Genomic DNA, 70,540 nt, shown 5'->3' with positions numbered 1-70,540 from the left:
TAGCGCCCAGCCTCTGCTGGTGGCCCTGACCCAGTGCCTTGACTTCTCTGGGCTCTGTTTGCCGTCTGTGGAATAGGGGTGAGTACCAGCTGTCCCGAGGGATGTGGAGAATAACTGAATTTCCACAGGCGCGGCGCGGGGGGCCGCCTGGTGCAGAGCAATCCTTGGAACAGGCCCTGCTTTACTCCGTCCCGCACTCCCAGGCCGCCACTCCCTCCAGGTGGCGGCTGACAGGTGCTGGAGGCAGGGGCCTCTCCCAGGGATGTCACCGGAGGGCCAGGGAGAGGAGGGGCAGGGCGGGCGGGGGTTTCTCCCCGGCTGAGACACATCCTGCCAGGCCAGTCAGGTGATCCCAGTCTAGACAGCGCACCGCGCCCTCCCGTGCGGTTCCCAGGGGCCAGCTCCCAGGGAACCCGTTTTGCAGGCACCGAAAATGAAAGGTGCCCAGCCCAGCCGCTCCTCTCTCCCTCCTCAGAAGCGGGAGGCCAGCGTGAGTCTGCCCACGAGGAGCCGCAGGCCCACCTGCCCTGCTCGGCAGAGTCCTGATGGGCAGGACCTGAGGCCGTTTGGTGGCCCCAGACCAGGTTGAAAGGGCTGGAGCCCCGGGAGGTGTCAGACGTGCCCCTAAATTACACAGCCCAAAAGGCCAAATCCACCACCCCGGGGAGGGCCACAGTGGACGGCGCTCAGATGACCTCTGCCGGCCACCTTCAGGGCAGCAGCTGGGACTTACTTAGGATGTGCAGGGGCTGTTCCAGTTTGCAATGTTGGGCCTCCCAAAAGTGGGTGTATATGCTGCGCCTTTTCACAAGAGAGGTGAACAAGGCCCAAAGAAGTTGAGCGACTTGTCCAAGGTCACGCAGCCCACAGGTGGCACGGCCAGGATTCGAACCCTGACCCGTTTGTTGCTTGTTGGCTGGTTCTTTCTTTTTTTGGTGGTACGGGGAATTGAACCCAGAGACAGTACACCTCTGAGCTACACCTCCAGCCCTGTTTTTTTATTCTTTATTTTGAAACAGGGTGTCACTGAGTTGCAAGGGGCCTCACCAAGTAGCTGAGGCTGTCTGTGAACCGATCCTCTGGTCTCGGTCTCGGCCTCCCGAGCACTGGGATGACAAGTGTGCCCGCCACGCCCGGCTTCCTTTTCACTTTGAAATGGGGTCTCATTAAACTTGCCAAGACTGGCCTCTTTACTCTGCTGTCCCGTCCTGGCCTCTCCAGCACTGGGACACAGGTGCGCGCCACCACGCCCAGCTTTCTCCTAGGACATTCTGAGAGGCCTGTCGGAATACCTGGGGAACACTTTAAAACCTGATTAGAAGGTGCCACCTCCCCGCACCCGCTTCATCCAAACTGAAGGGAACTTAAGTCTGTTTCAGGGTGCTGGAGATGGGGGCGTTCTACCTGAGCTACACCCCCTGCCCTCTTTCACTTTTTCCTTTTGAAACAAGGTCTCCGGGGCTGCGGGGGGCCAGGGCTGGCCTCGAGCCTGCTCCAGCTCAGCTCCCCGTGCTGGAGCCGGCTCAGCCCAGTGTGCCAAGTGCGCGGTGCGCGGTACACCGCGCTGCTGGGACGCGGGGGGCTGGCGCCTGGAGCCCCCACACTCCCGGTGGCCTCCCGCGCCGCAGGCGGGCCGGGCGCGGCAGGTGCCCTCCCCCAGGCCCCCGGCTCGCGGGGGGGCGCTGACTCAGTTTCCTGCGGGCGGGGCGGCCACGTCACGCGGCGCTGAGCGGCGGGCGCGCTCCCGAGGCTCGCTCACGCGCGGGCGCGCCCCGGGCCGGCGGCCTCCTGACCCGCAGCCCGCGGGGGAGTCGGAGCCGGGCGGAGCCGAAGACCGCGGCCCCCGCGACCCCGCGACCCCGGGGGCCCAGGCGCGCCCTCCCCCGCCCGGCCCCGCCCTCACCTGCTCGGCGTCGCGGGCTCCGCGCTCGGGCGCCGGGGCTGGGGCGGCTCGAAGTCCGCGGGCGCCGCGGGGCGCGGGATTTATCCACCGCGCCGGCCCCGCCCCCGCCGGCCACGCCCACCGGCCCCGCCCACCGCCCCGCGCCGGCCACGCCCCCGGGCCTGGCTCCGCTCCTCCTCCCCCGCCCATCACGGGGGTTAGGGGCTCGCCACGCGGGGAGCGACCTGGCCCCCATGTGCGGAAGGATGTGCGCGGTGTGGGTGACAAGATGAGCACGCGCACACACACACACACACCTGTAATCCCGGGACACACGCACACTCACACGCACACACACACCTGTAATCCCGGGACACACACACGCGCGCGCACACACGCACGCACACACACACACACACACACCTGTAATCCCAGGACACGCACACACGCACACACGCACACACGCACACACACCTGTAATCCCGGGACACACGCACACACACACACACACACACACACGCACACCTGTAATCCCAGGACACGCACACACACACACACACACCTGTAATCCTGGGACACACACATACACGCGCACACACACACGCACACACACGCACACACACGCACACCTGTAATCCCGGGATTTGGAAGGGACTAGAGGCCCCAGGTTTGAGGCCAGCTACAGTAACTTGGTCAAACTCGGCTTCCAAATAAAAAATAAAATGGGAGTGGGGGTGTGGTTCAGAGGTAGAAGCCCCTGGGTTCAACCCCCAGTACCACAAACATAATAAATAAAAATAAAAAGGGCTGGGGTGTAGTTTGGAGGTGGAATGCCTTTGGGTTTCATCCCCAGTACCCCAAATAAGTAATAATAAAACAGGGCTAGGGGTGTAGCTCAAAGGTACAATGCCCCCAAATTCAATCCCTACTACGCACACACACAAATAAATAAGTAAAAAGTTTACAAACCCATAAATAATAAAGCCTTTGTCCCTCTCTTTGGGATTCCCAGGAAAGTTTCTCCATACCACCCATTCCCCTGACCCCTCCCTGGACACCTCTCCCAGCAGCACCTGGGGCAGCCAGACACCCCAACAAGGCACCCATGGGGCTAGAATGAGATTCCAGCCTCCGGGTCTCACAGAGGAGGAAACTGAGGCCCCGAAAGCTTAAAGTACGCGGAGCTGTCCAGGAACTGGGGACCCTTCTCAGAAAGGACCATGCGGCCCCGAGGAGATGTGGAGAGAGGGCTCGGGGGGAGCCGGAGCCGGCCGCGGCTCCCAGGTATTCACACAGCCCGCATCCACTGCAATTGAAAGGGGGCTCAGGGAGGTCCGGGCCCCAACGGGGATGGCACGGAGAATAGACGGCCGTGCCTGGCCTGTGGCTTCCTGCCCAGAGCTCTCCTGTTTCCCTCTCTTGTTACCCCTCTCTATTTCTGTGGGTTCAGAATGAGGAAGATGCCAGCACCCCTTGATCCCGGGCAGTTGATCGAGACAATATTAATCAGGGATAATTCTAGAAGTTTCCTGACAGACACAGATGTAAGGCGTCCCCAGCTCAGCTGCCCACCACATCTAACCACCGGCTCCTCGCCCTGGCCGCCTTCCTTTCTTCCTGGGACCTCTGCAGTTGGGCTTTTTAATATTGCAGAGAAGGAGCATGTGAACAGACATTCCACTGGAGAAACAGAATCTGGGCTTGGAGCAGCTGTAGCCACCACGCTCGGGCCGTGCAGAGGCTGGGAGCTTCTGCCCGGACATGCCCAGGCCTCTTCCTCTGAAGCAGCTGACAGCAGGCAGGGAGGTCAGGGCTCCTCTCCTCCGGCACGGGACAGAGCCTGGCACGGAGGGGGCAGGGAACCAGACCCTCTCGCCCGACGGACCTGGACGGCCGGCCGGGCTGCAGCTGGGCCTCAGGACTCTCAGCCCAGCTCCCCCTCCCCACAGCAGAGGACAGCAGGGGACTGCACAGCCTCCTGCTGCCCTGAGTCCCAAGGCTCCCGAGCACTTCAGATAGACTGGGCACCTCAAATTCCAGTACTGGAGGCTGGAAGAGGAGGATCAAAGGTTCAAGGCCAGCCTCAACAACTCAGCAAGGCCCTCCGCAACTTAGTGAGACCCTGTTTCAAAATAAAAAATAAATTAAAAACAGGGCTGGAGGTAGAATATCACTGGGTTTAGTCCCCAGTACAATAATAATAATAATAATAATAATAATAATAATAATAATAAAAATTGGGCGTGGTGGCACATGCTTGTAATCCCAATACTTGGGAGGCTAAGACAGGAAGACAGCAGGCCCATGGCCAGCCTCAGCAACTTAGTGAGACCCAGTTTCAAAATAAACAATAAAACAATGTTGGGGATTTAGCTCAGAAATAGAATGTCCCTGGGTTCAATCCCTAGTAACACACACACACACACACACACACACACACACACACACACTAATAATAATAATAATAATAATCTGGCATGGTGGCTCACACTTGTAGTTGAGAGGCTGAGACAGGAGGATCTTGGTTCTCAGCTACTTAGTGAGGCCCTCTACAACTTAGTGAGACTGTGTTTCAAAATAAAGAATAAAAATATCAGGATGAGGGTTTATCTCAGAGGTAGAATGCCCCTGGGTTCAATCTCCAGCAAAACACACACATACAAACACTAATAATAATAATAATAATAATAATAATAATACAAAGAAATGGGGTTGTAGCTTGAAACTGGCAATGCTTCTGGGCCCAGACCCAGTTACTCCCCCGCTGCCCAGGAGACTTCACACTGCCTGTTACTTTGGGGGGGGGGATTTTTTAAATGAAGACTTCCCACTACAATAATAGGATCTTTTTTTTTTTTTTTTTTTTTTGGTGGTACTGGGGTTCCTGGAAGCCCTTCTAACTCCGGGCTACACTCCCAGACCTATTTTTACATTTTTATTTGGAAACAGGGTCTCCTAAGCCATTGCGTGCGGCTGGCTTCGAACCTGCGCGATCCTCCTGTCTCCGCCTCCCAAGCGCGGGGATGACAAGCGTGCCCACCACGCCCGGCGATCTTTTTTTTTTTTTAATAGTGGGCATTGAACCAAGGGCAAGCTACCATTCTTAGCCTTTTTTTTTTTTTTTCTTTTCTTTTTTTTTTAGCAGTACTGGGGATGGAACCCAGGGGCATTCAACCTCTGAGCTACACCCCCAGCCCTATTTTTTATTCTTTATTTTGAAACAGGGTCTCACTGAGTTACAAAGAGCCTCACTTAGTAGTGATAGGTCGGGTCCTCCCTCCTCTCCCCCCACGTGACCCCTCGGTGGGCCAGGAGGCAGAACCCTAGAGACTCCAGGTGTCACAAGACTCCAAACATCGCGAGACAGACTCCAGAGACAGACTCCAGGGGTTGCGAGACCACAGATGTCGCGAGAGAATCTGCATGCCTATAAGACATCTGTGCTTCCGCTCCGCCACGTGACTCGGCCTCGGATTGGGACTACGCGACTCTCCAAAAGCTAGCTTGGGTCCTCCCCCACGGCCTGCTGACTCCCGGAGGCTGCCGGGTGGAATAAAGCAGCAGCTTTTGATAACCTGGCTGGTGTTTTACCTCCTCCGCGGCTCCCTAGCTCCATTTTCAGCGTTTCAAGTAATATCTGAAGCCTGTGAGAACTGCAATCCTGTCTCAGCCATCCCAACGCTGGGAGTACAAGCGTGTGCCACCATGCCCGACTCTGCTTTTTATTTTATTTATTTATTTATTTGTATATATTTTTGAGTCAGGTTCTTACTAAAGTGGCCCAAGCTGGCCTCCAACTTCAGACCCTCCTGTCTCATCTTCCCAGGTCCCGGGGATGACATATACGCGCCGCTGTGCCTGGCAGTAATCAGCAAACATTTATGAAGCGGTTACTAAGTATTCTGTATTTTTTTAAAAAACCATTTGCAATTGGCTGTGGTGCCATGCACCTGTAACCCCAGTCCTTGGGAGGTTGAGAAAGGAGGATGGCATGTTCGAGGCCAACCTGGGTAGTTAAGTGAGACTCAGCAACTTAGGGAGACCCTGTTTCCAACCAAAACAAAACAAAAACAGAAAAAGAAAAAGGGCTGGGAGGTAGCTTGAGAATGTCCCTGGGTTAATCTCCTGAACCAAATAAAAAAAGAAAAAGAAAGGAAAAAGATAAAGGAAAGAAAGAGGAGAAGAGACTGCGGCAAGGTGGGGGCCGGCCGGCCTCCTGCCCCGCCCCCGGGCCCCAGCGCAGGCTCTGGGAGGCCGCGGCCGGCAGCCTGGCCGGGCTCGACATGTTAGGACTTGTCCCTGAGAGCTGGCCTGGGCGCGCTCCAGAACACAGGCGCTCAGGGACGGGCGAGGGCGGCTCTGGGGCAGACCCACTCCGAGGAGGAGGGTGTGAGGGTGGCGGTGGGCAGCTGCCCAAGAAGGGACAGGAAGTGTGGGAGCAATGTCTCCTCTTCTTAGAAAAGGCCGGGAAGTCCCACGCGGGGCCAGTCGGTGTTTGCAGGAATTCACCTCCTCGCAGGCTTCAAGAAGTGAGACCCTAGAGGGAAGGCAGACCCTAGAGGGAAGGCAGACCGAGGAAGAAGTTTGGGTTTTACGAGGAGTAAACTAGTACTGCCACAGGACAGGGGAGCGGGGATGAGGAAGGCTCCAGGAGGCCTCTGTGTCCCCTTCTGTGAGACAGGGGAGGTGAGGGTCAGACCTCCAGCAAATCAGAGCCCAGCAGCCCAAAGGACAGACGGCGCAAATCCAGCATAGAGCTGGGCGGGGTGGGCACGCTTGTCATCCCAGCACTTGGGAGGCTGAGACAGGGGGATCCAGGTTCACGGACAGCTCCAGCTACTTAGTGAGGCCCTCTGCAAGCGAGTGAGATCCCGTTTCAAAATAGAGAATGAAAGATAGGGCTGAAGGTATAGCTCAGAGGTAGAATGCCCCTGGGTTCCATCCCCAGTACTGCCAAAAACAAAAAAAGAAAAAGAAAAAAATTCAGCATCGAAATTGGGCAAAACATTGGCTCCCCAAGACCCAATTCTTTTTTTTGGTGGTTCTGGGGTTCCTGGAAACCCTTCTACCTCGGGCTACACTCCCAGACCTATTTTTTATATTTTTATGTGGAAACAGGGTCTCTTAAGCCAGCGAGGGTAGCTGTGAACCTGCGCCATCCTCCTGTCTCCGCCTCCCAAGCGCGGGGATGACAAGCGTGCGCCACCACGCCCGGCGCCAAGACCCAATTCTGACCAACCAGAAAAGAGCAGATGGAGACCCTCAAAAGGTATAGGAGCTCACCTCCCAGGACTTCGAGGGGTACTCTTCTGGGGTGCGTGGTGGGGAGCTGTTTTTGTCTTCTATCTTTCCTGGGCTTACAAATGAACTTTCATATTTCTATACCTTTCATCAGACCTTGGACTTGGCCGGTTGAAATCCTCAGGACAAGAGACCCGATAAGAGAAGACACCCCATATCATTTTTTGGTGACTCAGATGAAAAAAAGAAAGAAAGGGAACCAGCAGAGGAAGAATGGTCACATCAGCATCATCACTGTCGCTGCTGTCAGGAGCCACTCTGGCCGGCTGTGCTCGGGCTCAGGTTTCCTTGGCTGGAGCTGATCCCAGGCTCCTGTTTAACCTGCAGAAAAAGGGGCCGGAGCTGGGTGTGGTGGCGCACAGCCCGAACCCCAGTATTTGGGAGGCTGAGACAAGAGGACCGCAGACTCGAGGGCAGCCTCAACCTAAGGAGACCCTGTTTCCTGAGGGTGTATCTTGGAAGCAGGATGCCCCGGGGTTCAATCCCCAGCACAACACACACACACACACACACACACACACACACACACACACGTGAAAGGTTTGAAGATTTCAATCTTTCAAGGAAAGATTTCAGAAAGGAAATCATTGAGCCATGAGGGTTCTAATATCACCCGTGGGTAAATGCACTGATGGGTTGATGGTCTGATTGGATGGTGAGGTAGGCAGGCAGGTGGGGCATGGCCGGAGGCGAGGTCACTGTGGTGAGGCCTTGGGACTGTATCAATGCCCCTTGCCCTCGTTCCCTCCCCTGTGCTATCTCCATGTGCCCTAGGCTCCGCAGAGGGGAGCGAGGGCACAGCAGTGGCCTAGCATGGACTGCAGTCTCTGAAATCTCCAGAACTGTGAGCAAACAAAAGCTCCCTCCTCTGCATTGCGGTCGTCGGGCATTATGGGTCACGGCAGTGTGAGTGGAATGCGTGCTGATGGAAACACCATCAAGTTATTCCTTAGCCCCTTGTACCTACCTCAAAGCACGGAGAGTCGGGGGCCTCGCTTGCCCAGCAGGCCCTGGGACCTCGCCTCTCGCCACCCACGCCCCCCTCGCTCCCCTGCCCGGGGCGGTTTCTTAGATCCATCAGCCATTGGTGTTGGGTTCTGGCTGTGGCCCCATCTCTTGCGCCCCTTCTCACCAGCTGCTTCTCCTGACCTGTGCTTCCTTGGTGCACCCCACCCTCCAAGTCCCTGGTGATTCCTCACAACCCCGTGCCCACAGGGTGGACTGGTGGCCACATCTCCTCCTGGTTTATCTTAGCGGCTCAGGATGGAACCCAGGAAAAAGCCTGTGGCTAGTTTGGCATGATGGTGCACGCTTGTAATCCCAGTACTTGGGAGGCTGAGACAGGTGTTAGATGAATTAGGTTCTTATTTCAGACCCCCCCATAAGCTAAGTCTCCTGAAAGGCCCTGGTCTGACCAGTTAAGCTGCCATCCCCCTCTGACCGCACCTGGTCACTTACCTGGGACACCTGCCCCCTCCTGGTGCCCTTGGCCAATCAGTGAAAGGGACATTCCCCGCTGACCCCGAGCCAATTACCTGGCCGCACGACCCCCTCCCGTGGGACTCTAGCCAATTAGTTCAAAGAGCATTTCTCCTATCCTATTGGCCCCCAATCTGTAACCCCAAGCCCCTATATAACCCTGATCCCAGCACATGCTCTCTCTTTTCCCGGATTCTTCTTTCTCTCTCCCCCTCTGTCTGTCTGTCTGTCTCTCTCTCTCTCTCCTCTCTCTTCCTTTCATACCGGCCCTTCCAATAAATCTCTTGGCTACAAGGTGGTCTCTGGTGTGGTCAAACTTTGTCCTTTCAACAGGAGGATCACAGTTGCGAGGCCAGGCTCAGCTACTTAGTGAGGCCCTCTGCAACTTGGTGAGACCCTGTTTCAAAAACAAAGAATAAAAAAAAACAGGGCTGGGGGTGTAGCTCGGAGGTAGAATGCGCCTGGGTTCAATTCCCAGGATCCCCAAACAAAGTAAAATTAAATTTAGTGAAAGCGTTCCGTTTGGCTGCGGCCGGCCGCCCGGTGGCGGAGCGCTGCGCCGGACCCTCTGCGCCCGGGAACATGGCGCTGCGAGTGGCATGGAGCTGCGGGCCGCGGCCTGGCCACCGCGCACCGGACCCGCTCTGCCCTCGGTGCGTAAGTTCACAGACGAGCATGAACGGGCGACGACAGAAAATGGAGCCGGGACAGTGGGAGTCAGCGGTTCTGCACAGGAAGCTTTGGCGATGTTTACTGTAGACTCCTGAGGTTGGGACAATTGAAAAAGGATGGCTTGGCGCCTTGGAAAGCGCGAACGCTGCCCGGGAACCCTGTCCTCCTCTCGGAGAGGAGACGGGTCGGCGAGGCCTCGCAGAGAATGGCCGCCAGCGACTCATGAAGATGCCGCTGAGGACGGCGAGTGGCCGCGGGCTGGCGGCCTCCGAGGGGAGCGGCCTGAGAAGCCCAGGAGGCCCGGGAGGCCGGAGCCGGGAGCGGCCGCCTTTAGCAGTGCTGGTGGACAGGAAACTGGCCTCGACACTGCGACTACAAGAAAATACTCCTCTCCTGTGACCCCAGGTAAATACACCCTTTTATAATCTCTTAGAATTTGTCACAGTAGACTCTAGGCTCTGATATTCAGAATTTGTAAACAATCGGTGGCAAAAACTGGTTACAAAAATAATGTAATTCAAGGATAAGGTTATTACCATAAAGCTTGTATAATATTGTCACTTACTCCCCTCTCTGGATTTCTGTCAAAGTATTGGTCTTTCCACCGCAAGTGCCCGGCAGTGGAGGACAAGTGTGTCAGCTGTACAGTGTCGGATGAAGAACACTATCTTAATTCTTATATTGCATTTGCTGGTGCTATTTTTTCTTTAAGGTGAAGCAGCAGCTTTGCAACAAAATAAACAAAACATTCAGCTTCATTAAAAAACAAATGAGCGTTCAGTTCGCAGGTGGTGATCCAGGGATCCCGGGCCTCAGGACTGTCTCTAGCAGGAGGCGACGCCAGGAGGCGACACCTGGCTCGGGGCTTACAGCGGCCCCCACACATTCCGTGGGTGGGAACTAGACTCCAGCCCCACTGAGGTGCGCAGGCTGACGGTCCCGGGTAGGGGCACAGCTGTGTGATGGCGGGCGCTGCGCTGACCATCCCCCAGCAGGCGGGAACCGCGGCAGGACGCCTCCCTCCCCGCCCTCGTGGGTATCCTCACCGAGATGCCCTGAACCCGGCATGGGCATCCTCACCCAGAAAACAGGTCACGGCGTATCTGTGATCACACGACCCCCCGAGGGACTGGGGGCGAAGACTGAGCAGACAGGGTCTCCTGGGTCCCCAGAAGAGGAAGCGGGAGCCAGACTGCGAGGCTCACAGCAGGGCCGCTTCCTCCTCCGTAAGAGGCCTTCTTATTTTTTTCACTAGTCAACATCAAAGTCTGAGAAGTCACTGGGCTGAAACAGAGGAAAATCCCTCACTCAGCAAATGTGTCCCAAACCCCCGGAGGCCGAGGAGAGAGGTTTCTTAGAAAAGAGCCAGAAATGCAGACAGAGACCCGGGGTCTCCTGAGCAGGGGCTGGGGCTCAGTCTAGACGCCTGGGGGCCAGGGAGCCTCCTGCCTGAATCCCCAGGGGCCTGAGATGACCCCAGTGACCCTCCAGCCTCCCCAGGTCCCAACAGAGGAGGAGAGGATAGGAACCCCGCTGTTATTTAGTCATCGTTTGTGCTGTTAGGGATTGAACCCAGGGGCATTCCACCTCCAGCCCCTGTGTGTTTGTTTGTTTTGATTTTTTTTTTTTTTTTTTTTTTTTTGCAGTACTGGGGATAGAACCCAGGGGCTTTCTACCTCCGGGCTACATCCCCAGACCTATTATTTGGAAACAGGGTCTCACTAGGTTGCTGAGAGCCTCACTAAGCTTCTGAGGCTGGCTTCAAACCTGTGCCATCCTCCTGTCTCAGCCTCCCCAAGTGCTGGGATTACAAGCATGCGCCACCATGCCCGCTCTATTCATTTATTTTTTATTTTGAAACGGGGTCTAAGTTGCAGAGGGCCTCACTAAGTGGCTGAGGCTGTCCATGAACTGTGATCCTCCTGTCTCAGCCTCCTGAGTGTTGGCATTATAAGCGTGTGCCACCGTGCCAGGCTTCCTGTTTTATTTTCGATTTGGAAACAGGGTCTTACTAAGTTGTAGACAGTCTCACTAAATTGCTGCGGCTGGTATTGAACCTGCGGTCCTCCTGTCTCAGCCACCCAAGTACTGGGGTTACAGGAGTGCAACCCCACACCTGGTAATGGAACCCTCTCCCCTTTAGAAAAACGCTCAGGTCCTACTCAAACATAAACTCTCTCTACAAGAAGAGACGAAAATTGTTCCCAGTGGCAGCCTTGGGACAGTTGAGCAGGTCGCTGGCACTGCCCAACTCCAGGGCCCACCAGGCTCTTCCTGCGTGTGTAAGTAGTGCCCCGGGAGCTGTGCTGTGCTCGGAGGGCTTGACTTGAGGTGAAGGGTCAGCCTGTTCCTCATCCTATATTCCTAAAGACTTAATGCTATTTTTTGGGGGGGCGGGTCTGGGGATGGAACCCAGGGGCAGTAGACCTCCGAGCTACACCCCCTGCCGTTTTTTATTCTTTACTTTGAAACAGGGTCTCACTAAGTTATGGAGGGCCTCACTAGGTAGCCGAGGCTGTCCATGAACCACAAACCTCCTGTCTTAGCCTCTCGAATACTGGGATTACAAGTGTGCGCCACCACGCCCGGCTAGGACTTAATACTGATTTAGATAATAATTAACACAATTAAAAATGTATTCTAAGCCGGGCGTGGTGGTGCGCGCTTGTCATCCCAACATTTGAGAGGCTGAGACAGAAGAATTGTGGTTCGCAGACAGCCTTACCTACTTAGTGAGACCCTCTGCAACTCAGTGAGACCCTGTTACAAAATAAAGAATAAAAAGTAGGGCAGGGAGCTGGGCGTGGGGGCGCACGCTTGTCATCCCTGCGCTTGGGAGGCAGAGACAGGAGGATCGCGCAGGTTCGAAGCCAGCCGCGCTGGCGTAAGAGACCCTGTTTCCAAATAAAAATGTAAAAATAGGTCTGGGAGTGTAGCCCGGAGGTAGAAGGGCTTCCAGGAACCCCAGCACCACCAAAAAAAATAGGGCAGGGGTGCAGCTCAGAGGTAGAATGCCCCCTGGGTTCCATCCCAAGTACCACAAAAATATAAAATAAAAATAAATAAAAAAGACTGAGGGCGTAGCTCAGAGGTAGAGTGTCCTGGGGTCCAATCCCTGGCGCGCGCACACGCGAGCACACACACACACACACACACACACACACACACACACACACACACACTGTATGTCCCAGCCCTATTGCACCTACTGAATTAAAATTGGATGAAGTGCGCTGGCAGGTGCGGGCAGGGGCTTTGCAAATCCTCCTGGGAAATTGGAAGCGCCTGCCCACCCTGCCAGCCGGAGGCGGAGGCGCAGCGCACAGAGGCCGGCCCTTCCCTGCCCTGGAAGCTCTGGGAGACCCTCCACCTGGGAACAGGGGCTCTGTGGGAGGAGGGGCAGGCGGCAGCTCTGCCGGCCCGGTGGCGGCCACGGCCAGGGAGCTTTGTCCAGACTTGCCTCTAGCACCACCCCGGGCCCTTGCCCGGTGCCAGAGGAGCGAGCCGCCCACAGCGTGGGAAATCCAGCTCATCGTGTCAGCCGGAGACCTAGGGCCAGCGTGCGGGCATTTCCAGCCGGCCCGGCTGCCATCCCCTGGCTCTGCAAGGCTGTTCTTGGGTTTTTCAAGGCACGTCCAGGGAGGGGCTGGGCCGGAGCATCGCAGGCCTGGACCCCTGCGCCCGCACAGCCGCAAACAGGAGCCAGGCCGCTTGCTATTTTTTTCAAAGCCCTTTAAAATTCTGTTTGTTATGTCGTCCAAAGCGCCCGGTTTTGTCTTTTCCACAGTTTCCTGTGTTTGTTTTTGGAGCGGATAATGCATTGACATGGTTCACAGTCAAAAGATGCAGAAAGCACTGCAGGGAAACAGCTCCCCAGGCCAGACACCGATTTCCTCCCCCCAGGCTGTGGCGCCCTCGGTCTCCTTCCAGAGGTCAAAGCCTTGGGGGTCCGCGGGTGGCAGGGCCCAGAACTTTCCTGACCGCAGACAGGTGGAGAGGTGCGCAGGAGCGTATTCCGTAACACCCTGGGGAGGCTCTGCCCTGCCCTGTCCAGGGGATCCCCTCGGTCCCAGGACGATTGGTTCCCCCGGGTGGGGTGTCACGTCTTCACAGGAGCAGGCATACATAAAGACTGCCGATGGCGCCATGTCCCACCGACAAAAGAAATGGTTTTCAGAGCCATTTGGGATCGGGAACTGTGGGTAGGGGGTGGACCTGCAAGCAATCCACTTATATAAGTGTGTGTGTGTGTGTGTGTGTGTGTGTGTGTGTGTGTGTGTGTTTTACTGGGGATTGACTCCGGGGGTCATTCTACCTTGGAGTCCCATCCCCAGCCCAATTTTATTTTATTTTATTGGGATACCGGGGGTGGAACCAAGAGGCTTTTTACCTCCAGGCTATACTCCCAGACCTATTTTATATTTTATTTGGAAACAGGGTCTCACTAAGTAGCTGAGGTTGGCATTGAACCTGCACGATCCTCCTGTCTCAGCCTCCCAAGTTCTGGGATTATAAGCGTGCACCATCATGCCCGGTTTATGTCTTTTATTTTGAAACAGGGCCTCACTGAGGCTGGCCTTGACCTGCGGTCCTCATGTCTCAGCCTCCCAGGTACTGAGATAACAGCCCCCACGCCCGGCTGACACGTCTTGTCCAAAGTGGACAGGTGGGGTAGCCTTAGCAAAGTTCGAATGCAAAGAGATCACAGGTTCGGGGAAGGTGGCGCCATCAGTCCCCTCCTCCTGACCCGTGACTCGACTCTTCGTCCATTTCACCTCTGGTGAAGAACCCGGAACGGTCCGTTTCCCACCAGCCCTGAACATGGAGCGGAGGTGCCGATCATGCTGAGATCTCAGGGCTTCTTGTGGTCAAAACTCCTCCTGGCTTCTCCGCCATCCCATGACTGAGCCATCTCCTGCTGGTTTCCCTCAAGAACAAAACAAACCCAGGGCTGCTCAGCATTCTCGCCTGCGCTTGAGACGGACGGGTGAGCACCGGTGAAACGCCATGCACCGTCAACAAAAGGGAGCAACGTCACCGGGGCAAAACGCCGCTCAGGAGAGGTCTCTGGTGACGGGGCCAGTCAAGACGAGGGCTAGCTGGGCATGGTGATGCACACCTGTGATCCTAGCACCTGGGAAGCTCAGACAGGAGGACCACAGCAATAGCTGAGGCCGTCTGCAAACCGCGGTCCTCCAGTCTCAGCCTCCTGAATGCTGGGATTACAAGCGTGCGCCACCACGCCCAGCACGAGACCCTGTTTCAAAATACAAACTAAAACAGGGCTGGGGATTCAGCACAAAGGTAGAACAGCCCTGGGTTCAATTTCCAGCACCACACACATACAAGATCTAACGGACCAAGCTGGGCGTGGTGGCATACACCTGCAATCCCAGAATTTGGGAAGAAGACAGAAGGATCACAGGTTTGAGGCCAGCGTCAGCAACTTAGTGAGCCCCTCAGCAACGCAGCAAGACCCTGCTTCCAAATTATAAAAATAGCCGGGCGTGGTGGCGCACGCTTGTCATCCCCGCGCTTGGGAGGCGGAGACAGGAGGATCGCGCGGGTTCGAAGCCAGCCGCGCACGCTGGCTTAGGAGACCCCGTTTCCAAAATGAAAATGTAAAAATAGGTCTGGGAGTGTAGCCCGGAGGTAGAAGGGCTTCCAGGAACCCCAGTACCACACAAAAAAAAATTATAAAAATAAAAATAAAATAGGGATGGGGGTTTAACTCGGAGGTAAAATGCCGCTGGGTTCAATCCCTAGTAACACACACACACACCACACACAGAGAAAACTTCGAAGGGCGAGAGAGAGAGAGAGAGAGAGAGAGAGAGAGAGAGAGAGAGGAGAGAGAGAGAGAGAGGGAGAGATGGATGGAGATGGATGGGGCCCCTGCTTCCCGCTCGCTGCCCGCCCCGGCTCCAGGGCGCTCTGTGGCTCCTCACCTCCACGCCCTGACTCCTCCGGCAGGAAGGACCGCAGCAGTCAGGACCGCGGCGCCCACACTCTGAGCACCTCTGCGGGCTGGGCAAGTGCTTCCTCCGAGTGACCCAGCTCGTTTTCTGCTCGCTCAGCTCCTGAACAAAGCTCCGTGACTTTCATCTTCTTTTGACAGATTAGGAAACTGAGGTACATAGAGGTGAACTCGTTTTCCCAGCCAGGCAGACAAGCCGGCTCCCGAGGCCGCCTCCCTACCGCGGGCGGCCGCCCCGCCGACGCCCGGCTCGCTGTCCTCGCCAGTGGGCAGCCCGGCACAGAAAGGGCCAGCGCGAGGCCGGGTCACACAGCGCGGGAGACACGGGGAGCCGCGCAGGCCGCAATGCCCACGGTGTGCAATGCCCACGGTCTGCGCGGAGCTGCAGCTCTGGCCGCAAGCAGCTGCGATGGTAGTCGGAGAGCGGAGCCCCGCTGTCCTCCGTGTTGTACGCGGGCCCCACACCAGGGAATTTTATAAGGAGCTGATGAGTCTCCTTCTAAAAGTCTTTCTAGCCAGGCATGGCGGTGCACGCCTGGAATCCCACTTCAGAGGCTGAGACGGGAGGATCACCGGTTAGCAGACAGCCTCAGCAGTGTAGTGAGGCTCGTGAGGACCTAGTGAGATTCTGTTTCAAAACAAAAAAATTAGCCGGGCGTGGTGGCGCACGCTTGTCATCCCCGCGCTTGGGAGGCTGAGACAGGAGGATCGCGCAGGTTCGAAGCCGGCCTCGGCTACTTAGTGAGGCTCTCAGCAGCTTAGTGAGACCCTGTTTCCAAATAAAGTATAAAATAGGTCTGGGAGGAGAGCCCAGAGGTAGGAAAGCTGAGGCCGTCCTGGAAACTGCGGTCCTCCTGCCTCAAGTACTGGGGTTACGGTAAGAGGCTCCGGCCCGGCTCATTCTTACGTTTCTTCTGCTAGCTCCACAGAGGAGCACTGTGTGAGAGGCTTGTGCGGCCCACAGACCAGGCCCCTCCGCCCCCAAACCTGCCGCCCTGCACAGGGTGGCCTGAGGGACTCCCTCCTAGACCGTGGGCCACCTGCGCCCTGCCAGGCGTGCCCATCCCTCTCCACGCCCCATCTCCAAGCCACTCTGTGCCCTTCCACGCCCCCCTCACCCACGAGCAGAGCTGTCCATCCTGTGCCCCCTCACAGAAAGAGCTGGACGCAGCCCCGCCCCGCCCGGGGATGCTGGGATTCGCTCAGGAGCAGAGCACCTGCCCAGCACGCGTGCCGGCCTGGGTTGGATTCCTAGCACCAGACGGACGTGCAATGGGTAAACCAATGGAGTATTAGCTGGGCGCTTGCAATCCCAGTACTTGGGAGGCTGAGGCAGGAGGCTGGCAGGTGGGAGGCCAGTCAGCAATGTAGCAACCCCTTGTTTTAAAAAAAAACAAATAAACAAACAAAAAATAGAATAAAATTGGGCCGGGGTGTAGTCAGAGGTAGAATGCCGCTGAGTTCAACCCCTAGTGCCACAAACAAAACAAAATAAAACGCAGCGGGCAGCAGGCTGGCGGGGCAGAGGAGGTGTGGGCCAGGAGGCGGGGAGGGGCTGTCCTGGTACAGGTGCGGCTTGCTGGGGGGGCGGGCGTTGGGCTTGGGGCAGGCTGCACAGCGGACGCCTTCCCTGAAAGGGGACTCCGGGACAATTTCAGGGCCTCGGCAGGGCCTTCGGAGCTATTTTGGTGCTGGGAGCTCTTTTGATGTGCCTTGAACTCGGCGGGAGGCCCCGCCTGCTGCAGCCCGAGGGTGGGGCCGCCGGGCGCCTCACCCCATTAGGACGGAATGAGACGCTTTTGAAGCTGCTGGTGGCTCTAGACTGGCGGCTTTGACTCCAGCCACGGCGTCTCAGCCTGGCGGGGACGGGACGGTGGGGTGGGTACCATCCACGCGGCCTGCCCTGGGGCGGGGGGGGTCCGGGTCTCGGGAGCAGGAAGACCGGTCTTCTCCCTACCTCTGCCTGGCCCGGGCTTCTCTGGGTCCCTCCTAACAGCGCCCCCACACCTACCTGACCCGTCAGGGATCATAGGTCAGGAGAGTTCAGTGAAAGCGCTTTGCCAGGATGGAAGCCTGGGGTCCTCAGGGCCTCTGTGCCTCTCTGCCGTGCTGGGGATTAAACTCAGGGCGGGCTACCTCCAAGGACGCCCCCAGCCCCTTGCGTTTTTTGTTTTGAAGCAGTCTCCTGAGGATGTTGTCTCCTACACTGCTGGAGCTGGCCTGGAACCTGCGGTTCTCTGGTCTCAGTCTCCCACCAGGTACGGGATGACAGGGTGGGATTCCAGGGGTGTGCCACCACGCCGGGCTCCAGCTCATTTATTTTGAAACAGGTCTCAGTCAAGTTGCTGAGGCTGGCCTTGAACCCCCGACCCTCCTGTCTCAGCCTCCAGGGTACTGGGACTATGGGGCCGCAACACACCTGGCTCCCACCTATTTTTAAGGCTCTTCATTCCGCTCCAGACAAAGGTGTGGGGGCCCTGGAGCCCGGGAGGCACCCCGCCGTGGGGGTCTCTTTGCCCGGAGCAGCTCAGTTTTCACGGCTGGTGTTTAATGGGGTCCAGGTGGACTCCTAGACCACTGCCCCGGCTCAGCAGGCCCGAAGGAGCTCCTGGGGCCTGGGACTGAAGCGCGGCCAGCCCCGCAGTCCTGGGGTCCCAGCTGGGGGGCCATGGCGAGGCTGTGGTCTGGCCAGGACGCGGGGTGTGGCCCTGGGGCACTCCGGGTGAGTGTGCGGTTCACGCGCTGGGCGAGCCTTGGCGGGGCGTGGCCTCGTGTGGTGTCATCCAGGGGCGTGGTCTGTCAGTGCCTTGACCAATGGGTGGGCCTGTCCGCGTGCCCTGACCAGTGGAAGGATCAACATCTCTTTATTTATCTCTTTATTATTATTTATTATTTATTTTTGTTGTACTGGGGTTGGAACCCAGGGGCCGTCTGCCTTTGAGCTACACCCCCAGCCCGATTTTTTATTCTTTATTTTGAAACTGAGTTGCAGAGGCCTCACTAAGTAGCTGAGGCTGTCCGAGAACCACAATCCTCCTGTCTCAGCCTCCCGAGTGCTGGGATTACAAGGTGCGCCACCACGCCCGGCTGAAAATGTTTTACTTTGAGAGAGGGTCCCACCAGATCACAAAGACTAACCTTGAATTTGGGGGGACACTGAGAGGCATTCTACCTCCTAGCCACACTCCCGGCCCTATTTTATTTTTATTTGGAAACAGGATCTCACTGGGTTGATGAGAGTCTCACTACTTGCTGCGGCTGTACTCAGACCTGCGATGTTCCCGTCCAAGCAGCAGGTGTGCGCCCTGCCCAGCTCGTGCCAGCCTGGGGGGCTCGCGTGTGCTGACTGCGGGACCCTGGAGCCCCAGGGCGCGGGTCCTGTGGCAGTGCACTCCAGCGAGTGTCCCCACGCCGTCCTCCCTGCTGCCTCTGGTCTGGCCCTCCCTGCAAAGGCAGCCTTGTGGAGCCTCTTCATCCGCAGCTGTATTTTATGTATGGCGTCTGCATAGGGCCAAGGCTCCCTCCACCCTCCTCACATCAGGTTCCTTAGCCTCATCCAGCGACTCCACCGTCCAAAGCCCGTCTGCAGCAGCTCCGAGCCCACGGGCAAGGTCCTGGGAGCGCCCGCTGCATGCGCTCTCGCAGGCCCCGGGTCTGAGCGAGCCTAAGACGCTGTGTTGACTTCTAAGGCTGGACCATAAAAGAGGGTGCACGGGGAGGCTGAGACAGGAGGGGCGCAGGGGCGAGGCCAGCCTCAGCTACTTAGCCAGGCCCTCAGCAACATAATGAGACCCTGTTTCAAAATAAAAAATAAAAGCCGGACGTGGTGGCACATACTTGTCATCCCAGCATTCGGGAGGCTGAGACAGGAGGATCATGGTTCACAGACAGCCTCAGCCACTTAGTGAGGCCCTCTGCAACTCAGTGAGACCCTGTTTCAAAATAAAGAATAAGAACTAGGGTTGGGGTGTAGCTCGGAGGTAGACTGTCCCTGGGTTCCATCCCCGGTACTGAAAAAAATAAAAGGTCGGGGGGTATAGCTCAGAGGCAGAACGCCCCTGGGCTCCATGCCCAGTGCCACCAAAACAAAAAAGGGCAGAGGGTGCCCTTCCTGCCCCGTGCTCCAGGGAGGCTTGCTCCTGGGACCCAGGGGCCAAGCCCGGAGGACGCCACATGGAGGGAGGGCGGCGTGGGTCTGTGGCAGCCGGTCCCAGCTGAGGCCCTCCGCAGGCTGCGCCAGCCTCCAGCTTCCAGACGTGTGCGTGAGTGTGTGTGCCGGCGAGGGTGCGGATGGTGCCAGCCCAGCCCTGGAGCCAGCCCAGCTCACCTTAGGGGTTTAGTCGCACAAGAACTGATGGCAGATTTTTGTTTTTAGTACTGGGGACTGAACCCAGGGGCATTTTATCTCCGAGCTATGCTCCCAGCTATTTTTAATTTTTATTTTGAACCAGGGCCTCATAGGTTGCAGAGGGCCTGGCTAAGTTGCCGAGGCTGGCCTCACACTGGCTATCCTCCTGTCTCAGCCTCCCAAGTACTGGGGTGACAGGCATGGGCCACCACCCCTGGCTGTGTGGATGATTATGGTTTGTTTTGTTTTGTTTTGGTGCTGGACACGGAACCCAGGGGCATTCTACCTCTGAGCTGCATCCCCAGCTGTTCTTATTTTTGTGTTTTGAAGCAGAGCCTCACTAGGTTGCTGAGAACCTCACTACATTGTTGAGACTGTTCTCGACTCTGTGATCCTCCTGTCTCAGCTCCCAGGTACTGGGTTGCAGATGTGTGCCATCATGCCCGGTTGGCGATTGTGGTGTTAAGGCTCCGGGTTTGGATGGCATCGCTCCCTGCGGGGGAGAGGGGGCGTGTGCAGCGCCTTTCTCCTTTCTGCTGCAGGGCTTCCCGGTGTGAGTTCCTGGTGCCCCCTGGGATCTCTAAACCCAAAGTGTCCTCGGCCATTTATAAAGAAATTCAAACCTAGCCAGGCGTGGTGGCACACACCTGTAATCCCGGCATTCGGGAGGCTGAGACTGGAGGATCGCAGTCCACAGACAGCCTCAGCTACTTAGGCCCTCTGCAACTCAGTGAGACCCTGTTTCAAAATAAAGAATAAAAAATAGAGAGCTGGGCGTGGTGGCACACGCTTGTCATCCCAGCACTCAGGAGGCTCACACCAAAGGGTTGAAGCATTGCAATTCGCGGACAGCCTCAGCCACTTAGGCCTCTGCAACTCAGTGAGACCTGGTTTCAAAATAAAGAATAAAAAATAGGGCAGGGGCTGTAGCTCAGAGGTCGAGTGCCCCTGGGTTCCATTTCCAGACCCACAAAAAAATAAAAAATAAAAAATAAATAGGGCTGGGGGTTGCCATCTCTGAGCCTTGATTCCTCAGAGGTAGAATGCCCCTGGGTTCCATCCCCAGTACCACAAAATAAATAAATAAGTAAATAAATAAAATATTCAAACCTCATGCATTATTTCAAGGTTCCTTCTGCTCTGCACAGAGCTTCTCTGGTCTCAAGGAAGAGCAGCCGCCCATTCAACTCAACTCGGGAAAGGGGCTTTCGCTCGAGGGCCAGGCCCGTGGGAGTCCAGGAAGAGGAATTGGCCAGGCCCCGTGCACAGCTGGCCACAGACTCCGCGGTGCCCGCCCTCTCCCGCCCCTCGCCGGATCTGTCTGTTGATCAGTCAGACTGGGAGTGCCGTCCTTCCTCACCCTCCAGCCCCTCTCTACATCTCAGCCTTGGTGCAGCCATTCAGTGCCCGGTCCCCAAATCCCAAAAAGACATTAGCCAGGCGTGGTGGCACACGCCCAGAATCCCAGCACTTGGGAGGCTGAGACAGGAGGATTGCAGGTTAGAGGCCAGCCTCAGCAACTTAACACGACCTTCAGCAACCTAGTAAGACTCTGTCTCAAAACTAAATAGGACTGGGTGTTAGCTTGGAGGTAGAACGTGCCTGGGTTCAATCTCCAGTACCACAATGAATAAATGAGTAAATAAATAAAAGCTTAAGTTGCCATCTCTGAGCCTTGATTTCCCCATCTGCCAAGTGGGGTAACATGCAGAGCAAGGGCAAGAAATGGATGAAATATCGCCGGTCCCAGGTCTGCAGCGTCTGGCACATCCCAGCGGCTCCCTTTCCTCCTCCGCCCGGAGCCAGAACGCCCCTTCCAGGCTGAGCTGCGGAGTCCAGGAGGGCGACGGCGGTCGGAAGGCCTCCTTCCCGCTGACTCCCGCCCTCAGAGGCCTCCCTGCCTAGGGCTTTGCGCCTTGCGGAGGTGAAACCGGGGGGCGCGGCCCTGCGGTGGCGTCCGCCTCGCCTTCCTGCAATTCCTGGAAATCTGCAAAAGAGAATTAGGCTACCAGTGGCCTAGAGCCAGAGCCAGAGCCAGGCGGCCTTAGACCGCAGCAGACGGGCCTAGAACCAAGAGCCGCGGCAGCAACGGGGCAGGACCCGCCAGCGCCTCGAGACCGCTTGACAACGGGGTGAAGCTGGGGCAACAGGTCAGTGAGACACTAACCACTCAGAAACACTGCAACCACTCAGCAACACGGTCACAACAACTCAGAAACACGGTAACAATTCAGAAACACTGTAATAACTCAGAAACACTGTAACAACAACTCAGAAACATGGTAACAACTCAGAAACACTGTAACAACAACCCAGAAACACGGTAATAACTCAGAAACATTGTAACAACAACTCAGCAAAACACTGTAACAACTCAGAAACACTGTAACAATAACTCAGAAACACGGTAACAACTCAGAAACACTGTAACAACAACCCAGAAACACTGTAATAACTCAGAAACATTGTAACAACAAGTCAGCGAAACACTGTAACAACTCAGAAACACGGTAACAACTCAGAAACATGGTAACAACTCAGAAACACTGTAACAACAACTCAGAAACACGGTAACAACTCAGAAACACTGTAACAACAACCCAGAAACACGGTAATAACTCAGAAACATTGTAACAACAACTCAGCAAAACACTGTAACAACTCAGAAACACTAACTCAGAAACACTAACAACTCAGAAACACTGTAACAACAACTCAGAAACACAGTAACAACTCAGCGAAACACTGTAACAACAACCCAGAAACACTGTAATAACTCAGAAACATTGTAACAACAACTCAGCGAAACACTGTAACAACTCAGAAACACTGTAACAACTCAGAAACACTGTAACAACAACTCAGCGAAACACTGTAACAACAACTCAGCGAAACACTGCAACAACTCAGAAACACTGTAACAACAACTCAGTGAGACACTAACAGCTCAGAAACACTGTTACTCAGAAACGCTGTAACAACTCAGTGAACTGTTGCAGTGGCGGGGCTCAGTCTCCCAAGACTCTCCTCAGGCAGTTCTCCTCGGCTCCTGGCAGTGGCAGCTACTGATTGTCCAGGTGCATGGAACGCCAGGACAGTGGCCCCCCAAAGAGAGCACTGGGCCAGGAGTCCCAGGCTGGGGCTCCTGCTGACAAGCTAAGCTCTACCATCGTGGGCAAGCCACTTTCCCCTCCCAGCCTTGGTCTTCACAGCTGTAAAATCAGAGGTGAAGCTGTGTGTGGTGGCGCACACCTGAAATCCTAGTAGTACTTGGGAGCCTGAGACAGGAGGATTGCAGATTTGAGGACAGCCTCAGCAATGTAGACTCTCAGTAACCTAGCAAGACCCTGTTTCAAAATAAAAAATAAAATAGAGCTGGGGATGTAGCTCAGACACAGAATGCCCCTGGGTTCAACCCCAGCACCACAAAAAGAAGAAACGAAAGAAGGTGGTATGATTTTTTTTTTTTTTTTTTTTTTTGGTGGTACTGGGGTTCCTGGAAGCCCTTCTACCTCCGGGCTACACACCCAGACCTATTTTTACATTTTCATTTTGGAAACAGGGTCTCCTAAGCCAGCACGCGCGGCTGGCTCCGAACCTGCGCGATCCTCCTGTCTCCACCTCCCAAGCGCGGGGATTACAAGCGTGCCCACCACGCCCGGCTAAGTAAAGAATTTTTTAAAAATAGGTCTGGGGGTGTAGCCGGAGGTGGGTGCCCCTGGGTTCTATCCCCAGCACCGCACACACCAAGACGAAAGTCCTGACGGGAGGGCCACTCCAGCGGGGGCCACGGGGGACTGGGCCAGGTCGGGCCCCTCAAGGCCAAGAGGCCGCTCTGCTCTGGGAAAGGTGGGGGGCAGGAGGGCATCAGGTCTCCCCAGGGGGCCACAGGCCGCCAGATTAAAGCAGCCCACGCAGACAATTTTGAAATCCCAGGTCAGCGCGCTCTGGCCTGCATCTGGCCCTGCCACTCCTGGACACGGCCTGAGCACCCGTCTTTCTTTTCTCTTCTCCTCTTTCTTTCATTCTCCTCTTTTTCCTCTTTTATTTTTCTTATGCAGATTGAACCCAGGAGCATTCTACCTCCAAGCTACACCCTCAGCCCTTATATTATATGTGTGTGTGTGTGTGTGTGTGTGTGTGTGTGTGTGTGTGTAGTACTGGGGACGGAACCCTTCGAGCTACACCCTCAGCCCTATTCTTTAGTCTTTATTTTTGAAACAGGGTCTCACTGAGTTGCAAAGGGCCTCGCTAAGTAGCCAAGGCTGTTCATGAACCACATTCTTCCTGTCTCAGCCTTCCAAATGCTGGGATTACAAATGTTAGCCATCATGCCTGGCTTATATCTTTTCTTTTGAAACAGGTGCCTGCAGCCAGGCGTGGTGGCGCACGCTTGTCATCCCAGCATTCAGGAGGTTGAGACAGGAGGATCGAGGTTCGCGGACAGCCTCAGCTACTTAGGGAGGCCCTGTGCAACTCAGTGAGACCCTGTTTCAAAAGAAAGACTAAAATAGGGCTGGGAGTGTAGCTCGGAGGTCGAAGGCTCCAGGGCTCCATCCCCAGCACCACAGAAGAGTGAAAACAAGGAGAAAGAAGGCAAGCTGTCCCTGCGCACCTCTGTTCCTTTATCTGTTCTAAAAACACCAGCCTGGCTGCCTCCCGGAGGCTTCTTTTATGCAAGAGACGCTTGGTGCCGGTGTCTTCCTGTACAGGGGCCGTCTCCGCCTCACCTGCTGCTGGAAGCCATGTCTGCCCAGGGGCCCCAGACCCAGCCTCCGCTGCAGCGGCTGCTGCCCAGGACATCTGCGGGGGCCCTCCCAGGCAGAGACCGGCCTCCCCTCCAAGTCCCGGGCGTCTCACCTCCTGGGCCTCCTCTCTCTGCTGACAGCAGGGTGGCACGCCTGTCCCCGAGCCTGGAGCCCGCCGACCCGGTCCACGCGCCCTCGTGGCCCCTGCACGGGGTGACAGCCGGCACAGCCGACCTGGAGACTGAGGCTGGTGGGTTAAGATGCCGCCAGAGCGACCCAGGTGCGCCCCCCGGGGTCTCTCTGGAGATGAGGCCTTGTGGCCAGCAGAAGCCAGGTTCTGCCGCCCCCTCCCCACAGTGGGCCAGGCCGGCCTCAGCCAGGTGGGCCTCAGCCAGGCGGGCTGCCTACTGAAAGTGAGAGGGGGAGGAATTGAAACAGAAAGATAATAAAACCGCACAGGAAGAGAAGAATCAGCTGGTAGAAGACTGGAAAAATTCCCAGGTGGGAATTCCCAGCCCTTGAGGGCCCCGCCAGGCTGAGGGAGCCCTTTGGACAAGCAAAGTCTATTTATTTTCTTTTTGGTACTGAGGATTAAACTCAGAGGCATTCTATCTTCAAGCTACACCCCCAGCCCTATTTTATTTTTTGAAACAGGGTCTGAGACAGGACGATCACGGTTTGCAGCCAGCCTCAGCTACTTTGTGAGGCCCTTTGCCACCCAATGAGACCCTGTTTCAAAATAAGGAAGAGACAGGCGTGGTGCTGTGTACTTCTAACCCCGGCATTTGGGAGGCTGAGACAGGAGAATCTGGGTTTACGAACAGCCTCAGCTACTTAGACCCTTTGTAACTCAGTGAGACCCTGCTTCCAAATAAAGAAGGTCGAATGCCTCTGGGTTCCATCTCCAGGCCCACAAAAAAAAAAAAAAATAAATAAATAAATAAAAAAGAAGGAAGAAGAAGAAAAAGAAGAAAGTAGCCGAGGCTGGCCTCACCTGTGATTCTCCTGTCTCAGCCTCACAAGTACTGGGACGGCTGGTGTGGGCCTCCACAACCAACAGGAAATCCCATCTCCTCTCTGTCCCCAACTCAGAGAAGCAGCTGGCCTTGGCCCTGCCGGGAAGCTGGAGTCGAGCTTGGAGGGTCACTGCAGAGCTGGGGCAGGAGGGGACCCAGGAACATGGACCCTGGTAGGTGTGTCGCGGTGCTGAGGTCCAGGCCCTGCGGGGTTGGGGGGAGAAGGCAGCTTGGCAGCGTGTGCGGCCACGGTGTGCGCAGGTGTGGGGGACCGGGACAGGGATGGCTGGTGCCACCCAGGTCTGGAGGAGACCTGAGGGCCAGGACCGGATGGGCCTGGGAGCCGGGTGGCGGGCCTGGCTGAAGGGATCGGAGAGAAGGCCCGAGGCTGAATGCATGCGCGGCGCCCTCCAGACCAGCCTGGGAGCCTGGCAGGCCCTTGCCGGTGGTGGGAGCGGGGTCTACAGGCCGAGGCCGAGGATCCGCGGCCCAGGATCCGCGGCCCCATCTTGCCTAGCAAGCTCCTGGATGGAGTGGGGGCACCTCTGAGCTACACTAAGTTGCTAAAAGTCTCTCTGGATTGCTGAGGCTGGCCATGAACCTACAGTCCTCCTGTCTCAGCCTCCCAAGCCCTAGAATAAAAGCGTATGCCACCACAACCAGCTCACCCAGCCCTTTTTATTTTTTTCAATTTTGAAACAGGGGTTTGCTAGGTTGCTGAGGCTGGCCTTGAACCTGCGGTCCTCCTAGCTCCCAGTACTCGATAGCAGACCTACAGCCCGCAGCCTCCCGCGTGCACTTCATCTCGGGCGCCCTCCCTCCCTGTCGGGGCCCACTCGGCTGGACCGAGGTGGCACCCAGGCTTGTTGCCAGCGTGGACTCAAGATGGCGCCTGGGCATGTTGCCAAGTCACGAGGCTCGCGAGGCTGGGGTGCCCTGAGCCTGCGCATTGAGCCCTATCAGGCGCCCTACGGATGATCAGTGACGCAGCGCCTCGTGCTCCCACCAGCCCGCCTATGAGAGGGTTAGAAATGCGCACGCCCTAGCTGTGGGAAGCTTGGGATTGGTGGAGTGATGAGGGAGGGGTTATGAGACTGATATATATTTGCCTGCTGTGCGCATTGAAGGGGAAGCATCAAAGAGGAAGCATCAGCAGCAGACTCGGCGTTTGTATCTTCTTTCCCGGGGCTCTGCAGGACAGAGCCTTAGGGACGTGATACCTCCCCTCTCGGGGCGCCGGCCCTCGGGATCCCCCACACCCAGGCCCGCCAGCCCCTCCCCTCGGAAGCCGGGCTCCCAAAGGAGTCCCCTCAGAGACTTGGCGCTCTGAGCGGCACCCGCCCGGCTCCTGTCCTTAGCCCGCGGCTCGCCATTCAGAGAGGGAGGGGGCGCGCCCTCCGCCGCGGGGTCTCCGCCGCCCCCCTCCCTGGTGCGCTCGAAGACGGAGGCCTTTTTGCCCCAGAAGCCCGAGCCGAGCTGCGGCGGCCACTGCCTCCGGGCCACAGGAAAGGCCACACTTTCAACAGTCCCCAGGGATGCGAGGCTGCGCCCAGTCCTCAAGGAATAAAAGGCAGAGGCGCCGGGGTGTGGCGAGCCCGCTAGACCCCACCACTGGGCTGACGTGCTCTCCCTGCGTCGGCGGCGGGCCCTCTGCAGACCCGGGGGGCCGGGGCCAGGCGGACAGACCAGCGGGGCCAGGCCCCAGACAGCGCTGCCCCGGCCTGCCCGGTCTGGCTCCAGCCCTATTTTTTTTTTCCCCCCCTGCGGGCCTGGGGATGGAACCCAGAGGCATTCGACCTCCGAGCTACACCCCCTGCCCAATATTTTTTTACTCTTTATTTTGAAACAGGGTCTCACTGAGTTGCGGAGGGCCTCACTAAGTAGCTGAGGCTGTCCGTGAACCGCGATCCTCCTGTCTCAGCCTCCCAAAGCTGGGATGACGTGTGCCCGCCACGCCCTGCATCCAGCCCTAGTTTTTAATTTTTAATTTTGAATCGGGGTGGGTCTCGCTAAGTTGCAGAGGACCTCGCTAAGCTGCTGAGACTGGCTGTGAATTTATGACGCTCCGGTCTCAGCCTCCCAGGTATTAGGATTACAGGCATGGCGGCATGCCTAGCTTTTTTATTTTGGGAATGAGGGGCTGGGGATTGAACCCAGGGGTGTTCTACCTCCAAGCTAATGCCCCAGCCCTATTTTTTACTTTGAAATTATTATTTATTATTTATTTTTTTTATTTTTTATTTTTTTAAAATTATTTTTTATTTTTTACTTTGAAATAGGACCTAAGTTATGGAGGGTCTAAGTTACAGAGGCTGTCCTCACACCTAGGATCCTCCTGTCTCAGCCTCCCAAGTACTGGGATTACAAGTGTGAGCTACCACTCCTGGCTCACAGCTGTGTGTGTGTGTGTGTGTGTGTGTGTGTGTGTGTGTGTGGTATTGGGGGTAGAACCCAGGGGAATTCTATCTCTGACTTACACTTCCATTTTATTATCTTGAAACTGAATCTCACTACACTCCCATTTTTTAAATTTTATTATAACACACACACACACACACACACACACACACACACACATAGTGGATCTAGAGATGGAACCCAGGGGCATTCGATCTCTGAGCTACACCCCCTGCCTTAATTTTTATTTATTTTGAAACAGGGTCTCACTGAGTTGCAAAGGGCCTAAGTAGCTGAGGCTGTCCGTGAACTGCGATCCTCCGGTCTCAGCCTCCTGAATGCTGGGATTATAAGCGTGCTCCACCACGCCTGCTGATTTTTTATTTTTTTTGGTGTGGTACTGGAGATAGAACCCAGGGGCACAGGGGCATTCTACCTCTGAGTGACACCCCCAGCCCTATTTTTTTTTTTTATTATTTTTGGTGGTACTAGGGATATAACCCTTCTACCTCCGGGCTATACTCCCAGACCTATTTTTACATTTTTATTTGGAAACAGGGTCTCCTAAGCCAGCGCGCGGCTGGCTTCGAACCTGCGCGATCCTCCTGTCTCCGCCTCCCAAGCGCGGGGATGACAAGCGTGCCCACCACGCCCGGCTTTTATTCTTTATTTTGAAACAGCGTCTCACTAAGTTGCTGAAGCTGGCCGGGAACCTGAGAGCCTCCTGTCTCGGTCTCCCGAGTACTGGGATTACGAGTGTGAGCCACCACTCCTGGTTCACAGCTGTGTGTGTGGTGTGTGTGGGGATATTGGGGGTGGAACCAGGGCCATTCTACCTCTGAGCTACACCCCCAGCCCCATTTTACTTTTTATTTTGAAACAAGGTGTAAGTTGCGGAGGGCCCCACTAAGTCGCCGAGGCTGGCCGCGGACCTGAGAGCCTCCGCCTCAGCCTCCCAGATCTTGGGATTGCAAGCGTGCCCACCGTGCCCAGCGCCCAGCTCTCTTCACCCACACCCACTGCCTGAAAGACACGCCCCGTTAAGTCTGCACTGACGGGCGGGGAAGCCGAGGCTCCAGGCGTCTCCCGCCTGCTCCATATTCCGTGCCCGGGCTGGCTGGGCGCGGCTCTGCCGGGCTCTGGGCGGCGCCGAGCCAGGGGGGCCTCTCCTAGCCCAGCGGAGCCCCCGATGTTGGGCCCCACCCCCTGGCTGAACCTGGGCCAGCTGCCCGGGCACCCGTGAACTCTGCGCTGCTGGCCGATAAGGAGGACATCGCCCGGGTTTATGGTTTCCTCCTGGCGTCTCTGGCGACACCTGAGCTGGCTGCTTCCCCACTTCCCCCGCCGCCCGCGCGGGGAAGCTCAGGCTTGGCACACTCCACACTCAGTCACGGGGCACGCCCACCCGGCGTCACCGTCATAACCACACGCAGGGCACTGCAGACACACACGCGCACACGCCTCCATGGTGGCGGGTGGGCGTAGCTGCCTTCCGGAACCCTCCACCTGTCTGGAGCCAGGCGCAGTGGTGCACACCTGTAATCCCAGTACTAAGACGGGAGGGCCACAGGTTGGAGCTGGGCTCCGGAGCTTAAGGAGATTCTCAACGATCTAGTGAGACGCTGATTCTAAAATTAAAAGGCTGGGTGTGCAGGCCAGAGGTAGGACGCCCCTGGATTCGCTTCCCGGCACTCAAACCAAAGCACAGCTGCCTCTCCTGGCTGCCCCTGCCGGCCCTGGAGTCCTGGCCACACCGCACGGCGTGTTGGGTAAGTGAGCAGCCCCGGGACCCTGGCGCCCTCTGCTCCCGAGCCGCCGCCTTCTGGATCCAAGAACCCGCTTTCCTCGTGCTGACACCTTGTGGTCCAGGCCCAGAACTGCAGGCGGTGCCCAGGCAGGCTCCGGAGCCGGCGCCTGCACACCTCTGCCCTGCCAGGCCCCAGGAGACAGGCTACAGGCACACGCAGTCGGCCCCGGAGGCGGTGGGCACTGAGGCAGCAACAGCAGGCCCCAGGTGACCGGACGCCCAGGGGGCTGGCCTGCAAGCCCCTCTTCCTGATACCCTTTTTCTTCTAAGCACTGGGGCTTGAACCCAGGGTGCTCTGCCTGGGAGCTACACCTCAGCCCTACCTTAATTTTTATTTGGAAACGGGGCCTCCCTAAGTTGCCGAGGCTGGCCTTGAACCTGCCATCCTCCCATCTCAGCCTCCCAGTAGTGGGATGACAGGCGTGGCCCTGGCTTCCGACTGGCAGGCGGGCTCAGCAAGTACCACAGGCTGCCCAGGCTCTGGGGCACACCCGGCGCCCTGGAAGGCCCCAGAGCCTGGGCAGCCTGTGGTCTTTGCTGAGCAGGAGGATCAGGTCACAAGTTCGATGCCCACTTGTGCATCACAGTGAGAACTTAGGACCTCAAAGGGCTGGGGTGTGGCTCGGGGTACGCAGCCTGGGTCCGAACTCAGGACCAAGAGGAAAAGGATCTAGAAAGGCCAACGCAGGTCAAGAGCGCCTTGGAGTCCCGGGTGGTGGCACCCTGACCGCGCCTTCCAGCCAACCGTCCGCCAACGTGTCTGCAGTCAACACTTGCCGCAGAGCCCCACCCGCACCCCGCCCTGACACTGAAACTGCAGCCGGGCGGCGCGCAGGTGCCTGCCCAGCCGACGCTGCGGTGAGTCAGACCCGGGGCCTCCTGGAGCACACGGAGGGAGGGCTTGTTTGCCATCGTCTGAGGCCTTGGTGCCAGGCAGCCGGGCAAGCGGCCAAGGCCCTCTCTCTCAGGGTGAGAGGTTGAGCGGCCGGGCTGCAGCACGCAGAGGGAGCACTGGAGACGGAGTCTGGAGGCCACGCCCTGGGTGAGCCCCCACCCCACCCCGCGGGCTCCAGGAGCCTGGGCGGCTCCCCTGGCGGGCCTGGGCCCCAGCCCTTCATCCCTAGCAGCAAAAGTGCGGCCAGCTCAGGGACGTCTCACAGCCGCCTGGCTGTAAAAAACACACATTCAAGCCGGGCGTGGTGGGCACGCTTGTCATCCCAGCATTCGGGAGGCTGAGACCTATCGCGGTTCGCGGACAGCCTCAGCTACTTAGTGAGGCCCTCCGCAACTCAGTGAGACCCGGTTTCAAAATAAAGAATAAGAAATAGGGCAGGGGGTGTAGCTCGGAGGTCGAATGCCCCTGGGTCCCATCCCCAGACCTGCAAAAAATAAAAAATAAAACACACACACACACACACACTCCAAGCCGGGCATCGTGGTGCACACTTGTCATCCCAGTACTTGGGAGGCTAAGACGGGAGGATCGCGGTTCCCAGACAGCCTCCGCTACTGAGACCTCTGCAGTTTAGGAATAAAAAACAGGGCAGGGGGTGCAGCTTAAAGGTAGAAACCCCTGGTTCCATCCCCAGTACCGCAAAAATAAATAGTTAAAAATAGGGCAGGGAGCTCTTTCCGTGCCTAGCGCAGCCATGGCTCGTGGTCCCAAGAAGCACCTGAAGCGGGTAGCAGCTCCAAAGCATTGGATGCTGGATAAGCTGACTGGTGTGTTTGCTCCTCGTCCCTCCACCGGTCCCCACAAGCTGAGGGAATGTCTTCCTCTCATCATCTTCCTAAGAAACAGGCTTAAATATGCCCTGACGGGGGATGAAGTCAAGAAGATTTGCATGCAGCGCTTCATTAAGATTGATGGCAAAGTCCGAACTGATATAACCTATCCTGCTGGTTTTATGGATGTCATCAGCATTGACAAGACTGGAGAGAATTTCCGTCTGATCTATGACACCAAAGGTCGCTTTGCTGTTCATCGCATTACAGCTGAGGAGGCCAAGTACAAGTTGTGCAAAGTGAGAAAGATCTTCGTGGGCACAAAAGGAATTCCTCACCTAGTCACGCACGACGCTCGGACCATCCGTTACCCTGATCCCCTCATCAAGGTGAATGATACGATTCAGATTGATTTAGAAACTGGCAAAATCACTGATTTCATCAAGTTTGACACTGGTAACCTGTGCATGGTGACCGGAGGTGCTAACTTGGGAAGAATCGGCGTGATCACCAACAGAGAGAGACATCCTGGCTCTTTTGATGTAGTTCACGTGAAAGATGCCAATGGCAACAGCTTTGCCACCCGCCTCTCCAACATTTTCGTCATTGGAAAAGGAAACAAACCATGGATTTCTCTTCCCCGAGGAAAAGGTATCCGCCTCACCATTGCTGAAGAGAGAGACAAGAGACTGGCAGCCAAGCAGAGCAGTGGGTGAAATCATGGCCTCTAGCTGACTGGCTCAAAAAGGAGAAACCTTTGTACTTAAAAAGACAATATATGATTGGCTGCCTTTAAAAAAAAAAAAAAAAAAAAAAAATAGGGCAGGGAGTGTAGCTCGGATACAGAAACCCCGGGGTTTCATCCCCAGACCCACAAAACACACACACACACACACACTCCAATTTAAGCTTGCTTGTAAGGGTACTGGGGGTGAACCCAGGACACTGTCTTGAGTGAACCCCTGGCTCTTTTTTTTTTTTTTTCTTTTTGGTGGTACTGGGGTTCCTGGAAGCCCTTCTACCTTAGGGCTACACTCCCAGACCTATTTTATATTTTTATTTGGAAACAGGGTCTCTTAAGCCAGCAAGGCTGGCCCACCTCCCAAGCACGGGGATTACAAGTGTGCGCCTGGCTAGGCTCTTTTTTTCCTAAGTTCAGAGGGCCTATGTAGCTGAGGCCAGCCTTGAATCTGTGATCCTCCTGTCTCAGCCTCCCTAGTACTGGGATTACAAGAGTGTGCCACCACGCCCGGCTTCCCCAGCTCTTATTTTTTGCACTGGGGATTGAACTCAGAGTCATTTTACCTCCAAGCTACACAGCCAGCCTTGCTTTTATTTTTATATAGAAACAGGGTCTCCCTAGTTGATGAGTCTACTGGAACCTGTGAACTCCTTTCTATCTCCCAGTACTGGGGTTACGAGCATGCAGCACCACCCAGCTTTTTTTTTAAGACAAGATCACATTGAATTGTCCAGACTGGCCTCAAATGTGCAGTCCTCTTGCCCCAGCTTCCCATATTGCTAGGATTATAGGTGTGCACTACATGTCTGGTTCGTAATCTTTTTAAGTTTTCTTTTGTGGGGGGCTAGGAGTATAATTCACTGGTAAAGCGCTTGCTTGGCATGCCTAAGGCCCTGGGTTTGATGCCCAGCTGCGGACAGCCTCAGCTCCTTAGTGAGGCTCTGCAACTCAGTGAGACCATTTCAAAATAAAGAATAAAAAATAGGGCTGGGGTGTAGCCTGGAGGTAGAATGCCCAAGTTCCATCCCTAGAACCATAAAAATAAATAAAACTGTTGTGACTTCATTTAAAAAGCAGTTTGAACTTTTTTTTTTTTTTTTTGGCACTGGGGATTGAATCCAGGGACATTCTACCTCTGAGCTACACTCCCAGCCCTGTTTTTATCATTTTGAGACAGGATCGTGCTGGGTTGCTGAAAGGCTGTACTGGAATCTGCGATCTTCCCATCTCGGCATCCCAATTACTGGGAATATAACTCTGCACCAGCTTTTAAAACTTGACAAGCAGCTCTCCGACTGTCACTAAAGTGTCCCTCTGTGCCGTGAGTGCCTGCGGCACTGGGGACTGAGCCCGGGGCACTCCACCTCCAGGCTACACCCGGGCCTTCCATCTTCAGACGGGCTCTCACTAGGCCGAAGTCCACTTGGGGCTGGCCAGGAACCAGCCATCGTCCTGTCCTGAGGGCCCAGGCACGCGCCAAGACGCCCGGCTCGTACGTGGCTTCCCCCCTCAGTACTGAGGATGGAACCCACGGGCATTCTACTTCCAAGCTACACCCCCAGACCTATTTTTCTTTCTTTCAGGTTTGGGGATGGAACCCAGGGGCATTTGACCTCCGAGCTACACCCCCTGCCCTATTTTTCATTCTTTATTTTTTATTCTTTATTCTTAGGGTCCCACTAGGTTGCGGAGGGCAATAGCTGAGGCTGTCCGCAAACCGCGGTCCTCCGGTCTCAGCCTCCTGAATGCTGGGATCACAAGCGTGCGCCACCATGCCCGGCTTCCTCTTTATTCCTTTTTTGAAACAAGGTCTCACACGGTTGTGGAGAGCCTCACCAAGTACCTGAGGCTGGCCGCGAACCTGTGATCCTCCTGTCTCGGCCTCCCAAGACCTGAGATGAGCAGCGTGGGCCCCCACGCCCGCCTACGTGGCTTCGGGAAGCCTCAGCTCCTCGCGGCCAGCGGCATGGGCCGTCCGGTGTTGTTGCTGAGCAGGGCCGCCGGCCTGGCCTGCTGGCCCACGGGACCCTTTCGGCCCTCGTCTTTGTGCTTTCGAGCCCGTGGCTGTTCATTCAGCCTGCTCTTAGCCAAATCCCACCGCTCGCCACCCCACCGAGGGAAAGCCTCTGCCACACAGAACAGCGCTCGGCTTGACCCAAGCCCCCGTCAGACGCGATGGCACGGACGCAGGCCGGATCCCCGCCAACTTGGGAGGCGGAGACGGGGGGACTGCAGGTTCCAGACAGCAAGTAGCGACACTCTCACTAGTGAGACCCTGTTTCCAATTAAGAGATAAAGTCAGGCTGGGGGTTTAGCGCAAAGGTAGAATGGCTCTGCGTTCAATCCCCAGCACCAAAAATTAAATAAACGAGTTCCCCAAAGGGTGAGATTTAGGGCCGGGGTGCAGCTCTGTGGTGGAGCAGAGGCTTTGTGCGCAGATCTGGGTCCAAATCCCAGCTCCCCGCACTGCGGTTCAGGGGACGTGGGGCATGCGCGTGCAATGCTTAGACTCACCTAGCAGGTCCGCGGGTCGGCCGAGCGCTTGTCCCCATTCAAGCCCAGTCCAGTCGCGACCCAACCAAATTACCTGTACATGCTAATGCTCTCAACGTCTGGGCTTTCTTGTGGGCACTGAGCTGGATATGGCATCTTTATCTACTTGTTTCAAAGTAGGCTGAAAGCCAAAAATCATCACGTCGGGGCTGGGGCATCCTGACTGGCACGGGGAAGGCACAGCCCACACCTGCCCGGTGGTGCACCTCCACAGCGCCCCCTGCCGTCGCCTCTGCCCTCATCATTGGGGCGCAAGCTCTACCCTTAAGCCTCCTCCGCAGGGCACCATTCGACCCCATTCACCTGGTCTTAGCCAGGTGGAAGCACTAGGGCTTCTCAAAGGACCCTCAAGACCAGGTCAAAGCCCTGCAGCCGCCTGCCTCGGCTTGCTGGCCAGAGACCCAGGGAAGACGCCCAGAATATCCTGACGGGGACGGTGTGAACCCTGGCACACGGGTGGCTCCTTCCGGACTGCTTTTGCAACTCACTGGGGGTTGCTGAGCCCCATCCCTGGACAAACCAAAACCCCAACGTGCATCTGTTGTCTCACTAGAAACCCACCATGGTGGGAAATTCTGGTGGCAGAATACCAAACCGGACTGTTTCCACAACTTAGTGAGGCCCCGTTTCAAAACAAAAATACAACTGGGGTGTAGCTTGGAGACACAAGGCCCTGGGTTCAACCCCTAGTACCACAAAAATAGAAAACTTCAAAACATGATATTCTCAGCCAGGCGTGGTGGTGCACGCTTGTAATCCCAGCATTCAGGAGGCTGAGACTGGAGAACTGCGGTTCACAGACAGCTTCAGCTACTGGTGAGGCCCTGTCTCAAATTTAAAAAATAGGGCAGGTAGTGTAGCTCGGAGGTTGAATGCCCCTAGGTTCCCATCCCAGACCCGAAAATAAACAAATAAATAAAATTAGGGCTGGGGGTGCAGCTCAGAGGTTGTATGCCCCTGGGTCCCACCGCCAGTACCGCCCCCCAAAATATCATTCTTACTCCCGTATCCTCCCTCCCTTTTGGAAACTGGAGACTGAACTCAGGCATTCTACCTCCAAGCTACACCTAGTTCTTTTTTTTAATTTTAAAACCAGGTCTCGAGCCGGGTGTGGTGGCACACACTTGTAATCCCAGCATTTGGGAGGCTGAGACAGAAGGATCACGGTTCATGGACAGCCTCAGCTACTCAGGTGAGGCCCTTCGCATCAGCGAGACTGTTTTCAAATAAATAGGGCTGGGGGTGCAGCTCAGAGGTCAAATGCCCTTGGGTTTCATCCCCCAGCGCCAGAAAAACAAAGCAAACAAAAACACCCTGGTCTTAGGCAGTTGCAGTAAGATTACAGGCCTGCATTAACATGCCCGGCTCCGCATCCTTCTCCAAACGAATACAAACGGCAAAGCCTCAGCCCCAGCCCAGCTTCAGTCCTGCTAGGATCTGACAGACCGGCGCTGGGAGCCCCCGGCCATGCGGATGTGAGCGGGGATCCTGACAGAGGGCTTCTGGAATCTACCTGTAAAGTTACTTTTGGCTCTGGAAAGGAGTACTTTCCATCTCAGGAACTCACATGACGGTTCTAAGGAAGCCCGGTATCGGAGTTTTCAGATTTTGTCAGGTAACTTAGTCAAGGCACTAGATGGCCATCCTAAGGCTTCTGTGTGGCAGTGGGGTGCTAGGGATTCAGTCCACAAGTACCTACGGAATGTACACCCCGGCCCTTATCTTCAGACAGGGTCTAAGTGCCGAGGCTGCCCTTGATTCTCCCGTTTTGGCCTCCCAAGGCCTGGGAGTACAGGTGAGCACCACCAGGCCGTCTGCATTTAACTGCACTACAGAAGCAGGGCCGCGCGTGGCGATGTGCACGCGTAGTCCTTGTGGGGAGAGGGGAGAACGGCAGGTCAGGGCAGCCTCCGCCACTTGGGCCGTCCACAGCAGTGACACCCGTTCCAAAAGTACAGGCTGGGCAGCTGGCGTGGTGGCGCATGCATGATCCCAGTGCTTGGGAGACAGACAAGAGGTGCTTCCGGGCCAGCCTCAGCTGCTTAGAGTGAGGTGCTGTTTCGAAATAAATACCCAGCATTTGGGAGGCTGAAACCAGAGGACCGTGGTTCGTGGACAGCCTCAGCTACTTAGTGAGGCCCTCTGCAACTCAGTGAGACCTGGTTTCAAACTAATTAAAAAATAGGGCAGGGGGGTGTAGCTCAGGTCGAACGCCCCTGGGTTTCATCCCCAGACCCTCAAAAAAATAAAAAATAAAAAACAGGGTCTCATTGATTTGCAGAGGGCCTAAGTAGTAGCTGAGGCGAACTGCAATCCTCCAGTCTCAGCCTCCCGAATGCGGGGATTACACACGTACGCCACCACACCTGGCATGTTTATTTTGAAACAGGGTCTCAGGGAGTTGCAGAGGGCCTAAGTAGCTGAGTCAGTGAGAACTGCAATCCTCGTCTCAGCCTCCCGAATGCTGGGATGACAAGCGTGCGCCACCACGCCTGGCTGACACATTTTGATAGAACCGAGGAAACACAGGAGCAGAGCGACCGCCGAAGCTTGTACTCCTGACAACTGAGAACGCCAGGGTCAATGATCATCTACCGTGTCAGGAATTCCTATGGTGCAACCAAAGACATGTATGGACAAACCAAGTCACATTAGGCTTATCAACAAGGGGTTCAATCTTGTGTGTGTGTGGTACTGGGGGTGGAACCCAGAGGCTTCCTACCTCCAGGCTACACTCCCAGCCCTATTTTGTATTTTATTTGGAAACAGGGTCTCACTAAGTTGCTGAAGGCTGGCTTTGAACCTGTGTGACCCTCCTGTCTCAGCCTCCCAAGGATAGGGATTACAAGCGTGCGCCACCATGCCTGGCTCTCAACGTGGGGTTCAATGATCCCTCTTCTCAGATCCTCAAGGGCAGAGGTCCATTCTTTTCAGGTACGCAGTGAATTCTTAATAAAACAGGGTAAGAATGTGCACATATAAAATCTAATTTAACAGTACCGGATTGTTTAGATAAAAATATACTCCAACCCAGTTTTTTCTTCAGTGACTTTAATTATAAAAATCTTTTATGTTCTCAAAAAATGGAAAACCAGAAGGCAACAGTCTGGTAGTACAAAAATATACAACTGGAAGAGGTTATGAACTAAGTCTGACACTAAAGCCCACTCAGGATCATGAAAACACGAGCACATTTAGACAAAGCAGTAACATCAGTGGTTCTCGTTTTACCAGGGGTCATCTCGAGCACTCTGGAAAGCTGAGCCAATAGGGCGGGCTCGGCTCCATTTTCAAAGATCTCTACAATTAGGACCAGTCCAGCCTAAGCAGCACTGTCCCACGCGAAAGCAGAGCGCCAACCTAACAGAACGCAGGGGCTCCTGCAGACGTGTGCTCGCACGGACGAGACTGGCCCAGGCCAGCAGGGCAGAGGCGCCGCTCACAACCGCCTGGCTTCAAGGCTGCTGCGGAAGATGTCAACATACAAATGACAGATCCCATGACACGTGTCTGCTAATCTGCAAATGGTGTTGGATTATCTGCTTAAGACATGGAGGTCAGAGGTAACCCACAACGGAGTGAGGACGTTTACTACTCTTAAAATGATCACCAGGTGCTGAGTGACTTCCTAGTGAGCACCTGCAATCTCCCAAGAGTTAAAGCGGCTCCTTCCATCACAACTCAGATGATGGGCAGGCCTGACCTATTTGAGAAACTACGGAGCTTTAATTTAGGACTTCCAAATTTCGACAACCTAAATGTCAGTTCAAAGTTGTAGCCACTTCACATTCTGTATTTCCCGCGAGCCATGAAGCAGTGCTAATCCTTCTGATTACAGATCTCGTGACCATGAGTCCATTAAGCAGCTACCCAGTGGAGGACTCCCCTCTCAAGGTCAACCTGAGGCTGTGTTAGCCCACCTCTTCCAACTGAAGACTGCAAGTTATGTACTCCTCCCATGTTCCCTACAACAGTGTAATTGATGTACAGTATTATTTCTCAGCTATCTATCTTGGCTTCTTACAGAAGGAACCTGGCTTTAGCATTTGGGAACACCAAAGGACAGAGATCCCAGCCCAAAGCTCCATCTTCTTTGAACATGTGCGGTTGTAAAGGGACACACTGAACACTCTAGAACTAATCCTGAGATTCGTGAGAGGCTAATGGGACCACTGGCGATAACCTGTCTTAGGAGCTGCATCCTGACATCCCCATGCAGATGGAACTCAATGCAAAGACCCGACCTTTCACTTCAAGACTAAGTCCACACAACATAATCCAAATCTTTTTTTTTTTTTTTTGTGGTACTGGGGTTCCTGGAAGCCCTTCTACCTCCGGGCTACACTCCCAGACCTATTTTATATTTTTATTTGTAAACAGGGTCTCCTAAGCCATTGTGCGTGGCTGGCTTTGAACCTGCGCGATCCTCCTGTCTCTGCCTCCAAGTGCGGGGATGACAGGCGTGCGCCACCACGCCCGGCCCAAAACTATCTTGAAAGAGCATATTTAAGGAAACTAAGCCACAAGACTGTTGCATTATGATTTAATCTAATTGCACAAAAACCGTGAAGTCACAACTCCTCAGAGGAAGGTTATGCATGCCTCGACGTTCAACTCCGCAGTTACATTCGAACCACAGTGTGACCGTTACATCGTGATGGGTCGGGGTCAGTTCAGAATTCCCATGCAACACCTCAGGAAGTATAAAATGGAAGCAATTTTTAAAACTTTGTGGAAGCTTTCATGCCTTTTTTTTTTTTTAATGGCCAACTTAACTTTGGATTACAATATACCAGGTTACTGTTTGCTTTAAAATGTTAGTCACTAAAGATCATAAACCCTGGACTGGCTTTGACTCCTTAAAAATGGCTAGCCACCTAAGATTCAGGTGATAGAATTGCCTTCACTTGGAAAGACTAATCCACAGTGACGCCTCCCGGCTGGGTTTCTATGTGTGACTGATTGCTTTCCATGGATGAGAACGATGGTCACAGTGGGTTCAACTGGCTATCACACAATTATGCTAATATTTTATTAATTCAAAAGCACTTTACAAGAAAATATAAGTATGGCTTCCGATAGGAATGTTACCTGGACTTGGTACCAAGCTCACAGGTTTTGAGTTTGCAAGGAAAAACAGGCTTTCAAGTTAAACAACAATTTGTAACCAAAACTTTAATCCCAAGGATTCTCACAAAACATAGTACAAAGGACAGCATGAAGAAAATCTTGCACAGTAACTCAGGTGGAGCTCTACAATGTACCCTTAAGCAGGCAGGATCTCAGTTTCCCAAATAAAAGATGTTACAATAGCTATGTATTCACTTACAGCAATCACATAAGGAACTTCTGACTTAAAGCAGAGGTAAACTTTCCTGAAACGTATCCGATTCTGTCCCAACCTAGCTGGATTTCCCACCACCTCTAATCTAGTGTACACTGGTGCAGCTTTCTTCTCTACCCATGGGCCTGTGTGCACACCTTTACAGGCTGCTTACTCATCTACGGCTGCATACTGTACCCAGCTACAAGGGAAAAAATCTTGGCTCAATTGATTTTTGCCAGTTCTGTTCCTTTAACATTAGAACATGACACCTGCTGGGCAGAATTTAGAGGTTTAGTCTACACAAGACTAAAATTTTAGGCAAATTCAATTTTGCTTAAGGGAACATTGTAAAGTAACAATTCTTGGTATTACAAGCCTCATATGATCCATTTCAAACCATAGAGAATTACATCGTTACATGTGTCACTGTTCCAAGAGACAAATAAATTTGAACAGCTAAAACATCTTAAAAATGCACCAAGCTTATGAAGTCTCAAACAAAACTTGAATTCTCTGTACATACTCCTGTCGAGCGCGGTCACTTCCTGTACACCGATGCTCTTGCCCGCCGCTCTTCTACTTCCTCTCATTCGACCTAGATCGGCTGAGAGAGAAAACAAAGCAGACTTTCACCTCTGTTACCTGGTGCCAGTGACGAACAGCGAGAACGACAGGGCCTAAAAGCAGCGGGAAGAGACGTAAGAGGCTCAGGCTACCGGAGCGCTTACCTACGAGACCTAGAGAAGGAGCGAGACGGCTTATGGTTTCTCTCCCGAGATAGGGATCTTTCTCTTCTCCTATCCCTAGAAAGGGACCTGCGCCAGAGAAAAAGAGCATTCCGTTAGCACGGTTCAGCTTTGACAGCCACACCTACACTTTCTGACCGTGGCCTCCAAACAGAACTACTTACCTGCTCCGGCTACGAGAGAAGCTTCTCCTTCTTGGAGATCTAAAAGCAGAAACAGGAAAATCAGGCTATTTGCCAGTTACCATGAATGGCGTGAGGCATTTCCCAACTTTTCAATCTCACCGTTGGGCCCAGTGAATGTGCCGAAGAACTGGCACCCATCGTCCAAAATAAAAAAAGAAAAGAAAAAAGGCACAGAAGGATTAAGGAACAAAAAGCTCAAGTGAAAAGCAGGTATTCCAACCATGGATTCATTTAACAAAGAATGCTTCACAGCAGATCTGTCCAATGCAAAACTTCATGTCAAACTAACTTCACTACCCAAACACCACACCAAAATGTAGTCCCACGAGTAGTTCCAAAAACAGTACCATAACCAGTATTTGGAACCCATGCAAACCTATGTCCTTAACAAGACTTAGGTACCAGGTGGATAGTGTCATTTTTGTGAAAACGCGTTGGTGTAAATACTGATGCCATTTAGTGCTACATTAGAACTGCATTTGTGATTGTCACATTTAAGAGTGTGTTTAGGCTCATCAAAATTACCTTAGAGCTTGGCCCACACTTCACCCCCAAAATTTAAAAATTTTGAAAACTGTTAGTAAAACCATTTAAAGGTGATAGGTTTCAACAATTTTTTTTGCTAGGAAGAAAAGCTAAACTGTTAGAGATATTAAAATTTTTAGTTTGGCATCTCACACATGCAAATAAGTTCCACTTGAAGGTCTAGTTACATTATGAGTTCCCTATCACCCTTAAAAGTTTTTTTCAAGCAATATATATGTACGTTACCATTCAATTATGCACAGCCAGCCTTTGATCCAGAAAAAAGAATTACTTTAAGCCGCTTACTCCTTATTTTAACCAGCAGTAAACTGTATAAGCAGGAAAAACTTACTAGTTTTGGGTTTCAACAAGCTAGAAATGGTGAGGTGAGGCTGCCGGACTGACGGCCAGGAAGAATTTGCTGAAAAGGTTTTGCCAGATGTTGCGTTGGATTTAGTTGGTTGGCGAGGGGGTGTTGTGGATTTTTCCTGCTTTTTTGTTAGCCGAAGGCTGCTGCTGTAGTTGTTGTGAAGACATTTGGTAAATAAACAGCTGAGCTGATTGGCCAGGAATGTGTGGGCGGTCGAGGTGGCTGCTGCCGATTTGGTTAAGGTTGGAGAGAAGGCTGAGAAAACAGCATGCTCGGGAACCAAAGGGCGGTGCAACCTGACGACTGGCCAGCCTGGGTCGTGTGAAACGACACCAGCCAAGCTGAATGGGGCGCGCTGGTCACATGACGCTGAAAGGGCTAGTTGACTGGCTAATGCAGATTCAGAGGGTGGTGAGAAGAGACATGATGGTGACTCTGTAACGGGGTTCATTTTTATTAATAGATGGACCAAAAAGCACAAAAAAATGAAAAACAAGCCATCAGTACAACCATCTATTAGCTAGCAATACTCTCTATTATGATGGGCAACTGTGTGTTGTCTTTCAAAACAGCCAAAGGGGCAAGAGTTTGAGCTCCTATCTCCTACGAGGACCGCACTCACCTGTAAGAGGTAAATCAGTGCTACAGAAACTATTGGAGGTTTGAGGAGATGTGGAGCTAGCACCAGACAGTACTGCCTGGTCCAAGAATGATGCCATTTCCAATTATAAAAAAACGGAATTCGCTCCTATTTAGGATTGAAGAACAGATGACTGGGATTACTTTTTTAGCCCCATTTATCGGTCAGTGACTTAAGTTAGTTTCAGAATGATTTCTACTTTACCAGTTGTAACATTTTGATAAACATTACAATTGTTCTAGTAGAAAACACACTCCTGTGGAGAGCTAGAGTTGAATGTCATGTTTGTCATTATGGAGTCAAGAAATGGAAAAGGCCTAAACTCAAGTATAAGGGAAGACTTGGGAAGATGCAACTAGAAGATGAACTAGAAGACAGATCCGAGACAGAAGTGACTGGCTACCGACATGAGCAGGGACCTACGAACAAACGCCGACACTCAGCACAGCTCACATACCCCAGACTACGCCCAGCCATGTTTCTTTCATAGAAACCTCCGAGTTTCGCAGTAACCTGAAACCCACCAACCAACTTTAGGAGAGGCACCTGCTCCTACCAGCTACGCCATCACACCAACACCTCGAAGGCGCGCTCGAGTACCTGCGGCGCGGCGGCGGGCTCCTCCTGCGGTAGTCATCCCGAGGGCGCCGGCCCCAGGAGGGTGGCGGGCCGCGGTTCCGGCTCCGCTTCTCGCCGTTGGACAGCTCCACTCTTACTCGGCAGCCGCAAAGCGTTCTGAGGGAGAGCAGTAGGTTAAAACCGCCCGCCTTTCTGAAGAGTCTGGCTACCCCCTAGCTCCTTTGCAAACACACCTACACGGCAACAGACCTTGCTTTTTTTGGGGGAGGGGCAGGTCTACTAATATCCCCTGCTCTATTTTTTTGGGGGGCGGGTCTAACCCAGGGGCATTTGACCTCCAAGCTACATTCCCCTGCCTTACTTTTTTATTTTGAAACAGGGTTTCACTAAGTCGCGGAGGGCCTCACTAAGTAGCTGAGGCTGCCAGCGAACCACCATCTTCGGTCTCAGCCTCCCCAATGCTGGGGTTACAAGTGTGTACTACCATGGCCCGGGTCTAATTTCTATTTCGTAACAGGGTCTCCCTGTCTCAGCCTCCCATGTACTGGGATTCCAGGCATGTTATCAGGCCCAGCTTAAACTATTACCTTCACCCCCCAATCCATCAAAGTAGTTGGCACATAAGAAATCACAGCCAAGAACAGTAGGAAAGGGCATTCACCTTCCCTTTGTTTCTCCACAGCAATAAAATTTTGATACGCCACCACATCTGGACAGCAACTGAGAAGTGGATCTTGCAAAACTTTTCACTACAACTTATCCCCCTTTCTATTAAGCTCAATGATTTTCAAATACCATTAGGACACTAGAGACACTCCTAGATTAAACACACACACGTAAATAGTAATAGAAAAAGCAGCCCCTACTTGTAATTTTTTTCCTGTGTGGTTCTGGGGAATGAGCCCCAAAGGCAGGGACATTCTACCCCCAAGCTACACTCAACAACCTTTTCATGGCTTTTTTTTTTGGAGCAAGTTCTCCCTAGGTTGCCGAGAGTCTTGCTAAGTTTCTAAGACTGGCTTCAAACCTGCATTCCTCCTGCACAGCCTCCCCACGTACGGGGATTACAGGCCTGGACCATCATGCACAGCCGCCAACAACTTCTGAACCATTATCAGGAGTCAGGTGTGATGGCATACACCTGTAACCACAGTACTTGGGAGGCTGAGAGGGGCAGACAGCAGGTTTGAGGGCAACCTTGGCAACCCTGTTTCAAGACATACTTATGCATGCATGTGTAGGATGGGTATAGCTCCAGGCAGAATGCTCATGGGTTCAATTCCCCCACTCCACACACACAAGTCTATGGTTATCGAATTACTTCTAATCTCTCCAAAAGCCAACTAAAAGCCACATATCCTAGAATTTTAGGTTGAAAAAGCAGGCAACACATCTGCCATTAGTGTACATCATCAAATTACCTTCCATCTAGCTCTCGGACAGCATCAGCTGCATCTCGGGGATCTTCAAACTCAACGAAAGCAAAGCCGGGAGGGTTTCTGGCAACCCACACACTGCGCAGTGGCCCATAGTAGCCAAAAGCACGTTCCAATTCAGTCTTGTTGCCATTGTTTCCAAGATTGCCTACATACACCTTGCAGTCCAGGGGACAAGAGTCACGATGCATTTCTGTAACAAAAAGACACGAAAATATTAGATTACCCAAATGGTCTGCAGTTGAGAGAGATTCTACGCCAGGCACGGCTACACACACTTGTAATCCCAGTACTTGGGAGGCTGAGACAAGAGGATCACAGGTTTGTGGCCACCCTCAGCTACTTGGTAAGGGCCTGTTTCAAGAGAGAAAAAATAGGGCTCAAGGGCGTAGTTCAAAAGTACAATGTCCCTGGGTTCCGCTCCCAGTACCAAAGGGAGGGATATGAAACCAGTACGTACCCCCGGAGCATTCTACCTGAGCTACACTCCCCAGCCCTGGAAACATGGTATAAGCTGCTGAGGCTGGCTTCAAACCTGTGATCCTCCTGTCTCAGCTCCCAAGTACTAGAATTCCAGGCATATGCCACTGTGCCCAGCAACAATAGTTGGTTCTTAAGTTTTTTTTTTTTTTTTTTGGTGTCTGTGTGGTACTGGGGATGGGACCCAGGGGCATTCTACTTCTGAGCTACACCCCTAGCCTTATTTTTTATTCTTTATTTTGAAACAGGGTCTCACTAAGTAGTAGCTGAGGCTGTCCTGGAACCATGATCCTCCTGTCTCAGTCTCCCAAAAGCTGAGATTACAAGCGTGCACCACCACATCCGGCTGGTTCTTAAGTTTTGATTACCCACATTTGGACCATACCAATAATACAAAGTGCTTTCATAAGCAAAAACATAACTGGTTTTAATAAGGCCAAAATCTTTCACTTAAAAAAAAAAAAAAGGTCAGGTATGGTGGTACATGCCTATAATCCCAGGTCTTGGGAGGGTAAGACAGGAGCGCAGGCTCCAGGACACCCACAGCAAATAATGAGACTCAAGCAAATAAACCTGTTTTCAAATAAAATCAGGCTGGGGGTGCAGCTGGAAAGTAGAAAGCCTAAGAGTTCAATCCCCAATACTACAGGGGAAAAGAAATTCATCTGATGCCGCAGAAAAATAAAGTCTCTTGGCAGCCAACAAGTGTACCCCAAGCATAGAGGAGTAAAACGTGATGTAGCTATAGGATGGAATACTTATTCATTAGTAAGAGGGAAGGCACAGCGGAGGACAGTTTAAGTTATAGAAAAGGCTATTATACAAAGTATTAATTGCCCTTTGGGGTCTTTCTTTTGGGGGGCACTGGGGAATGAGCGCTCCAGCGCTCTACCTGTGAGTTTTATCTCCAGCCCTTTTTATTTGAAAAAGGGTCTCTCTCCAAGTTGGAGCGGACCGGAGCCTGCCGCTCCTCTTCAGCCTCCCGAGTAATGGGATTACAGGCATGCGCCACCACGCCCGGCCGCGGGCCTTATTTTCATAAATTCAGTTCTGACAGCCCGACCGGCGATGCATCCAGTTAAAGCCAACTCGCAGCTCGCAGGCTTCTCGTTTACACCACGTTCTTCTCCATTCTAGGCTTAACTAAAAAATCCAGTCCAGACACATCCCGTTTGCCGTGACCCCACCCTGTGCCCGGAGTTATGCGGGGCCCGACCACGAGAGAAGTTCTTTCTTTAGAAAGGAAAACGTCTTTTCCCGTGACCAGACTCAGGCCTGGTCCCGGGGAGCGGCTGCCCAAACACTCCTGCTCAACTTCGAGGGCTACGACCGGGCTGACGTGAAACAACACCGACTCCGCGCAGAATGGAGTTAGAAACCAACGCCGCCACACAGGCGGAGGTCGGGGGCATCAAGGGCGGACTCCGGCCCAACCAGTACTTATGAGCAGTCCCAAGAGGCCGTCCCCCCAAAAGACACGAGAAAGGGAAAAAGGCGCCGTAAGTCCAAAGGCCGCGCGAGCGAGCGGGGGCGCGACGACGGCCGGCCCCGGCCCGGGCGCCCGCGAAGGGACGCCAGCACCCGGCCCCAGGCCGCGGACGCACGCCCCGAGGCCCCGAGCCCCGCCGCCGCCCGCGCCCAACGTCACAAAATGGCGGCGGCGCCTTTGTCTCAGCCTGGCGCCGCCGCGGAGCCCGGCCGCCCGGCTCGCTCCCGCCCCGCCGGCCGCGCCCGCCGCTCACCGAGACCGGGGGCGTGAGGCGCCGAGGCTCAAGTCCGCACGCTCGGCCGCGTCTTCCCGCTCCCGCTCCGGCCCAGGCCCACACACACGCTCCTCAACCCGGCGTCCACGAAATGGCGGACCGCCGCCTTCTCCCCGCCCGTATTTATAGGCTGCGCTCACGTCACGCGTTCGGCCGGGCTCGCCCAATCAGAGGCGACGGCGCCGTGACGCGCCGCTGGCCGGGAGCGCGCCCCGGCCGTTCCGGCAGGTGGGCGGGGCCGTGCGGGTGCGCGCTCCCTCGGGCCGTTCCCGCGCTGCAGCCACTTCCGGCGAGACCCCCGAGCGCGCGCCGCGTCGCTTGGGTGCGGTTTAACAATCGCGCCGCGCAGGCCGAGGACCGCGGTTCGCGGACGGCCTCCGCTGCTTAGTGAGCCCTCTGCCACTCAGTGAGGCCCCGCCTCAAAATAAAGAATAAATCCCGCGCTTGGGAGGCCTGGGAGGCAGAGACGCGAGGATAGAGGATCGCACAGGTTCGAAGCCAGCCTCAGCTACTGAGTGAGGCTCTCAACAACTCAGTGAGACCCTGTTTCCAAATAAAATATGAAATAGTTTTGGGAGTGTAGCCCGGAGGTAGAAAGCCCTACCCCCAGTAAAATAAATAAATTAAAGAATAAAAACTAGGCCAGGGGGATGTAGCTTGGAGGTAGAATGTCCCTGGGTTTCACCCCCAATACTGCAAAATAAATAATTAATTAATTAGTGCAAGCCAGGCACAGTAGTATATTCCTGTAATCTCAGTACTTGGGAGGCTGAAACAGGAGGATCACAGGTTTGAGAACAGCTTCAGCAAATAGTGAGACTCACCAACCTAGACAGGCCCTGTTTCAAAATAAAAATAAAATTGGACTGGGAGTGTAGCTCAGAAGTAGACTGCTCCCTGGATTCCATCTGCAAAAAAAAAAAAAAAAAAAAGAAAAAGAAAAAGAAAAAAAAGAAATAGATAAGGGTGAGAAATACTGTGTGTTAGAAAAATCACCAAGACCTCCCACCCTCTCCAGAGAGTTCAGCTAAATTGTCTCCTGTCCCACCTCCTGTCCCACCTGTCTCGGTCTACCTTGATTATCCCAAAGTTAGTTTTATCTGGTCTGAAGAAAAATAGCCTGTTTTTTCAGTCAGTCACTATATTTCCAGTCCCTTTGCAGAAAAATATGCCAATTGTTTACTTTTGCTTTTTTCTCTCCTGGTTTTTTTTTGTTTTTTTTTTTTTTTGGTGCTGGTGATTGAACCCAGGAACATTCTACTTCCAAGCTCTGCCCTTTTTTTTTGTTTTGTTTTTGGTTTTTTTGTTTTGTTTTGTTTGTTTGTTTTGCAGTACTGGGGATGGAACCCAGGGGCATCTACCTCGGAGCTGCACCCCCAGTCCTATTTTTTTTCTTCATTTTGAAACAGGGTCTCACATTCAGTAGCTGAGGCTGTCCTCCTGTCTCAGCCTCCCGAATGCTGGGATTACAAGCGTGCGCCTAGATTTAACAGCGCGGAGCCCGTTCCTACGGAACCCCCTGGGAAGTCGGGTTGTGGAGCTGGGCCCAGAGCCTGCTGATCTGGGGCGGCGTCCCAGGTGGGAAGGAATGGCAGGAATCCCCTCCTCCTCTTCTTTCCGTTTTAGTTGTTGCAGCACTTGGTGCAGAGAATAACAATCCACCGCGGTCCTTCTCTGGGTCGTTTAGAACTTAGCCTCGCTTTAATCAGAACAAAGACCGCAGAGCCCGTTTTGGCTCGAGCTGGGGGTGCTGCTGAGGTGCCGGAGCTCTTGAGCTCTGGGGACAGTGTCCTCTCAACGACGGCATAACACCTGTGGCTCAGGGCCGCTCTGGGCTGCCACGTTCCCACAGAACATCAGCTGTGCAGTGTGTGTGTGTGTGTGTGTGTGTGTGTGTGTTACTGAGGATTGGACCCAGCCGGGCGTCGTGGCACACGCTTGTCATCCCAGCATTCGGGAGGCTGAGACAGGAGGATCGTGGTTCTTGGACAGCCTCAGCTACTTAGTGAGGCCCTCCGCAACTCAGTGAGACCCTGTTCCAAAATAAAGGATAAAATATACAGCAGGGGTGTAGCTCGGAGGTCGAATGTCCCTGGGTTCCATCCCCAGACCCGAAAAAAGAAAACAAAAACAAAACTACACCCCTGGCCCATTCTAGTTTTATCTCAAAACAGGGTCTCTCTGGGTGGATGAAAGTTTCACTACTTTCTGAGCCTGGCCTTGAACCTGTGATCCAGCCTGTTTCAGCCTCCCAAGTGTGGGGCCTCTGGCGACTCTAGTGTTTCCTGTCTCTGCGAGTTGTTCTGGTGAGTTATTAAGCAGGAGAGGTTGGGAAGCTCCCTGGATCTGTACCCGCTGTCCAGAGGCGTGGTGACCCGGGTGGAGGTCGCCGCGGAGGCCGCTGGTTAGATGCTGCGCCTGGCACTCGCCGGCCACTGCGTCAGGTAGGGCTGCAGTGATGGGTGCAGAGAACTGCAGTCGCCAAGAAGCTGTCCTGGAACCTGAGATCTCCGTGCCTGCCTAGGATATACAACTTTCATATTTTTATTTATTTGTGGGAATAAAGACTGAACCCAGGGGCATTTCATCTCAGAGCTAAACCCCCAGAGCTAAACCCCCAGCCCTATTTTCCTATCTTTTCTTTTCTTTCTTTCTTTCTTTCTTTCTTTCTTTCTTTCTTTCTTTTTTTTTTTTTTTTTTTTTTTTTTTGCAGGTCTGGGAATGGAACCCACAGGCATTCAACCTCCGAGCTACACCCCTGCCCTATTTTTTATTTTTAATTTTGAAACAGGGTCTCACTGAATTGCAAAGGGCCTCACGCAAACACGATCCTCCTGTCTCAGCCTCCCGAATGCTGGGATTACAAGCGTGCGCCACCATCCCCAGCTGCTCCTTTTTTTTTTTTTTTTTGATAGGGTCTAACTTGCTGAGAACCACTGTAAATTGCTAGGATTGGCCTCAAATCTGCAATCCTTCTGGCTCAACCTGTCTAGATTCAGACGTGTGCCTCTTTGTCTGGCTCACTCCCAGGTCATTTACTTATTTATTTAGTCCTGGGGATTGACCCAAAAGCCTTCTGCCTCCAAGGTACACCCTCAGCCCAGTTTATTTCTTTTATGGAAACAGGGTCTCACTAGGTTGCTGAGAGCCTCGCAGAATTGCTGGAGCTGGCTTTGAATCTGTGATAGTCCTGTCTCAGTCTTCCAGGTGTTGGGATTATAGGTGTCCCCACCATGCCCAGCTATGGCAGTGTCTTAAAAACCTTCACTGGGTGTGGTGGCACACACTTATAATCCTAGTACTTGGGAGGCTGAAACAGGAGGATCACAGGTTTGAGGTTAGCCTCAGAAATTAGTGAGGCCCTCCCCAACTCAGTGAGACCCTGTTTCAAAATGAAGAACAACAAATAGGGCTGGGGGTGTAGCTCAGAGGTAGAATGCCCCTGGACTCCATCCCTAGTACCACACACACACAAAATTGTGGATTCTGAATCAGATGCGGGATCTAGGTAGAGGCCCGTGCGAGGGACGAAGCCTGGGGACCAGAGGCTGCCCTTGGGGCTCCCTGTCTCCTCTGCCTGTCTGTCCTTCACGAACCCTGTCTTTCTGGCAGTTTTCCCTGGCTGACTTTGCGTCCCCTGGCGTGGGTCGTTGAACCCGACTCCGTGGCGCATGCTAGGCTAGCTCTCCATCGCTGAGCCATCCCCAGGTCTTGACACCCAATCTCTGAAAATAGGGGTGACAATTTCTGCTTTCGTTTTGATTTGTTTGATTTGAGCATAAGGGATTGAACTCACGGGCATTCTAACTCGGAGCTACACGTCCAGCCCTATGTTTTCTTTTTTTATTTTGAAGTAGGGTCTTGCTGAAATGCCGAGGCTGGCCTCGAACCTGGGGTCCTCCTGTTTCAGCAGCCCAAGTATCAGGATGACAGGCCTGGGCCACTGAGCTCGGCTCCGATCCCTGTTTTTTACGGTGGTCAGAAGGTCAGTGAAAGAGCCTGTCCATCTAGTAGTCACTCAATACACGGTGCTTATTGTTAATGACCTTAATGATAAGAAACGAAGCCCTCCCATGACAAGCCTGTGTCTCAGTGTGGGTTTGGAATAAGACATGAGCTGGAGAAAAGAGTTTTGTCAGCTCGCTCCGGCCGCCCACAGCGCGGCTCTCCCTGGAGTCCAATTATTTTGGTTTCTCCGAAGCCATCTCTCCAGAGAGAAATCTGAGGGAACAATAATAGAGCCAGGCTTCCCAAACCAAAGGCCACAGCGTCCTGGGAGAGTCCTCAGGGCCCGGCACCAGCACTCCACTCACAGCGTCCACGGGAGGAGAAGCTTTGAGCCATCGAAAATCTACCACCGAAAGAAAGCAGATTCCATTTCCTTCCTCCCTCCTCCCTCCCTCCCTCCCTCCCTCCCTCCTCCCTCCCTCCCTCCCTCCTCCCTCCCTCCCTCCTCCCTCCCTCCCTCCCTCCTCCCTCCCTCCCTCCCTCCTCCCTCCCTCCCTCCCTCCCTCCCTCCTCCCTCCCTCCCTCCCTCCTCCCTCCTCCCTCCCTCCCTCCTTCCTCCCTCCTCCCTCCCTCCCTCCCTCCCCCCTCCCTCCCTCCTTCCAGCTCCAATCTCCCAAACTTATTGGTTTATGGCCACCTACTCAGAAAAAAAATTACCCAGCACCCCTGGGTGCTTCCACTGCCCCCCCCCCTTTTATTTCTTTGGCGGTACTGGGGATGTAACGCAGGGGCCTTCTACCTCCAGGCTACACTCCCAGACCTATTTTATATTTTATTTGGAAAAGGGTCTCTTAAGCCAGCGAGGCTGGCTTCGAACCTGCACGATCCTCCTGTCTCAGCCTCCCAAGCGTGGGGATGACAAGCGTGCGCCACCACGCCCGGCTCCACTGCCCCCTTATTTTTATTCAGTGTACCCCAAAATGCATTCAAAACAACCATTGCCTCCCCGATGCTTCCAGTATGCCCAGCCCAGAGGTGCCTTCACCCAACTTGGGAATTTATTTATTGATTTATGCAGTACTGGGGATTGAACTCAGGGACATTCTACCTCCAAGCTACACCCCTAGCCCTACTTTTTATTTTTTAATTTCTTTTTTGTTTGTTTTTTGTTTTTGTTTTGTTTTGTTTGCAGTACTGGAGACTGGACCCAGGAACATTCTACCTCTGAGCTACACCCCCAGTTGTATTTTTTTTTGGGGGGGGGGTCTGAGGATGGAACCCAGGGGCATTTGACCTCCGAGCTACAGCCCCTGCCCTATTTTTTATTGTTTGTCTTGAAACAGGTCTCACTGAGTTGCAGAGGGCCTCACTAAGTAGCTGAGGCTGTCCGCGAACTGCGATCCTTAGGTCTCAGCCTCCTGAATGCTGGGATGACAAGAGTGCCCACTATGCCCGGCTCCCAGCATATTTTTTATTCTTTATTTTGAAACAGGGTCTCACTAAGTTGCAGAGGGCCTCACAAAGGAGCTGAGGCTGGCCGTGAACTGTGGTCCTCCTGTCGCAGCCCCCCGAGTGTTGGGATTACAAGTGTGCACAACCACACTTGGCTTTTTCCTTTTTTTTTGTACTGGGGATGGAACCCAGGGACACTTTACCTCTGAGCTACACCCCAGCCCTATTTTTTTTTTTTAATTTATCTCTTTCATGGTACTGGGAATGGAACTCAGAGGCATTCTACCTCCAAGCTACACTGCCAGCCCTATTTTTTATTCTTTTTTTTTTTTTTTTTTTGCAGTACTGGGGATGGAACCCAGGGACATTTTACCTCTGAGCTACACCCCAGCCATATTTTTTATTCTTTTTATTTTTGAAGTAGAGTGTCACTGATTTGCAAAGGGCCTCACTAAGTAGCTGGGACTGCCCACAAACTGTGACCCTGTCTCAGCCTCACAAATGCTGGGATTAAAGGTGTGCGCCACCACGCACTGCTCTATTCTGTTTTTTTAATTTTTAATTTTTAATTTTTGCGGGTATGGGGGTGGAACCCAGGGGCATTCGACCTCCAAGCTACACCCCCTGCCCTATTTTTTATTCTTTATTTTGAAACCGGCTCTCACTGAGTTGCAGAGGGCCTCACTAGGTAGCTGAGGCTGTCCGCGAACCGCGATCCTCCAGGTCTCAGCCTCCAGAATGCTGGGATGACAAGCGTGCGCCATCACGCCTGGTGTTCTATTCTTTATTTTGAAACAGGGTCTCACTAACATTGTGAAGGGCCTAACACGTTGAGGCTGGCTGTGTGTGAACCTGTGATCCTCACATGAAATATAAAACAAGTCTGGTTGGAAGTGTAGTCTGGAGGTAGAGAACCCCTGGGTTCCATCCCCAGTACCACACACACACAATAATAATTATATATAGTGACAAGAAAACAGTAGACTCTCTCCCAAATGTGGGTCCTCCCTGGTTGTCCGTGGGCTTTTGTTGGTGGTGGCCTGCTGTTTCATTTAGAAAATAAACAATAAACAAGGCCATGTGGGTGGAGATAGGTCATATCATGGTAGGAGGTAATTAGATTAATTGGATAGTTAAGGAGCCTTTCGTGGGTGCTGATTAACCTTGTTGCTAGGACACGCAGACAAGCAGAGGCCTTATTTTTATTAATATTTACAAGTGACTCATAGCCTTTGCCTTATCAGCAAACCCAGCGTCTTCCCGCTTCCCCAGACATCCCTTCTTGTGACGCTGAGGACGATACAGCCCTGCTTTTTCTGTTCCCTGGCAAAATGGGCCTCCTCCCGTTACGCCTACTTGTCTTCCTAGCACGGCCCTCAGGCAGGGGGCGTTTTGCCTCTGACCTACCCTGCCAGCTCTGTGTTATTTATTTTTTTATTCTGAAGCAGGGTCTTACTAAGGGCATCCCTAAGTGGCTGAGGCTGGCCTTGAGCCTGCCATCTCCTGGCTCGGCCGTCTAAGCACTGGGATGACAGGCGTGTGTCACTGGTCCTGAAGATTTTGGTTTCTGAGCAGGAAACATAGACAGCACCCGGGCTCTGCAGATGAGACCAGGGTCCCCGATTCAGAAGGAAGCGGGCAGAGAATCAGAAGCTTGTGTTTGCACAGCCCTGTAATGGATTCCAAACTGGACCAGGCCTTCTCCTTCTTTCTTCTCCTTCCTCTCGTCCTTCTCATTTTACCTCCGAGCCACCCTCCCAGCCCTATTTTATTTTCACTTATTTTGAAACAGGGTCTTGCTAGGCTGCAAAGGGCATCAGCAGAGTAGCTGGAGCTGGCCGTAAGCCTGCAGGCCTCCGTCTCAGCCTCCCAAGCACTGGGATTACAAGTGTGCGCCACCACCAGGACCAGCAGGTCTTCCAGGATGGGAGTAGGGGACAGGGAGAAGATGACCCTGTTACCGCCCAGGTCTTCAGTGGTGTCTGCTGAACTTTTATATCATCTGGCTACTCTCTGGAACTGTTGATTTTTACTTACTAATTTAGTTTTTTTTTTTTTTTTTTTTTTTTTGTGTGTGTGTGTGTGTGGTACTGGGGATGGAACCCGGGGGTATTTGACCTCTGAGTTACACCCCCAGCCCTGTTTTTTATTCTTTACTTTTTTTTTTTTTTTTTTTTTTTGGTGGTACTGGGGTTCCTGGAAGCCCTTCTACCTCCGGGCTACACTCCCAGACCTATTTTTACATTTTTATTTGGAAACAGGGTCTCCTAAGCCAGCGCGCGGCTGGCTTCGAACCTGCGCGATCCTCCTGTCTCTGCCTCCCAAGCGCGGGGATTACAAGCGTGCGCCACCACGCCCGGCCCTTATTCTTTACTTTGAAACAGGGTTTCACTGCATTGCAGAGGGCCTCACTAAGTAGCTGAGGCTGTCCGTGAACCGCGATCCTCCCGTCTCAGCCTCCTGAATGCTGGGATGACAACAGCGCGCCACCACGCCCGGCTTATATTTTATATTTGTTTTGAAACAGGATCTTAGTAGCTTTCTGAGAGTCCCACTAAGTTGCTGAGGCTGACCTCGAACCTGCAATCCTCCTGTGTCATCCCCCCAAGTCCTGGGATTCCGGGTGTGCCCCCCCACGCCTGGCTTTTGGGCACCTTAAGCACGCCCTCCACCCATTTTAAAGGTGCTGCTTTAACCCGTTTTCAGTGAGCACTTAGGGAAATTTCTAGAAAGACACAGAGGAAACACAAGCAGAGGGAAGCAGGGGATGACTCTGTGCCACCCGAGTGCTCAGTGGATTCCAGCCCCTCCGGTGGAGCAACCAGGGGAGACCCTGGCCGCAGCAGCCCCGCGCATCTCACACAGGCCTGATGACCGCGGCTCTGGTACTCCCCGAGCCGTGCGGAGGGTCCCAGGTGACGGGGTGGGGTGGGGTGAGCTCAGTCCTCAAGGAGAATTGGAGATAACGAGGTGTTTGTGTGTAATGGCAGAAAGGGAAGCCAGTCCCTGTGCTGGCAAGACCCAGCGAGCCACCCAGAACCACTTACAAACTCGCGTCTGGAGGAAGACAGCCTGGAGACCGGGTCCCTCAGGGGAGAGCTGCCCGGAGGGAAATGCTGCAGAGAGCCCGCGCCGAACAGACAGGGCTGGGGCAGGCTGAAAGAAGAAAGCAAAATGCCAGGAGGCGGAGGCGACCAGAGCAGAGAAACAGAGACTGTGTTACCTCCCAACTCTATTTTTTATTCTTTATTTTGAAACAGGGTCTCGCTAAGTTGCAAAGGGCCTCACTAAGTAGCTGAGGCTGGCCACAAATCGTGATCCTCCGGTCTCGGCCTCCCGAATGCTGGGATTACAAGTGTGCGCCACCACGGCCGGCTCTCAGAGATTGTAAATGGGATGGACTCTTTCAAGAAATTCAGCTGTGAAGGGGATGTGGAAGGGGCAGTATCAAGACAGGGCTCAAAGGACCTGGCTTTTGCAGAGCATAGTGGCCCACACCTGTAACCCCCACACCTGGGTGGCTGAGACAGGAGGACTGTAGATTTGAGGCCAGCCTCGGCAACTTAGTGAGTCCCTCAACAACTTAATAAGACAATATTTTTTTCTTTTTGGTACTGGGGTTGGAACCCAGGGGCCTTCTAAACCCCTAGCACTAGCCGGGTGTGGTGCTGCACGGTTGTAATTCCAGCATTCAGGAGGCTGAGACAGACTCAGCTATTTAGTGAGACCCTCCGCAACTTAGTGAGACCCCGTTTTAAAACAAAGAATAAAAAATAGGGCGGGGGGGTGTATCTTGGAGGTTGAATGCCCCTGGGTTCCATCCCCAGACCCGCAAAAAACCAAAACAACAAAAAAAAAAAACCCAGCACTGATTTATTTTTATTTTGAAACAAGGTCTCACTAAGTTGCTGAGCGCCTCACTGAGTTGCTGGGACTGGCTGTGAACCTGTGATCCCCCTGTTTCAGCCTCCCAAGTACTGGGATTACAGGCATGCCCAGGCATTACCACCATGCCCAGCTTAGCAAGACACTATTTCACAATAAAAAATAAAAAGGGCTTACTTGGGAGGCTGAAATAGAAGGATCACAGCCAGCCTCAGCAACTTGGTGAGGCTCTCAGAAACTTAAGGAATCACTTTTCTTTTTTCTTTCTTTTTTCAGTACTGGGGATGGAACCCAGGGGCATTCAATTTTTATTTTTATTTCTTGTGCTGTACTGGGGATGGAACCTAGGGGCATTGTACCTCTGAGCTACACCTCCAGCCCTATTTTTTAGTCTTTTTAATATTGAAACAGGGTCTTGCTGAGTTGCAGAGGGCCTCACTAAGTAGCTGAGGCTGGCTGTGAGCCGTAATCCTCCTGCCTCAGCCTCCCAAATGCTGGGATTACAAGCGTGGGCCGCCATGCCTGGCTCTCTATGTTTTATTTTGGAAAAGGGTCTTGCTGCTGGGCACCACACACACCTGTAATTCCAGTATTTGGGAGGAGACAGGAAGATCACAGGTCCAAGGCCAGCCTCGGCAACAGTGACTCCATCTAAGGAGACCCTGCAGAATACAAATTAAAAGGTAGGGCTGGGTGTGCAGCTCAAAGGTAGAATGCCCCTGGGCTCACTGGCAAGTGCACAAGAGATTTTAGAATGGCATGTTCACCTATGCAAAGACTACAGAAGCATAAACAAGGAAGGAAGCCGCAGTGGCCCAAGACCCCAGCTAAGGTTTTTTTTTTTTGCAATTTTTTTTATTGAACATATTTGGTTTACATTTAAGCTATGCTTGGTGCCCTCTCCCCTCACCCCCATTTTCCCTTCACCCTCCACCAATGATTTTCCAGGGTCACCATGCCACATTCATAATTTTACACATACTCGGATGTAGACCCTCAGTAAACAAGTTCAGCCTTCCTCCTCTCCTATCCTTCCATTCAAACTTTCCAGCTAAGGGTTTTTAATGCTTGCTATTTTTCAATTTTGTATATGAAATTTTATATACATATTATCTCTTTAATAAATAAATGTATGTAAGAATGAAAAAATAGGGCTGGGAGTGTGGCTCAGAGATAGAATGCCCCTGGGTTCCATCCCCAGTACTGCAAAAAAAAAAAAGAAAAAATATATGTATATATAAACACATTTTAAAAGGTTTGCTGGATCATTTTGCAAGGTTCATTTGAAATGCAAACGGCCACTCCTTACTTTGCGTTGGGAATGCTGACATCTGGGTACTGAGTTTTCTTCAATACCAGGTCTGTAAACCACACCCTGCTTGCCTGAATCTAAGGTCACTGACAAAACCAGCCCAGCCAGTGTGGCTTTCAAAAAAAGAAAGAAACGGACCCTGGCCAGAGGCAGGGCCAGTGGCAGGGCCTTGCTGGTTCCCAGTGGCAGAGGCAAGTCTGGGAGAAGGCATTACAGACAGAGTCTGTGTAATCCTCCTTTAAAAATCAGGAAACGAGAAACCGGGCCCAGTAAGACGCTGGGTTCTGGGCAGGGGTCGCGCGGCGCGGGGCACGCCAGATGGGGCCCGGGTCGCAGGACTCTGGGCCCCGGGCCGAACTGCGAGTAGCACGCCAGACCCCTGGAGAAACCGGGCCCAGTAAGACGCTGGGTTCTGGGCGGGGGTCGCGCACAGGGCACGCCAGCTGGGGCCCGGGTCGCGGGACTCTGGGCCCCGGGCCGAACTGCGAGTAGCACGCCAGACCCCTGGAGAAACCGGGCCCAGAACAGAAAAAGATAAAGAAAAATATCGGAGAGGAGGTAAGAAAGCCGTTATGGATGCCAGGACACTGGAGATGCAGACAAAACTTATCTAAATGCACTGGAACTTATGGAAAAATTCGCCGTGAAAGAGGACTGCTATTTATATTGTTAAGAATCTCAGACATCACATATAAGGAGAGAGTTTAGCAGAGACCAAGGAGAAATGCGGTGTTGAAAGAGTTCTCCGCGATGGTGGTGGAGACTTGTATTCAGGAGAAGCAGAAACCGGATCTTACCAACTTTATTTTTTTGGAGAAATTACACCAAATGTCGAATGCTACCATCACGCATGCTTAGGAACACTGGACAACATTCAGAGTGGAAAAAGAGCCTGGGAAGGATTTGAAACGGTGGAAGCAGTGGCAATGCCAGTGGCCAATACTCAGGGGAGGCAGAGATCTGATACATTACACCTGGAACCTTTGAAATAATAACCACAGAGACAGTGATCGGAACCTGCTGAGGGGTTAGGTGGGCGCCGGGGCCAGTGGCCGACATCGGAGCATGCTGTGAGGCAAGGCCACTACTGAGACCTCTGTGGCCAGGATTGGAACCTGCAGAGGGGTTAGACCGATGCTGGGGCCAGCGAGGCCGGCATGGGAGCCTGCCATGAGGCAAGGCTTGTGCTAGGGCCTCCGAGGTCGGGTCTGGAACTTGCTGAGGGGTTAGGCCGGTGCTGGGGTCAGCGAGGCCGGCATCGGAGCCTGCCGTGAGGCAAGGCCAGTGCTGGGGCCTCCAAGGCCGGGATCAGAGCCTGCCTTGAGGCAAGGCTGGTACTGGGGCCAGCGAGGCCGGCATCGGAGCCTGCCGTGAGGCAAGGCCGGTGCTGGGGCCAGCGAGGCCGGCATCGGAGCCTGCCGTGAGGCAAGGCCGGTACTGGGGCCTCCGAGGCCAGGATCGGAGCCTGCCGAGGGGTTAGGCCGGTGCCGGGGCCAGCGAGGCCGGCATCGGAGCCTGCCGTGAGGCATGACCAGTGCTGGGGCCTCCGAGGCCGGGATCGGAGCCTGCCGAGGGGTTAGGCCGGTGCTGGGGCCAGCGAGGCCGGCATCGGAGCCTGCCGTGAGGCAAGGCCGGTACTGGGGCCTCCGAGGCCAGGATAAGAGCCTGCCGAGGGGTTAGGCCGGTGCCGGGGCCAGCGAGGCCGGCATCGGAGCCTGCCATGAGGCATGACCAGTGCTGGGGCCTCCGAGGCCGGGATCGGAGCCTGCCGAGGGGTTAGGCCGGTGCTGGGGCCAGCGAGGCCGGCATCGGAGCCTGCCGTGAGGCAAGGCCGGTACTGGGGCCTCCGAGGCCAGGATAAGAGCTTGCCGAGGGGTTAGGCCGGTGCTGGGGCCAGCGAGGCCGGCATCGGAGCCTGCCGTGAGGCAAGGCCGGTACTGGGGCCTCCGAGGCCAGGATAAGAGCCTGCTGAGGGGTTAGGCCGCTGCTGGGGCCAGTGAGGCCGGCATCGGAGCCTGCCGTGAGGCAAGGCCGGTACTGGGGCCTCCGAGGCCAGGATAAGAGCCTGCTGAGGGGTTAGGCCGGTGCTGGGGCCAGAGAGGCCGGCATCGGAGCCTGCCTTGAGGCATGACCAGTGCTGGGGCCTCCGAGGCCGGGATCGGAGCCTGCCGAGGGGTGAGGCCGATGCTGGGGCCAGCAAGGCCGGCATTGGAGCCTGCCGTGAGGCAAGGCCGGTGCTGAGGCCTCCGAGGCCGGGATTGGAGCCTACCTTGAGGCAAGGCCGGTACTGGGGCCTCCGAGGTCAGGATAAGAGACTGCCGAGGGGTTAGGCCGGTGCTGGGGCCAGTGAGGCCGGCATTGGAGCCTGCCGTGAGGCAAGGCCAGTACTGGGACATCCGAGGCCGGGATAAGAGCCTGTCGAGGGGTTAGGCCGGTGCTGGGGCCAGCGAGACCGGCATTGGAGCCTGCCGTGAGGCGAGGCCATCATCGGAGCCTGCCGTGAGACATGGCCAGTGCTGGGGCCTCCTAACCCGGGAACGGAACCTGCCGAGGGGTTAGGCCGGTGCTGGGGCCAACGAGGCTGGCATTGGAGCTTGCCGTGAGGCTAGGCCGGTGCTAGGGCCTCTGAGGCCAGGATTGGAATACTGCCAAGGGGTTAGACCGGTGCAGGGGCCAATGGCCAGCATCGGAGCCTGGCGTGAGGCAAGTTCACTCCTGCGGCCTCCAAGGCCGGGACCAAAGCCAGCTTAGGGGTTAGACCGGTGCAGAGGCCAGCGAGACCAGAACTGGGGCCTCCCATGAGGCAAGGCCGCTGCTTGAGCCAGCGAGGTCTGGATCAGTCCACTGAGTAGCCAGGCCACTACTGGGGCCGTCAAGAGTGGGATCGGTACTTGCAACGCAGCATGCACAGAGAAATATCGCAGAAAATATAAATCAGACGCTTCTCTTAATCAGCAATAACTAGGAGGAAAGGGGCAACAGGAAGAGGTTGAGCTATAGAAAGGGCCCTATAGTGAAGCAACTAATGTGACCAATCAGAAGGTATGTAATACTGGAGGACGGAGCCTCTTTAAAACGCAGGAGGTACATAAACAAATGTATCAAAGTTAATCACCAAAGAAGCGTGGGATGGAGGGAGGGGGAGGGAATGGGATGGGGGCTGGAGGAGGGCTAATTGGATGATGTGTGCTCGTATATCCTCTCAAGTCTTGTACTCCAATGTGATTGATATATGACTACAATGCACCAATTTAAAAAATAAATTAATTAAAAAAAATCAGGAAACGAGCCGGCATGGGGGTGCTTGTTGTAATTCCCATACTTGGGAGGCTGACACGGGAGGATTCCAGGTTCAAATCCAACCTCGGCAACTCAGTGAGACCCTCGGCAACCTAGTGAGACCCTGTTTCTAAATAAAAAATAATAAAATCCCGGGCGTGGTGGCGCACGCTTGTCATCCCAGCATTCGGGAGGCTGAGACCTGGAGGATCGCGGTTCGCGGACAGCCTCAGCTACTTAGTAAGGCCCTCTGCAACTCAGTGAGACCCAGTTTCAAAACAGAATAAAAATTAGGGCAGGGGGTGTAGCTCAGAGGTCATATGCCCCTGGGTTCCATCCCCAGACCCGAAAGAAAAATAATAAAATCAGGAAGTTGGGCATGGTGATGTACACTACCAGTACTTCGGAGACTGAAAGAAACAGGAGGATTGCAGGTTCGCTGCCAGCCTCAGATACTTAGTGAGGCCCTCCATAATTTAGTGAGACCCTATTTCAAAATAAAGAATTTTAAAAAGTAGAGTTAGGGGTGTATCTTGGAGGTAGAATGCTCCTGGGTTCGATCCCCAAACCCCCCCACACCCCCTCACACACAAATAGGGTTGGAGGTGTAGCTCGAACTTAGAATGCCCGAGTTCAATCCCCATTTCCGCAAAAATAAATAAATACATACACACATAAATAGCACTGGGGGTGTAGCTTGGAGGTAGATTGCTTCTGGGTTCAATCACCAGCACCAAATTAAAAAAAAATCAGGAAACCAAGCCAGATGTGGTGGTGCATTCCTGTAATTTCAGTACCTGGGAGGCTAAGGCAGGAGGATTTTAGGTTCAAGGACAGCCTTTGCTACTTAGTGAGGCCCTCCACAACTTAGTGAGACCCTGTTTCAAAATAAAGAATAAGAGATAGGGCTGGGGGTGGAGCTTGGAGGTAGAATACCCCTGTTCAATCCCCAGTACAGAAAAAAAAAAAAAAAGTAGACCCTCAGCAACCTATCAAGACCCTGTTTCAGAACAAAAAATAAAAAGGGATGGGAGTGTAGCTCGGAGATTGAATGAACTGGATTCAATCCCCAGAATAAAACAAAACAAAAACCATTGAGCTAGGGACTGGATTATTTTGTTTTATTGACGTTTCACTGCACTGAGGTTAGTTTGCGGCCGGGCTAAGCGATCACCTTTGGTTTAGGCAGCTCTGCCAACATTGTGCAGGACCGTCTCTTGGCTCCGCGGTGGATTTAGTCTAGGGGTGGGGGTGGGGGAGGGCACAGGACAGGAGGGAAGGCGGCGCGCAGGTCTGTGGCCACGTGTCTGTTTCATCTTGTATTGGGGACTGAAGCCAGCGGCATCCTATCCTATGCTTCAGTTTAATTACTACTGTTAGTATTGGTACTGGGGATTGAACTCTGAGACATTCTACTTCCAAGCTACACCCAAGCTGCTGCTTCTTTTTTTTTTGCCTTACTGGGGATGGAACCCAGGGGCATTCGACCTACGAGCTACACCCCTGCCCTATTTTTTATTCTTTATTTTGAAACAGGGTCTCACTGAGTTGCAAAGGGCCTAAGTACCTGAGGCTGGCCACGCACCAATATCCTCCTGTCCCAGCCTCCCAAGTGCTGGGATTACCTCAGCTTGTTTTTTTTGCAGTACTGGAGATGGAATCCAGGGGGCATTCTACCTCCCAGCGACACCTCCAGCCCTGTTTTTTTTTTTTTTTTTCTTTTCATACTGAGGGTGGAACCCAGGGGCTTTCTATCTCCAGGCTATATTCCCAGACCTATTTTATACTTTTTTTGGAAACAGGGTCTCACTAAGTTGCTGAGAGCCTCACTAAGTAGCTGAGGCTGGCTTTGAACCTATGCGATTCTTCTGTTTCTGTGGCAGACCGGCTCAACCGGGAATAATAAATCCAGCACTGAATATGGCCACTGAGTCCGCTCGAGATCGAGTTTCTCAGAAAGATGTGCAAAGGATTCGGGTGCAGTTCTGCAGGCACTTATCTGCAGCGATTCTTTCCCTTTTATGAAATAAACTTTAAGTTCCTATTCACGGCGCTAAAGGTGGAGATTCCTCTCCGGGAAAGAATCTGACATGGACAAAAGCCTCTTGTGCGATTGACACTTTATTACAAGAACCCAGAAAATTTATATCCTTCACCAGTGAGATTAATAGTAAGAAAAAAGAGAGGAGTGCAATCACTGCAAAACAATAGTGAAGGGCATGTAAACAAAGTAAAAAGATTAGCTCCGGATCTTGTGACCAGATCCAGCCCCCTGCCCTTGAGCCCCCTGCCCTGGCAGACAGGCGGCTCCAAAGGGCAAATTCCAGAAGGCACAGGCACACCCAGGGCTTGGAGAAGACGGCCTCTCACGGAATCTCTTTTAACTTTTTTCGGAACTTTCTGTTTCTAGGGCTTAGTCCATATGGCAGGCATGGGGAGATATGACGATCCAAGAGGATGCGATGGAGGTCTCCTGGGTTTCGTCCGCATTGCCATCCAAAGTCTGAAAGCTTAAACAAGCTCACAACACAGTTGAGCAGATAAACACCAAAAAGTAACATGAAGTCTTTAGATTTAGTTGTCAGATGTACTTCTCTAGCTGCTGAGCACTTTTCCTCAAATGACAGGATTATTAGAAGCCTAATCCATTTTCCTATCACAGACCCTCTGCAACTTCCTTTTCTGATTACCCTGATTCTTTCCCATTTGGGACAATCTTAGGATAAGCTCTTCTTCATACAAAAATGCTTTCTTATTCTCACCATATTCCCTTTCTTTCACACTTACACATTTATTATATCTGTCCTTTGTTCTGACATATCCATTTCTTAGCCACGTGGCGCCTGCCTCCCTGTCTTGGGCAGCGCACATACTGGGTGTAAAGAATCTTCCTGGCCTTCGGCTCTATTGTATTGGCTCCTCATCAACTAGGCTGCTTTGATGTCACACACAAAGTTTATCTTCTCTGTATCTAGGCCGGATCACAAGCAAAGGGGTAAACAGAGGCACCGGTTGCCTCCCTTACAAGTTTTTATGGCTAATGGTTTCAGCTGACTCAATGCTTTTACTGTGAGTTAATGATTAGAATGAAGGTCAGAGATAGAGGGGAAATCTGCGTTTGTAATTGCTGTGACTGGCTTCCACAGCATCTAAATTCTGACTAGATTTTATTACCATTAGAGCAAAGCCAAGGGCGTTTAGAGGCTTAGACAAATTACTAGAAAATTTATTTTCCACGGACTCAGTTTCTCTCACAGTCCTGATCTTACATCACCGGAGCAATTCATGTGGAAAGTTAAAATAATCATTACCAAAAGAATAATAGTTATGAAAGAATATCTAAGAGTGGGGGAGTACTTTGGCCAGAGACAACACTTCCCCTCGGGGCTTCGCTTACTTTAAGCTTTAGCCAATTTCCTGCATGGGAAATCTTTCACGCAGATGCCGAGGAAAAGGAAGTAATCTCAGCACGTTTCAGCCTCCCAAGCGCGAGAATTTTAAGCGTGTGTCACCACGCCCGGCCAGCTGTTTTTTAAATTCTTTTTTTATTTGTTTTTGGTGGTACTGGGATACTTGGAAGCCCTTCTACCTCTGGGCTACACTCCCAGACCTATTTTATATTTCTTTATTTGGAAACAGGGTCTCTTAAGCCAGTGGGGCTGGCTTTGAACTTGCACGATCCTCCTGCCTCCGCCTCCCAAGCGCGGGGATCACAAGCGTGCGCCACCACGCCCGGCTACTTACTTATTTATGGGTGGTACTGGGGTTCCTGGAAGCCCTTCTTCCTCCGGGCTACACTCCCAGACCTATTCTTATATTTTTGAAACAGGGTCTCTTACACCAGCACGGCTGGCTTCGAACCTGCGCGATCCTCCTGTCTCTGCCTCCCAAGCGCGGGGATTACAAGCGTGCGCCACCATGCCCGGCCCGGCTTTTTAATTCTTTATTTTGAAACAGGGTCTCACTGAGTTGTAAAGGGCACGAGTATCTGACGCTGGCTTCGAACCTGCATTCGTCTTGTTTCAGCCTCCCAAGTACTGAGATTATAGGTGTGCACACTGTGTCTGCCTTCACTCAGCAGTTTACTTATGGATGCAGAACGGGTTAAGGGGCGTGCGTGTGTGTGCGTGTGTGTGGTTGCATCTCCTTGGAACACATGAGATCCGAATGGTATAGGCCAACCACCAGAGAAGACCACTCGGACCTCGCTTGAGCCAAGTGGAAAGCCTGCGAGCCGGCCGCGCTGTGCTGCAGTGTTTAGTCCCGAGCGGATTCTCAGGGCTCCTTTCACACGTCAAAATCGCAAGCTCAGGAGTGAAGAGTGCAGGTCCCCGTGGAGTGGACGTCCCCCAAGTTTCTTTCAGCGGGTGCGAGTCAAGCGGAAAGTACAGAAGCAGGAACAGCACGGTGCAGGAGCTCCACAAGCCAGGGGGGTTCCTTGGCACCTTTGACCGTTTTATGGAAGGAATCCCCCCCGGCTTTGATTCCCTGCAGGTGCAAGCCAAGCAGGAGTTGCAGAAGCCAAACAGGCGGCTGTGCGTGACCAGCCAGGTACCTTGGTTCTCAGGCTGAGGCGTGTGGGTGGCTCGGGGTCGCCGAGGGCAACATCCTGGTGTCCCCGAAGCCAAGGCCCCCGCTCACCTAATCACCAACACTTCCAATTTCCTGGAATTTATGATCACTCATCAGTTGGCAGTTAGGGTTCTGGGACCTCTGAATATGGAGAGTCCAGTGACTCCAGGGCCTCTCCACTCTCCTCTGAAGGAAAACCTCGGAGCTGCGTGTGGTGGCGCACCTTGTAACCCCAGCATTTGGGAGGCCGAGACAGGAGGATCGCAGTTCGTGGCCAGCCTCAGCTTAGTGAAGCCCTTTGCAACTCAGTGAGACCCTGTTTCAAAATCAAGAATAAAAAATAGGGCTGGGGGTGGAGCTCGGAGGTAGAATGCCCCTGGGTTCCATCACAGTACCAAAACACACACATACATACTACAATAAAAAACAAATTTGGGGACATGGTCTTGCTAAATTGCCAGGCTGGCCTCGAGTTTGCGATCCTCCTGCTTCGGCCTCCTAAGCAGCTGGGACCACAGGCGCGTGCACTGAGCCTGGCTGGGAACTTGCTTTCCTTGTTGTCTTTCTCTCCTGCCTCCACGCGGCCTTCAGACTATACATGAAGACAGACCTCCTGCCTCCCAAGAGGGAAAAACTAGCTGTCCCTGGGTTGTGGCAGGTCTGCCATACTCTACATTCTTCATTAGTTCTCGAAATTCCACCCTCACTGCCAAAGAAACACTGACTCATCACGACACGTACACATCGTTTGGAAAATATTAATTTAAAAATCTAAGGCCGGGCGTGGAGGGCACGCTCGCTATCCCAGCATTCGGGAGGCTGAGACTGGAGGATCGCGGTTTGCAGACAGCCTCAGCTACTTAGTGAGGCCTCTGCAACTCAGTGAGACCCTGTTGCAAAATAAAGACTTAAAAATAGGGTGGAGGGTGTAGCTCAGAGGTCAAATGCCCCTGGGTTCCATCCCCAGGCCTGCAAAAATAAAAATAGAAATTTAAAGCTCGGTTTGGTGGCACAGGCTTGTCATCCTAGTACTTGGGAGGCTGAGACAGGAGGATAGCTGATTCAAAGCCAGCCTCAGCTACTTAGTGAGGCCCTTTGCAACTCAATGAGACCGTTTCAAAATAAAAAATGCCGGGCGTGATGGCGCACGCTTGTAATCCCAGCATTCTAGAGGGTGAGACCAGAGGATCACGGTTCGCCGACAGCCTCGGCTACTTAGTGAGGCTCTCCGCAACTTAGTGAGACCCGGTTTCAAAATAAAGAATAAAAAACAGGGCAGGGGGTGTAGCTCGGAAGGAGAATGTCCCTGGGTTTCATCCCCAGTAGCGCAAAAATAAATAAATAAATAAATAAATAAATAAAAAGGAAAAGCCTATCAGGGAGGGCGGGGCAGCGCAGGCAGCGGCTGTGTCCCAAGGCTGCACACCCGCGCACCCGCACACCTGCGCACCGGCACACCCGCGCACCCGGCACACCCGCGCACCCGGCACACCCGCGCACCCGCACACCCGAGCACCCGGCACACCTGCACACCCGCACACCCGGCACACCTGCGCACCCGCACACCCGAGCACCCGGCACACCCGAGCACCCGGCACACCTGCACACCCGCACACCCGAGCACCCAGCACACCTGCACACCTGCACACCCGCACACCCGGCACACCTGCGCACCCGCACACCCGAGCACCCGGCACACCGGCGCACCCGCACACCCGGCACACCTGCGCACCCGCACACCCGGCACACCTGCGCACCCGCACACCCGGCACACCTGCGCACCCGCACACCCGAGCACCCGGCACACCTGCACACCCGCACACCCGCGCACCGGCACACCCGCACACCCGGCACACCCGCGCACCCGCACACCCGCGCACCCGCACACCCGCGCACCCGCACACCCGCGCACCCGGCACACCCGCGCACACGCACACCCGCGCACCTGCACACCCGCACACCCGCGCACCTGCACACCCGCACACCCGGCACACCCGCGCACCTGCACACCCGCACACCCGGCACACCTGCACACCCGGCACACCCGCGCACACGCACACCCGCACGCCCGAGCGTGCGCGCCCAGCGAGCGCGCCCCTGTTGAGCGCTCGGTGCCAGCGTCAGTTCCGGGTTCTGATGCCGCGGTGGTCCCCAGGAGGGAAGGCGAGGAGGGAAGCCGGGCGACCACACACTTCTCCGGACTCATTTAGCAACCTCTCGCGAGTTTACGCCAGATTTCAAAATTTAAAAAAAAAAGGCGTAAAATCCAAACACGAGGAAAGACACTTGCCCAGCCCAGCGGGAGCCCGGGGCACGACAGCCGCTCACTCCGGTTTCCCCCGAGCCGCGTCCGCAGGGTGCACCGGGTCAGAGGTCGAGGCGTGGGCGGGGCCGCGCACGCGCAGTGCGCCATCCCGGCCGCCGCGCACGCGCAGTGCGCCATCCCGGCCGCCGCGCACGCGCAGTGCGCGATCCCCGCCGCCGCCCGCCGCGCACGCGCAGTCTCGGCCCCCGGCCGCCGCCGCAGCCCCTCTCCGCGGCCGGCCCCGCCGCCCGGCCCTGCGCGCCGTCTTCCCGGACGGCTGGGCGCTCGCTGGGGTCCTCGGCCCGCCACCGCCTGCGCCGCGCGTCCACTCCGCCGCCCGCCGCCCCGGCCCTGGTGAGTGAGGCGCAGCCGGCCCGGGCTCCGCGGCCCCGCGCGCCCCTGGCCCGGCCCCGGCCCCGGCCCCGGCCTCCGTGCGCTGGCTCGGTGCCCCGGCCCCCGTGCTTTGCTCGCGGCTGCCTCGGGGGCTTCGTCCTCACCTGGCCGTGTGTGTGCGTGTGTGTGTGTGCGTGTGTGTGCGTGTGTGTGTGTGTGTGCGCGTGTGTGTGCGCGTGCTAGGGATGGAGCCTGGGGGCATTGTACTTCCGAGCCACGCCCCCACCCCTACTTTATTTCAAGTTTTTACTTAGAAACGGGGTCTCATGGAGTTGCTCACAGAGGCTGACCTCAAGGCTGCGGGCCTCCCGTCTCAGCCTCCCCAGGCCTGGGGTTGTAGTCATGCGCCCCACGCCCGGCTGCCCTCGGCAAGGTCCTCCGGGGGTCTGGAAGCCGGATGGAGGTGGTCTGGGTGGCCAAGGCCCCCTCCCCGCGGTTCCTTTTAGGGGTCTGGGCGTCGAATAATTGTAAAAGATCACAGCCAAGGCCGGGAAGGCTCTTCCGAAGCGAGCCAGAGGAAAGGAAAAAGTCAACAGGGAGTTAGAGGAAGGGGGCCCGGCGCAGGAGCTGATGAGTTCCCGAGTTGCGCCCACGCCCCCCGGCAAGGCGAGGGAAGCCGGCCTGGGCGCCCCTGCTTCCCGCTCGCCTTGGCCAGTCCCTGTGGAGTCCCTGGACGCGAGCCTTGGCCCACCCCGCGCACCCCGACCAGCCCCCCGCTTCCTGCACGCCGCCCAGGTCCAGCCCCCACTCACACTCCGCTCCTAGAAACGGGCGGCGAGTGTGTTAACCCGGGGTTGAACCCAGAGCTCGTACCTCCGGGCTATGGAACAGCCGCACTAAGTAGCTGGCCGCCTGCAGCCCGTGATCCTCGCCTCGGCCTCCCCGGTGCCGGGACGGCGGGGTGCCCGCCTCCACCAGCTCTGGTCAGTGCTTTCTTTGTTTCTTTATTTTGTGGTCCCGAGAGGATTGAGTCCAGGGGCATTCTAACTCTGAGCTACACCCCCGGCCACGTGTGTGTGTATGCATACATACACACATACATACATAATTATATATGTATAATTTAGGTGGTTCTGGGGATTGAGGCATTCTACCTCTAAGGTACACCCCCAGCCCTACTTTTTCTTTTCTTTTTTTTTTTTTGCAGTACTCGGGATAGAACTTAGGGGCATTGTGCATCCAAGCTACACCCCAGCCCTATTTTTTTAGTCTTTTTATGTTTGAAACAGGGTCTCACCAAGTTGCAAAGGGCCTTGCTGAGTAGCTGAGGCAGTCCGCCTACCGTGATCCTCCATTCTCAGCCTCCCAAATGCTCGATTACAAGCTGTGCCACCACGCCTGGCTTATCCTTTATTTTTTTGCAGTACGGCGGGGGGGGGGGGGGGCTGGAACCCAGGGGCATTCTACCTCCCAGCTACACCCCCAGCCCTATTTTTTCTTTTTTTTTGAAACAGGATCTCACTGAATTGCAAAGGGCCTCACTAAGTAGTAGCTGAGGCTGGCCGCAAACCACGATCCTCCTGTCTCAGCCTCCCAAATCTGGGATTCCAAGGGTGCTCCACCCTTTTAGTCTTTATTTTGAAGCCGGGTCTCACTGTATTGCTGAGGGCCTTACTAAGTAGCTGAGGCCGGTCTTGAGCCAGTGATCCTCCTGTCTCAGCCTCCCAAGTACTGGGATTACAGGAGTGCACCACCACACCCGGCTTGGTTAATCTTTTTGTAGGTTCTTATAAAGTGCACAGCACTATATGAGACGAGGAAGAATATCAAAAAGAAATGTCTAGGATGTGGCTGGTGTTGCCTTCCGGCGACTTAGAGCTCGGAAGGAGAGGTTAGACATGTGACTCTTCAGGAAGTCTTGTTCTCAAGGCGGAGTCCTCCAAGGGAGATAGTGTGTTATTAGTCACAAAGAAATGAAGTGTCGGTAAGAGGTGTTTAGAGTCAGCAGGGCACCACTGCAAGGTCAGCCAAGCGAGCGGGCGTGACTCCAGGTTGCGCAGAGTAATAGCTTCCACTTGGCCTCCTGCGGGTCTGCAGTCCTCACCCTGACTTGACGAGGGCCACCCTCCTTCAGGGGCTTCTAGAGAACTCGTAAGGCTTCCTCCCGTCCCTGGCACTCTGCTTCTTGAGAGCCAGCAGAATGGCGGAGTGGGCAAGGGCTCCAGCGGCCCTGGTGGGACAGCGAGGCTCGCGGCGTGGGCGCGCGTGGTTGGCCGGGGCCTCTCGTAGAGGTTCCTGGAGTCGGGCTAGGCCTGCTGAGTGGAGGGGAGGAGGCCCAAGGAAGGGCAAAGGAGAGGGAGCGCAGGGATTACAAGCGTGCACCACCCCACCCGGCTGTTCTTTTAGTTTTTTGACAATTAAAAGTCATTAACTTGCTCACCTTACACTTATCAATTCCCGTTACACAGAAGGCATTGCTTATAAATCGCCACAGTTCAATGTCAGAATAGTTTCAGTTGTTAAAACGGAACTCTGAAGCCGGGCGTGGTGGCGCCCCTTGTAATCCCAGCATCTGGGAGGCTGGGACAGGACTGCGCAGCTTCAAGGTAGAGAGGCCTCTGCAACTCAGTGGGACCCTGTTTCCAAATAAAGAGTAAAAAATAGGGCTGGGGTGTAGCTCGGAGGTCGAATGCCCCTGGGTTCATCCCCAGGACCACACACACACACACACACACACACACACACACACACACACAC

General features: G+C 54.0%; 2 protein-coding genes across 2 annotated transcripts; one reads left to right on the top strand and one right to left on the bottom strand.

The window, feature by feature from the left end:
• The first annotated feature begins 31,273 nt into the window (after nucleotides 1-31,273).
• On the top strand, nucleotides 31,274-32,153 carry LOC308273443 (small ribosomal subunit protein eS4). Its single transcript, XM_080710560.1, has one exon. The coding sequence runs from the start codon at nucleotides 31,277-31,279 to the stop codon at nucleotides 32,066-32,068; it is 792 nt and encodes a 263-aa protein (XP_080566686.1). The 5' UTR covers nucleotides 31,274-31,276; the 3' UTR covers nucleotides 32,069-32,153.
• An 8,293-nt stretch (nucleotides 32,154-40,446) lies between these two features.
• On the bottom strand, nucleotides 40,447-44,645 carry SRSF3 (serine and arginine rich splicing factor 3; the record flags this gene model as incomplete). The annotated part of the gene is made up of 5 exons (XM_080710664.1): nucleotides 40,447-40,577; nucleotides 40,702-40,788; nucleotides 40,884-40,922; nucleotides 43,040-43,174; nucleotides 44,440-44,645. 5 exons carry the CDS (start codon nucleotides 44,643-44,645, stop codon nucleotides 40,550-40,552), a joined length of 495 nt encoding a protein of 164 aa, XP_080566790.1. The 3' UTR covers nucleotides 40,447-40,549.
• Nucleotides 44,646-70,540: the final 25,895 nt, after the last annotated feature.

Source organism: Muscardinus avellanarius (assembly GCF_963383645.1).
Source record: "Muscardinus avellanarius genome assembly, chromosome: 14".
Lineage (NCBI taxonomy): Eukaryota > Metazoa > Chordata > Mammalia > Rodentia > Gliridae > Muscardinus > Muscardinus avellanarius.
This window is presented reverse-complemented; position numbering and strand designations above follow the sequence as displayed.

Excerpts from the sequence above, each read along its gene's own strand:
- LOC308273443 (XM_080710560.1), top strand. The coding sequence starts at position 31,277 with ATGGCTCGTGGTCCCAAGAAGCACCTGAAGCGGGTAGCAGCTCCAAAG.